The following is a 72,089-nucleotide window of genomic DNA, read 5'->3' as shown; positions in this document are numbered from 1 at the left end:
AGTCTTCTCCAGAGTACCACTCCCAGCCAACTTGCTTGGGTAAATTTAGTTGCCAGGAAGAAACAGCTCCAGTTTTTTCAAATACGGAGCCATTGCAGTGTTATGTATGCAAAGAGCTGCAGCTTTGACTATGTCAGATATGGGTCCACAGCTCTGCTGCTTAGCTGTGTGAACTTGGGCAAGTCCCTTCACTGAGGCTCACTGTCCTCATCTGTGTATGGGGATCATAAGGCCTACCTCCCAGGATTGTTTTGAGAATTGTTTGGATAGAGCTTGTCATGATGCAGGGCCTTATAAATAAACAGTATTAGGTATAACCATTATTATTATGAGCACCCTCTCCCTGAAAATCTAGGTGATGCTCCATCCTAAGCAGCTTTTATAATTTGTGTGCATAGAGGAGTGGGTCTCATTTCTCCAAGATGGGTTGGGATGAATTCTGTGTGCAAGTAAGACACTGTGGCTCATGAACAGACTGTGCCGTTGTAATTTTTTCACAGGAGAAGGTTGTGTACATGCTTATTTCACAAGGTGGTGGTAAGGGTTAAGAAGATCAACTGAACATTGAAACACCTTTGTAAACTTTAAAGTTCTATGCATGTTTTGGTTTATTTTATAATTTTTATTTTTAATCACATTTCTTTCAGTATAATTGACACAGTGCTTACATTTTAAGTGTATACTTCGATGAGTTCTGACAAATGTATACATAAGAGAAACTGCCACTTCAGTACGATACAGAACATTTCCATCACTCCAGAAACTTCTCTCATGGCTTTTGGCAGATTTTCACCAAAGCCAACCCCATACTCATTGCCTCTGGCAAAAACTTATCTGATTTTTATCACTATTAATTAGTTATATAAGAGTTTTACAAGATCAAGGACTTCATATAAATGGAATCAGATAGGATGGGATGCTATCATGTCTGGCTTCTTCCACTCAGCATAATGTTTGAGACTCATTCAGGTTGCTGCATCTATCGGTGGTTCATTTCTTTTTATTGCTGAGTAGTATTCCATTGTTTGAATATACCATACTGGTTATCTACTCGTCAGCTGATGAACATTTGGATTATTTCCAGTTTGGGGCTATTCTGAATAAAGCTGCCTTAAATATTCATATAAAATCATTTTGTGAATGTATGTTTTCATTTCTCTTAGGCAACTACCTATGACTGAAATTTCTGAGTTGTACACTAAGTGTATGATTAACTTCAGAAGAATCCACCAAGTGACATTTTACCGTTTTACCATCCAAGTAGCAATGTATGAGTTGCCCCAAATTCTTGTCAACACTTGGTATTGTCAGTCTTTTAATTCTAACCATTCTTGTAGGTATATAATGGGATCTGATCGTAGTTTTAATTTGTATTTGCATGATGATTAAAGATATTACTATCTTTTTATTTATGTTTGAATATCTTCTTTTATCAAGTTTATGTTTAAATCTTTGGTACATCTGTTTGTTTATTTTTGTTTTTTCTCTTCTTATTATCAATTTGGAAGAGTTCTTTTTATATTCTAGTCCTTTGTCATATATCTGTATCATGAATATTTTTTCTAGTTATTGGTTGACATTTTCCATTTTTAAACAGTATCTTATGAAAGATAGAGCATTTTAATTTTGAAGATAAATTTATCATTTTTATCTTTTATGATGCATGCTTATTGTATCCTGTTTAAGAAATTTGTGTCTTGTTTGCCTACAAAGATTACAGAGATTTTTCTCCTATGTTTTCTTCTAGAATTTTTAGTTTTACCTTTTGTCTGTGATTCATTTTAAATTAAGTTTGTGTACAACATGAAGTAGGAGCTGAGATTCTGGGTTTGGTTTCTTTGGGTTTTGGGTGTTTTTTGGGTGTTTTTTGGGCACATGGATGTATGACTATTTCCAGAACCCTATGTTGAAGAAACTCTACTTTCCCATTGAAATACATTGGTATAGTTTTCAAAAATCAGCTGGCCATATATATATGAGTTTATATCTGACTTATAGTCCTTCTTGTTGATCTGTATCTATATCCTTAGTCAATAGAATGATGTCTTAACAAAGTTCATGATAGATCTTTACATTAAGTTGTGTAACTCATCCAACCATTTTTCTTTTCTTACTGCTACTTTTGCTATTTGTGACCCTTTACATTTCTATGTAAAATTTTGAGTCATTTTGTCTTCTAGAATTTTGGTTAGGATTGCGTTAAATCTGTGAATGAATTTGTATAGAATGGACGTATTAAATAATACTGAATTTTCTGATCCATAAACATAGTATACCTGTACATTTATTCAGATTAAAAAATCTATCTCAGAAAATTTGATAGTTTTTAACATGGAGGTTTTGTACATCTTTCATTAATTTATTTCAATGAATTTTATGCTTTTCATGGTATTGCAAATACTACTTTTAAGTTTAATTTTCTAATTATTTGTTCCTAGTTTTAAAGCTTATAATAGGAAAGCTAGCCTGGTACCGGATATTCTGTCATATGCCAGAATCGAGATTTTTTTATTTTTAATAACCATGGGAAAGTTGAAGTGTCTCCTCAAGAACTGCTATTTTTCTTCTTTCTAAATGTTTCCAGGACTCTGTACAAAACAGACATTTTTTTGGTCCCTGTTACAGATTCCAAAGCATTAAACAGATGGGCAGATTGTGTGTGTGTGTGTGTGTGTGTGTGTGTGAGTGTGTTCACACGCGTGAGTGTGCGCACACGCACGCGTGTGCGCTGCTGTTCAGATTTCATTAATTCTCTTCTGGAGAAATTTACCACTATCACTCCTTTTTTTTTTTTTTTTTTTTTTTTTTTTGCATCAGTGATCTAAGACCGATTTGTGAGCAAATCAGGTATAATACTGTCTATGTTTGGTTCATTCACAAACCTGGGAAGCTTTCCTCTCAAGCTTTCCTATGGCCAGTTTAGCGGCATTACTGAGAATATTAGCTGAATGGCCAAGCTTAGATTAGAAAGCACAAAAAAGGGTAAATATTGACTTATTCAACAAAGTTGTTACATTTGCGTTCAAGGCATTCTTGGAGGCTGGAAGATCCTAGTTTACAAGAAAAGTGAATCTGATGGAAAATAGCCTATTTACATAAATTCTTAGGAGGATTTCAAGTTATTAATAGTGACATATTTTTGCATCCTACTTTCTAAAACATTTTCAGATTCTACACTCAGTATATGTTTCTATGGACATATGTTTATTCTGCTCCCTCTCTCTTGAACACCACTCCTTTCTTTCTCTGGACTTTTAGTCATTCTTCAACAATAATCTCAGTTTGTTCCCAACTTCCCCATCTCCACCTCCACAGCTTTAGTGCAACTCATATCATGAAGCCCTCCTGCTGACTTGGTTCACACTTTCTTGATGTTACTATCATGATACATTTTACATTCAGTTCCATTTAGCAAGTATTACTTATGCCTTAGTTCTTCTGGAGATACGATGTCAATGAAACTTCTTAGGCAGTCTCAAATTACCCTAAGTAGCATTTGTAGGTTTTTTCCTTCCTTTCTCTAAGTGTAATCCTGTCAGTATTTAGGATTTGTTTTAGGTATCTTCTTTTACCACATTCAAGGAAAGGAAATCAACGCTGAATACACATAGACAGAAGTACCCAAGATATGCCCGAGATCATAATTTCTTAAAAAAAAAAACAAAAAAACTAAAAACTAATTCAAGGGCAGCACTGGGGGTAGGAATGGAAGGAGCTCAAGGTCAGAGGTCCTGGGTGCTAGTCCTGACTTTGTCAACAACCAACTCTGTGACCAGTCCAGTGCTTGCCACACAAAAAGTATTTACTGATGAGTAAATGAACTTGAAGAAGTCACTAACCTCTGTTGGTCTCAGTTCCTATATCTTAGAATAAAGGAGGTGGAAGTGATAGTCTCTAATTCCATTTCAGCTTTATAATTCATGAACTTTTTGTGATCCTTTAGCACCTAAATCAATCACCATAGTAAAACTTATTGTTTAGATCGTTGGGAAAGGAGAATAGAAATAACATTTATGGAGTACCTACTATGTGGTAGACATTTTTGCTAGATTTAAAGATGTGTAAGCATAAAAAAAAAATCATACTGATCCTTTCATTTTTATGGGTGCTGTTAGATTTTCATTATCTTCCTCATTTCTCCAAATCAACTTTCAAGTGAGCAGGGATTAAGAACCACACTCTTCTAGGGTGAGAGACAAAGAGAGCGAGCTGCTCTGTGAAGAGAGGTGAGCACTTTAGACTTGGTCATTATTTACATGAAAATACATATTTCTAATACACTTGAAGCTAAGCTAAGTAAATATACCGTTTCCTTGAAGTTGATTGATTTATTGCCTAATTATGCTTTGTATATAGATAAACATTAGTATAACTCCTATCACAAATTTCAAATAAATGAGAGGTTTGAGCTAATGAGTTCTTACTACGTATGCCAGGATTGTAAAGTGTAGACTAAGGATGTTTGATAGAATAGACATTTGCTTGAGCAAGATAGTCTTTGGATATGGGTCACTCCATGAAATATGACCCTGCTGCATGGCTGCCACCTTGCTGCAAGGCCACCATTCTTCCCCTCCATTGTTTGAGAGGTTGATTACCTTGGCTTATGCTTCCTCCAAAGGGAAATTGGTCAGCTTTGATCATGTCTAGTGACATAAAGCACAAAGCTTCTTGCACCCTTTGGATGCTAGGTTCTAGAATCAAGGTCTAGAACCATGTTACTTTCTGGATCCCCCTATGTATGAGTTGGCTAGGGCTGCTGTAACAACAAACCAGAGGCTTAAACAACAGAAATTTATTTTCTCATGGGCTGGAGGCTAGAAGTCCAAGATCAAAGTTAAGCAGGTTTATTTTTCCTCAGGCCTTTCTCCTTAGCTTGCAGATCTTGGCCATCTTCTCACTGTGTTCTCACATGACGTGTTCTTATAAGGGCATATCAGATTAAGTCCCCATCCTTATGGCCTCATTTAACCTTACTTACCTCTTTAAAGACTCAATTCAGTCCATAACACCCTATGAGGACCTGAGCATCTGAGCTGATTTGATAACACATCCATTCTCTCTTAACTCCCTTAGCAGAGGGAAGGGTCGGGTCAATTATGGGTGGTTTATGTTAGAGCCAGAGCCCCTGGGCCACTGAGAAGAAACAGTCACATCTCCTGTGAGAGAAAGAACAGGGAAGAAAAGTCATTCAACTGTCTTTAGACCCTAACATGTCACAGAGGTGAAATATAGTGACCCTCCTAAAAGAGTTGTTTGGGAAAAGAAAGCAGCCTGGTTACTGTGCAGTTATAGAATTTTAGAGGATGTACAACCTGCAGGAAAGAGCTTCTATGAAGGGAGGCACTCGGGGTCTATAGGGAGTGGTGCAGTGTGTTTGCAAGCATGTGCATGACTTTATCACAAGCCAGAGTCTCCCTTGACTGTTCTGTGGCTTGTGTGTATCTAAACCTAAATCCATTATGCTTGCACCAAAGGGCTGATCAGAGCCATCACAGAGTCATCCTGCTGCTGTTAGACATAGCATTGGCAGGAAGACCCACTGGGGCCTGGTAGACTGCATGCAGAAACCTGCAGCTCTACAGCCAGAAGAGTGAATGTCTAATAAGGTTAATAAAACCTCATATTCCTCAAAGGAGAACTTGAGTAACCTTGTTCTTCACTGAAGCCTACTTGTCATCAGAGGCAGGAAATCTGATGGATCTGGGAGTCTCCTTGCCCTGGCTCAACTAGTAAGCTCTGTTTCATGCAGTGTGGTGCCACAGGCTGCCACAGTGCTGGAAGGCCAAAGGCCCATGTGATGGTGATGGTGTGAATGCTGGATAGGGAAGACGGCTGGACTCTTTGACTAACTACAACACTTCAGGCAACTTATCTAGTTCCCTGCAGGTCTCAGTTTACTCCTCTGGAAAATAGAATAAAAGATCTCAATGGCACGTTCTAGTCTGAAATGCATGTTGTTCAGGCAGTAATTCTCTTAAAGCATCTGCAAATTTTGGAACAAGTGGATTAACTCAGGGATTATTCAGGACCCCAGAATCACATTAACAAAGTCACATTACTGTAAAGTACACTAACTTTACAAATCTCTTTAAAAAAAACCCCGTAAATTCTTTGTCTTTAAGATTGTGTTCAAGAGGTATTATAGGGAAATGAATCATTCCTTTTAAAAATGCTAATTTTTAATAGGTCAGATTACTGGCACTGAATTTCTAATTAAGTTTCTTACTCATAATGAAATTTGGAAATTGTTTATATAGTAGACATTCTCTGTGTCTAAAAAGATAAAGAAGTTAGAAGACTATACATGGACACATATGTTAATTATTTCTACACCCTTTATGCTGGTCTGGAGTAAATGAAGAGAACAAAACCCCTATCACCTTTAGAAAAAGGATCAAACTGAATTTCCTTCTTTCTATCATCCCTGAAAGCTGATGATTCCATCCCAGTATTTAAAACATGGGTCATGAAAATATTTTTTCATCTAACTACATAATACTAATAAAAACAAGTTAATAGTACATTCATTATATCATAGTCTTATGACTTTGTCATTAGTAAAATGACAACATTAAAAATTATTATGTATTAATTTAATCAAGATGGTTGTTTCTTGTCAACATAAATGTTCTAAATTTTGCCTACAGTCCCACAAATTAATTTGTTATTGGGGTGAGAATGTCTTTCAAAATGTCTCGCATGAGCTTCAAGCTCATATTTTTAAAATAGATGCTTTTCCTGTCATCACAGCCCAGATCAAGCCTGCTTCCAAAGTTTCCTCCTGGTCACTGGGATGGCTACATCCTTAGTCACTCAGGCTTATTACCACTTCCCAGACACCAGCACCACTTCCCTTTCTTCTCACCAAGTCATATTGGCTCTGCTTAAATCCACTCGCTCCTTGCTATATGTACTGCCGTTACCCCGCGTTAGGCTCTCCTTAACATTACTTAGTTGAATCTCTTGCTGTTTACAGGTTGAATTTTCTAAAGAGTGAGTCTGTCACTCACTGCGCTTATTAAAACCTTCAGTGACTCTCCAGGCATGTGGAGTAAAACCTATACTCCTCAATTTGTCAGCTCAAGGGCCTCTATGATCTGATTCTCCCTAGATTTCCAGTCAGATTCTCCAGTATATTCCCCAGTGACTCCCAAGACATAGCTCCATTGCCCTAGTCACTTTTCTTCACTCTGTAGTGTGGTCATGCTCTCATCTCCACCTAGAATGTTTTTCTTTTTTTACTTTGCCTGTAGAGAATTTTCTGATTTTCAGACTTTTTGGAGTACAGAGGCCACAGCTGGTAGTTAAATACAGGGTATTTAACCTGGGGAACAAGTCAACAAGCTGTTGGAAAAGCTGAGAGGCCCAACGGGGAAGAGGGAGGCAAATGAAAGACTAGCATCAACAGGAAGCTGCTTGCATGGCTAGGGCTAGGGCTGGAGGGGTAACAGAGGAGGTAATATTCCTAGAGACCAGGAGCTGAGGCCATCCAGTGGGAGCTGTGGCACAAGGGAGATTAAGCCACAGCCAGAGATGTCACCTAAAGCAAGGAGAAAGAGAAATACCCTAGCCTTCTGCCTTCCTTCAGTCTCCTACTTGAGCCTTCCACTGGCTGAACCTGGCCTGAGGCTGGATGGCAAAGGAACCCGGGAAATGTAGTTTTCAGCATCAACCCTGCAGTGACATAGTGTAGAGCAGGGGGAAGGGTGAGGAATGGATCCCAGAACAAAGAGGCAAATAACTAGCAGGTACCTCCGCCATGAAATCATTCCTTTTCTGTTGGAATTACACTCAGCTCCAATCTCTGCTTTGTGCTTTTGGAACTCGGTGAGTCTCTAATGAAACTTCTCCTATATGAGATTGATTTCTTTTGTGTGTGCTTGTATGCACCACCAGATTGGAAAATTAATTGAAGGTAGGGACTCTGTTCTATGAATCTTTGTAACCCCAGAACTCTGTACAGTTTTTGGAACTTTGTAGTAACTCAGGAATATTCCATACTGAGTTAGACAGGAAACAGTGTTAATAGCAAGAAAGATCAGGGGATAATTGATTAAGGGGTATCAGAGGAGACAGAGATGAGAAGAAATAAGAGTCAAAGAATGCCTAAGAATAGAGCAGAAATGAGTAGTAAAGAACGGGTAAGCACTTAAATCTCACAGCTTTATAATTTGTCTATAATATCAGAGTATCTCTAATTTTCAGTTTTCCTCAGAGTGGAGTCCTTTGGTATGGCATTTACATTGGGAGATTCCATGCAAGTCTGCAAAACTCCACATCCAATTATGCTTTCCAATACATTTAATGACTTGTCCAAGGGAGAAAGCACTTACTAATGCTTCCTAATTACTGAAGGGCAGCCTGTAGAAGGGGAATTAAAATTGAAGAGGGAAGCGTGTGTCATTTCTCTGGGGTTTCATGGGAATGATTCAATGTTAGGCTTCGTATATGTTTTGTAAATTAAGATTAACCTTCCAAATTCTGATTTAAGAGCTTTGATCTGGCTGTCCCTTTCCTGAACCAGTGCCTTCTTTACATACATGTTTCCATCTTATAGAATGAAAGGATCAGGGAAAAGTATATTTTTATTTGAAAAAAAAAAAAGAATTTCTCTTGCTAATTATAAAATCAACACATTTACTGCATCATATTTGGAGAATATAGAAAAGTTCATAGAAGAACATAGAAAAATTCTATCACCAATGATAATCACTGTAATTTAAAATATATATTTCCAGTCTTCTTTTCTTTTCTCTCTCAAAATGGAGTCATACTCTATATATACTATCTTATAAACTGCTTTTTTACTAAGAATTATAATATACACATTTTCCTATTTCAGTGAAAATGAATCAATACTTTTTTAAAAGGCTGCATTGTATTTCACTATAATTTATTTACTTAATCTCTGGTTGTTGGATATTTCAGTTCTAACTCAATGTTTTTGGTATAATTTGTTACACTGTTGTATTAGTATCTTACTGCTGTTGTGACAAAGGACCACAAACTGAGTGACTTACAACACAAATTTATGCATTTACAGTTCTACAGGCCAGAAGCTCGAATCAGTTTCACTGGGCTAACATCAAGATACCGTCCAGGCTGGTTCCTTTTGGAGGCTCTAGAGGAGAATCTATTCCCTTGCCTTTTCCGGTTGTAAGAGGCTGTCTGTATTCCTTGACTTGGCCCCTTTCTGCATCTTCTAAGTGCATCATTTCAGCCCCTGCTTCCATTGTCACATGGCCTTCTCTCTGACCCTGACTCCTCTTGCTTCTCTATTATAAGGACCCTTGTGATTATATTGGGCCAATTTAGATAATCCAGAATAATCTCCCCATCTCAAGATCCTTCACTTAATTTATGTGCAAAGTCCCTTTTTCATACTAGGTCACAGTCACTGGTTCCTGGGAACCAGTCATCTTTGGCGCCTCAGACTACCTCACTGCTCGAAACAGCAATGTAGGAATTTTTTCACATCTCAGCTCTGTAATTCTATGGTGAGGCTTTTAGCGGAATGACTGAAATTACTGTAGCTTCAGAAAGATTTACAAGAACAAGTGGAATAGCTGACAGAAAAAATGAGAGTCAGGACACTGGATTGGTCTGGATCTGCCACCCACTTGCTGTATATCATGGGCCTTTTATTCTGCTGCAGCATCCTCAGTGTCCTCATTGGTAAGGTGAGGGAGGGGAGCTGGAGATGCCTTACAGACTGAGTTTTCCATGGCCGTTGAACTGCAGCACTGTAAGTTGTGTAAACTAAAAACAACAAAGCTATGTTGAAGAGATTGATGAAGGCAATACCTGTGCAGTATCCTAGGGCCAGACACACGGGAAGCATGTTTTAATAACTACAAGTCTTGGAAGAAAACATCACCTCAACCTTAATTAATTATTTACTAAATATCCACCGTGTACAGGATGTTTTATATGGATCATCAGTAATAATCTCATAAATTAGGGATTCTCTGTGTACTTTTCAAACAGTTTAAGTATGCTGTTCAAGGCCCTGCAGTTAGTGAGTGAGAGAATTGTCATGTTCATTTGGATCCAAGTTTAGACTCTTTCTCTTAGATCCTACTGCCTGTGCGCATGCTGTATAGAATTAATTGCAGCAGTGGAGTTGGAACATATACCTGACTTTTCTAGAATAATTGGTAATACCACATCATTGAGGGTTTGGACATTTTTGATGCAGTTAGATGGTTAGTTCTTTATGAACTTGCCCGGCAGGGTGGAAGAGAACTTTATTTCTCTCGAAAGCAACTTTTCCTGCCCTACACGGTACAGAGGGGGCCGAGGGAAATTTCTTCATTCTCTTTGGCGTCTTTCACTGGTGCTCGTGGTCAGGATGTGCACGTGCTGCACTTACGTGGCCAGCCATTCGCCAAGTTCCCTTGCCTTATGGAAACCAGATGGAAGCTGGAGTCGAAGTTCTCGGCCACAGAAGTGAGGCTGGGATGCTCTCTGAATGGAATCTCTGAATTTAAGAGGCATAATCCTCTTTCCTCCCCCTTCCCTTGCCCCACTTCTGCTTCCAAAAACCAAGAGTCAATTTCAGCGATATAGCCTTTCTCTGTGTGTTGCCCAGATACTTTTTTTTTTTTTGATTTGTAATTGCAACTTTGTTTGTAGCAAAAGCTCTGGTTGTCAAATATTGTAACCAAGAGGAATAATATCCACAAAATAGTACCCAGTGCTAGCATATGCTTTGAATAGCCTAGATTGATCCTGTGAGGTCTTGCACAACTTTACTAACTTCTACTAGCATTTTGGAAGAGTTAAACAAATGTACAGTAAAACAAACAAACAAAAACAAAAAAACAAAAAGCTGGGAGAGTAGGGAGGGAAGTTTTCAAATGCGCTGGTCACCAATGAAACTCAGCAAAATTGGTCCTGAGACTTATCCTGGAGTTCTCAGGAAATGAGCATTTCAAGAGTAGGAGTAGATCTTAAACCTCATGCAGTGATTAATTTTATTTAGCTATTCCCTGCTGAAAGAGCCTGGAAGAGCCCAGAAGTCGTTCTGTTGTAAAATATGATTGTCATATAAAGTCCTGCTTGCTAGTTATTAACTTTCATAGTAGTAGGAGGAGTAATGATGATTATAAAAGTAGAGCAATTGGTGGAATGTAAGATATGAAGGAGTGAGGATTTCATAGTTAAATACTCACACATTAGTTACATGCTTTGGGGAAAGTCCAGCACAGCGGTAAGAACATAGGATATGAGTCAGAAAGGCACTGGCTTATTGGCTGTGTGGCCTTGAGTGAAGTATTTAACCTCTCTGAGTTTCCATTTTGGCATCAGAAATGAAGTTAGGATGAATTTCGAATGTGATGTGGCTCAGTGCTGGGAGCATATGTGCTTTAAGAAGTGGTAGCTTCTGTTTGTCGTACCCGTTCCATAAATTCTCCACCTGTGTACCTACTTTAGGTAAGCTTGCAGCAGAGGACTATAGGGGAATTCATCTTTGGACCCAAATCCTATCCTCCACCCAGAGCCCCTGCCCTTTTTCAGAAGGTCATTGTCCTCTCTGGAGGTGTCCCAGTATAGTGGAAGTTGGAGTCAGATAGCCTTGTACTCAATTCCTGAGCTGTGTATCCTTGAGACAAGTCACTTGAAGGAGGGCCATAATTATTTATTATGCTAAATAATTTTGGTTGAGTACGGGAATGAGTTGCTCTTTTCTACCCCTATCTACTTGGAAACTTTTTAGCTTGTTCTTCAAGGTCCCATTTATATTACTTCCGCTGGAGACTTTCCCCCAAACACTGACAGACCTGTATTATAGCACAGGTGGCAGCCTGTACTCTTCGGTAATGAATAAATGAGATTCTCACTGGCAGGACTGTGACTGTGCGTTCCCTGAATATAACCTGGTTTCTGAAAATTGATTTCTAAAAAAACAAACTAATGAGTAAATGAAAAAAAGAAATCCTAAAGACAGCATCCCAACCTCTCCTCCTCTCTCACTTCTGGGCTACTTTTGTGGTTCCCATGCTCAGGTCTTTTACAGAGAATTAGCTAAATATTACTGACTTCCTGCCCACTGTATAGTCACAGTAATTTACTGCCAGTTCTTATGCTTATCTTGTCAGGAAGGTGACCTAGAATATTTCCTGAGTAGAGACAGAAAGCCATTGCCAAGGTGTGTCTCATTGCTTTACAGCATCCAAGACGGATTGACTGATTAGGCAAACATAATTTTGGCTTAGTATTTTCAAGACATTGGCCCACTATGGAATTTTGTGTCACTCAGGGGATTCAGAGCATGATGTACTCCAACCCAAACAGTGTTTTCCTCTGAATTTCCACATTTCTTTTCAAGGAGGTGTTCTGCTCTCAGTCAACTCAAAAGCCCATCTTCTCTTTCTTCCTCAGCACATTCAGTCGGTTATCAGACCCCATTATTTCTATTTTGTTAACTGATATAAATTGGCAGTCTTGTTCCAGTACTTATTAACTGTTTGTTTTGGGGTTAAATCACTGTAGTCTCTGAGCCCCAGTTTCTTCATAAATAAAGTGGAACAGTAACCCTTTCTGCCTTTCTCACATGGTTATTGCCTGAATGAGATTTGATCATGGAAGGGAAAGATCTTTGGCATTTGTGAAACACTGGCATCATTAGTGCTCACTGTTTCTGTGGTTTGACCCTCTAGAGTGACCAAACGTTTGCTCTGGGCTGTCTGGTCTTAGCACCAGAAGTTCCACATCCTGGGAAACTCCTCAGCTCTGTGAAAACCAAGATGATTGTCATCCTCCCCCGTATGTCTGTTCCCTTTGCCTCTTCCCCAGTTCAGCTCCTTCCTACTGGGCATTCAGAACTTTCCAAGATCTCTGAGGTCTGCCTCCACCAACATTATCCACCTGGTACTGCTGGCATGATTTCTCTGGAGGATTGTGTAGATGGAAAAAGTTACTTCTGCACAGTAAAACAGAGAGGCTCCCCCATGGGGAGCGAGGGAAGGAGGGACACAACTTCGATACGATCAAAGCTGCTGCTTGGGGAAAGGGTGGATGTTCTCCCAGAAGCTGGTGCAGAGCTCCAGAGGTACTGCAGGGGAGCTGCCAGGTTCCTGCCAGGACTTCCAGTGCGAGACTGGCTGAAACCCTCTGACCTCAAGCTCACACTCTGTCGCACATGATCCCCAACTTTGTGGGACATTGCAGGAAACAAAGGCTTTGAAGTCATTCTGGTCTGGATTCCAGGCAGGACCTGCTACATAATTGGCAGAGCCCAAAGAAAGGACATGGGGCTTGGAAAGTGAAATGAGGCTCCAGATGGGGAGGTCCATCTCCTCCTTCTATAGCATCACTCTCTAATAGACTGCAACCTCTGTGCAGGGACATTCTTGGTACCTGTATGGGAATGAGTAAGAGGTCCCCACTGAGGCACCTGCCAGGCATGTGCGGTGCTTCTAACCCATGGCCAGGACAGCCACTGCCTGCCTTACCCAGAGGTGCTGCAGGGCACGTGCCTGACTCTAACTTTCCTCGTGCCCGCAGGCACACACTGGTATGGAGGGCAAGGGCAGAAGACAGGCCTCTTTCTGCCAACAGAACCTCATGGCTGCCCTGGGTGGAGGACCCAGTGGTTGAGTGTGGAGAGGTGAAGGCCAGGCAATGGGGAGCTGGGGTCAGGGAGCAGGAGTCCAAGAACCCATCCAGGCAATCAGGGGGCGGGTGGCAGAGGAGAGCACACGAGCTGCAGGTTCCAAGCTCCCGAAACATGTGCTATTGACCTATGATACTTCATTTACAAAACTCAACTTTATAATTAGAGTTATTAAAAATTTCAAGATGGTGACAACTGGAACCTTTTTGAGCACTGAGCCGCATGTGACTGTATGAATTAAACATCCATGAAGCCAGCTGATTCTAATTCTAATTTGCCTACCTATTAACTATAGGACAAGTCACATCTCCTTTTTGCCCTCAGTCTCTTCACATGTGAAATGGGCTCCCATCCACCTCTCAGAGCTACTGTGAGAAGTAAATGGTATTTTCTATATCATGCAGGGTAGAAGCTCTGTATGTAATGCATTAGTTCCTTTTCCCATTACCATAAAGTTAAATAAGAACTTCTAGCTGCCTTTGGTCAGGCGATTTTCATTGAAAGACCATTTCTCTCACCTTAGCCAAAGAGCAGGGTCTAACTGAGCTTTATAATCCTCAGAACTTAGCAGAGCTGCACGTGGTCTGTATGTAAAAATGTGAGTTAATGAGTGAGCAACTTCTTTTCGTGATAGAAATATAGGACTTTTCCTTTGTTGCAGCTTTTCCTTGTTTTTCTTTTGGCTTATTTAATTCATAGTTTATTACTGAATCTTGTCCTATTATCCTTGAGTTGTGAAAGACAGTTTAGGAAGCCCCAGCTTAATATATTATAATATATGTTAAAATGTAGTATATAAATTTTGGAATGGATGAGGCCCTCTAAAGTAAAAAGCAATAGAGAATTGTGAGAAATAAGTAGTTTATTTGACTCTAAAATATAGGAAATTTATATTATTTATTTGTTACATGTAATAATATATGAGAAGAAAGAAGGCCAGGCAGAGATTTACCAAAATTCCAATGGTGTTTGAAAACAAGAATTGGAGTTTATTTTTCTTCTTTAACACATTATATTTTCTAGATTTTGTACAGTTAACATGTATAATAACTTTACATTATTTACATTATTTTTCAAATATAGAAATCATCACTTAGGGCCTAGGACAAACGCCATTTCTTCCACACAATAACAAGTTATTTTCCAGTCTTTTCTAACTTTATGCATACCACAATCCTTGAGGTGAATATTCTTATTGTCCTCATTTTGCAGATGAAAATACTAAAGTTAAATGATAATAAAAATTTGACAGGGTTGTCAGGAAGCTAGGAATGGCAAGCCTGGAGTTTAAACCTCAGTTTTTCAATTTTCCAAGGTCAGGCACCTTGCCTACTACATTCTCTTCCAAACTTCCTCAGTGCATTGTATGTAGTTTAGTACACTCTGCTTCGCTTTTTAGCTATCTGGGTTCTTATCTATTTCTCCTTCTAGACTGGAATCAGTGTGTGTTTGGTGGCTGTGGTTTGCTTTGGATTCCCCACAGAATCTCACAGGCAGAAGAGGCTCAATAGGAACCACATGTTGGTTGAATGAATGCTTGAAAAATGAATGAAGAGTGACTCCACCTACCATGATGGTAAAGTTTGTTGCCAATACCCTCGCTACTTTTTATTGTAACTGCCTCCTGAGAAGACTTGGGTTTTCTGCCAGTTTAGCTGTGGGTGCCAGCTTCTCCAAGCAAAAGCAGTCGTATATTTTAAGAAGTGTTTTAAATATCAAAACAACAAATATTAAGCTGGAGGCCATGTGCCTAAAAGTCAAGGCTTTTTTGACCCAAAGGTGCTCCAAAATGAATTAACAAGTGCTTTGGTGTCTGAGGCATTGTGACAGATCATAATAACTCATGTGTGGTTGGACCAGGATGGAAGAGACTTTTTAAAAATAATAGTTTAGGTGTTCAGGTTGGTGGCCTTCAAAAGGCCTTATAGCTTTCAGCAGGTGTCTGTGGTGCAGAGCAAGGGCTTGTTTGAAACTAGACATTATGGGAGTAGGATTCTAGTACATTCTATCCATAGCATTCTTTTTATGGGCTTCTGCCAATTGGTGCTAAGGCATACTTACCAGGTAAGCCACAATCTTAGCATCTTTGGCCTAAAAATCGAACATGTTGCAAAGCAGTGTTTTGTCAAATGTATACTTGAAATTTGAGTGCATTTTGTTTCCTAGGATATGAGGATTTCTTTTCCTCTCTCCTCTCCTCCATCCCTTTCTCTTTTAAAAGTCAAGAATTGACTCCCATTGATTCTGTGTTCCTCAAAGAATGGGACTAAATTACCAGCTAGTCATGTTAAAGATATTTATTGACTTTAATTGTCTTATTGGAAAAAAAAAAAACACGGAATAGGAAAATACTGTTTGTTTTTCTTGAGAGGAAATTAGAGACTGCATATGTGGGGTTTCAGAATATTGATTTGCATTTGCATAAATTAATTGCCACTCGGCCACAGCTGATTGGATCAAGGATACCTAATCCAATCGGATTATCTGCTCTGAAATTTCTGAATTGTTACCAAGAGGTGAATTTCAGTCTGGGATATTTCTTTAAATTTAGATAATGAAATAGTAGGGGTTTGGGAGAGGCAGAGAATAAAAGAGACACCGAGAAGGAGTGAGAGCATGAGAGAAGCTGTATCTAAGGTTTTCTAGCCCATCCCAGGGAGTTTGGTTGACCCCAAACTGTGACTTTGAATTTAACGCAATATTTTCCGTCTGCCAACAAACTCTCCGTCTTAATAAGCTGCTTTGAATTGGTTTTTGTCACTTGTAAACCAAAGAAACATGTGTGTCTATCACCACTCTTGCCACTTTGTTTTAAACTAGTCCATGAGTCAATTTCCCCCATTAAATTGAGAAGTTTTCGTAGTCACAGACCTGTTTCTTTCTATCCTTTTTACTGAACATATGTCTGGTGCAGAAAGAAATTCAGTGACTATGAATTGAAACAGATAAGGAAAAGATAAGGAAACAGGGCTAGTACACAGTGAGCTTAGTTCATTCTCTGAGGAGATCTTCCTATTAGAACAGTATACACGGTTGCCTGTCCTTCTTAGATGGTATGAGTACACTGTGATTCATCTCAGCTGTATCTCAAGTCTTAACTGTATGCACATACACATATATCTCCAGGATTCTGGGAAACCATTGTGGCAATAAAAAGGAGAAATCATATTTTAAAAGCAAAGTAGATGTTAAAGAGATAAACTTAGTAAATTGAGATACAGATCTAGAAGGATTGATTCTTGAAATGGAGTGAGAAGAGAGGAATTGGTCTGGGGACAGATACAAGAGAAATGACTCTGGCTTACCCTGAGAAGGTTTTATTTCCCAGAACTAGCTCCAGGAGGACTCCTGAATGCTCAGCATTTGGTGTGTGGTATTGATAAATCCTCCAGTACCCGAGTAGGGAGCTGTATGCACAGGGAAAGGGCTGTCTGTTCACATGGTTCCCTTGGGAGAGATGGAGAGGAGACAAGAGCTGATTACCATGCCCAGGCACACTCTTGTGAGTCTGCCAAGCTCAATAGCTAAAGAGGCCTTGACATGTTTCCATTTCTGATTCTGCCCTTATAAAATGTGTTACTAATTAAAATAACTGCCAGCTCAGACTCCTGCAAGGAAACCCATCCACGTGCTCAGAGGCTGTTGTTTTCCATGTTTCTAGCTCTAGTTAAATAAATAAAAATTACAAACCAGCAGCAGAACCCAACTATCTGGGACAGCTTGAGGGGCGGGAGCCTGGGTTGGGGGGGGTGGCTGTCCCATGTGTGAGTAATTATGTGATATGATAATTCAACCTTCCCTTCACTGAAGAAGGGAAGGGTTAAGTAACAGATTACGCTACTTCGACACAGTGCTATAGGCATGTTTGATTTGGCAAGTGGAGAAAGAAGCACAAAAACACATGTCCTGACAAAGTCAAGAATTATCAAACTGAATTTGATACACTCACTGAATTGAGTTTAGAGTATGTGTTTCTTCTTTATTTGAGCCATAGTTTGTGTAATTGTTTAAAAATTCATAGGTACTCATTTTACTCCTTGCTATACCGCCTTCATTGGCCCCCAGTTACACTTTGCATAAAGTTTAAGCTCCTTTGCATGGCTAGAGGACCTTTTGTGATCCAGACCTCACTTACATCTCTGGCTTCTGGTCTCATTGCTCACTCTTTAGCCACAGCAAACTACCTGCAAGGCCCTGAGTGTGCCATATTGTCTCTTCCCTCTCTGTCTTTGCATGTGCTGTTTCATATACCTGGCAGGCCCATCTCAGCTAGCCATATTCCCCTGGGCAACTGGTAAACAATTCTACAATTCAGATCAGGAGTCTGCTCATTTCGGAAATCACCCTTGACATCGCTACTTCCCCTACACCAAATCTGGTGAGCTATCCCCTTTGACCTTTCCTGGCTCCTGCTCTATCCTTTACTACTGTGCCCGCCACCCCGTAATTGATATGAATGAAGGAATGAATTGCTCTGTAACTATGTTTAGAGCCCAAATCTCGGGGCCCCCAAGGCCCTAATGTTGCAGACATCCTGATTGACGAAAGAGGGATTGCAAAGCTGAAACTGTATGGAAGACTGAGGACCAGAAGTACTAACCAGTCTTAGACATGATGTGTGATTAGAAGTATGAAATGATAAATTCACTCACTCTTCTATTCATAGTTTCAATTATTTTTTATTAAGCGCTTACTTTGTGCTAGACCTCATGAATTATTAGAGATTACAAATGTAACTATGACCTAGGTGATTCCTTATAGCTTAGAACTTATAGTTTAGTTAGAAAGGCATAATACATACAAGCAATTTTTAAATCACTAACTTTAATAATGTATAGTAAAGCACAGTAACTTGCTTTACTACAAAGTGAAAGCAAGGCATTAAATGAAGACTATAACAGGGAGATCTGCCTCAGTCAAGGAAAGCACCCCTGAGAAAGTGCTATTCAAGGTGAAATAGTAAGGATGTCTGTGCTGTTCAGCAGAGTAGAAGGAAAACGATACCAGGTAAAAGGAACAGCAGAAGCAGGAAAGAGACTGACATGTTTAAGGAACAAGGAAAGACCACTCACTGCATGACAGTAAGCATGTTACTAACCTCCCTAACTTCAGGGTTCTTCCCGATACATAGGGTCAATTTAACTGATGTCAATCAGTATCACTAATATCCTTTTTGGGTAATGAGGTATAACATGCTTCCTAATGTGATACGGTATGAAGTAAAGCAACTCACCTGTGATGTATTCTTGTCACAAATGTAGGATATAACCAAACCTTTAGATCCAACTTCCTGCTTAGTAGAAACAAAAGGTATAGACAGCGTGAGGAAACACTACCATAAGGGAACAAGTCCAGAAAGTGGGCATTCTATGTAACAACTGGCCTGGCCTCTTCTATGGGCCCAGGGAGTGGGGACTGTTCTAGATTTAAAGAAGTTAAGGAAAGAGACGTAACAACCAAATGTGATACATGGTCCTTGATTGGTACAAGCTTGAAGGTACACCTGGGAAAATTTGGAATGCAACTGGGAGACTGAATATGAGAATTGTAGTAGATGATGTTGGGGAGTTACCACTGATTTTGTTAGTTATTAATTTTATTAGGTATTATTACTTGAAGGAAACTGTTCTTATCTTTTAGAAATGCATAACAAAGTATTCAAGGGGAAAATATCCTGATATCTGTGTTTCACTTTCGAAATTGTGCGTGTGTGCACTGGGTGTGTGTACACACATGTGCATATACACATGAAGTACAATGTAGTGAAAAGCTGTAACTTGTCATTTAAATCCAGGCGCTATACATATAGGTGTTTTATTACACTATTGTCTCTACTTTTCTGTATTTAATAATAAAAAGTGAATTTGCCAGGCTCTGGTCTAAGTGCCTTATCTTCTTATTCAATTCTCCCCAAAACACCACGAGAGCATCATGAGTCCTATTATTGTCACTACTTTTAAGATGAGCAAACTGAGGCAAAAATAGTACTAATAATAAAAAGTGAAATAGATACATAGAGGGATAGATGGATGAAATCATAACTGCTTTAAATATCATTTAAGTGAATGAGTATTCTCCTTCACATCAGTCTTCTAGTTTGTGCATCAAAACCACACTCAAATCCAGAATCTCATTGCATTCAGCAGCCATGTATCTGCAAAGCTTGGTCAGAAATCTCTGGAATCCCTTAGAGGGTAATATATGTAAGCTGGCAGACTGGCATCATGTTGGTGGAATAAACTTTAAAAATTTTTGGCCTATTCACTACTGTGAACAGAAATACTGCAGTCCTTTTCCTGCTTAAAGTCAAAACTCAAATAACATATTCATGTTTAGATTTGTTAAAAAATGGAGAGATCTTTGCTGAGCTGGAAACATGGTCCTTATATACAGGGTGTGAAACTGGCCTCAACGTGGTTCAGAAACTTACATTCATAAAAGAGTTTTACTGGACTTCTTGTTTCCCCCATTTCCCATTTTCTGGACTTCTTCTGTTTCCCCTAGGTCTTCCCTAGATACAAAAAAGGAGTGGAATATCTCCAACACCTGGGAGAGTGGGAAAAGACTACAGTAGGATGAAGTCGGGAGATATCAAGTTGTGATGTAATGTGGATGCATTGCACACAGACATATCCGGATTTGATCTGCTGCCCCAACAATTGTAGACAGTAGCCCCTTTCACCCTCAAAAGTGACCTGGTTCAATGATAAATTATTTGGCCCTCCTAAATATACAGCAAGTGTCTCTCTGTGAGTTCTTTTGTGAACTGACCCTTGACTCGTCCCCAGTCAGTCCCTGTCCTGCCACCATCTCCTCACTGCCACCTCTACCTTATAGTAATCCCGCTACATCAGTCAACTTGAAGGCGCACCATTGAGTTACACTCTCTCACCTCTACCATCATGCATCTGCTGACACACCTGCCTAGGTTGCTGTCACATTCAGTCCCTGCCTTTCTGTGCCTGGCTGACTCCTTCCCTTCCCAGAGACTTAAGTCATCTACTCCAAGAGACTTTCCTAGATTCCATAGAGAAGAGTTGGGTCTTTCTCCTCTGTGTTTTGCACATAAATTTAAGCAGGCTTTCATTCTGAGGGTAGTACAAGTGCCAACTCTGCAAGTCTCATGACCCTGACAGTGCCTTCTTAAATTTTGCGCCTTAGGCACCTCGCTTGCCTCACCCTATCCTGGCCCTGGTTTCAGCATCTTCTATTTTCCACCATCATGACTGCACTGTAGAATTTGTTCTCTCTTCCTGGTTGGAATGTGAACTCCTTTAGCTGATGGACCATGTCTTATTCATTACTGCAATCTCAGCCCCTGGTAGTGTGCCTGGCACACAGGAAGTGTTTGTAAATGATGGTTGAAGTAGGAGAGTGATGGAATGAGGTAAATGGTGTTGGAGACACACATGGTATAAGACTTATTAAACTATCAGGTACCAAGTGGCATCTTCTGGAGAGCTAGGAGAGGATTCAGAGATGGAAAAATTGCATGAAACATAAAATTTTCATCTGAAATATACCTAGTAACCAGATACTGGTGAGCTGCTTAACAATACTGCTGGCCCTCTACAGAAACCTGAAAAAGGTTGCCTAGGTGCAAGGTCTTCTTCACCCTGCTTATGTTGTATGTCCATGATATCAGTTCAGAAGGAATGGCATGGGCTGGACTTTAGGAAGCCTTTTTCATGTGTCCATCATCATGCTTGGACTTTCACAAGGATTGTAGTATTTACTCGTCACAACAGTGTCATGAAGCAAGAGTTCATGTCCCTGGTCTATGGGTGGGGAAAGCTAGAGATGTTGTGTAACTTGCCTGAAGCCACACAGCTAGGAGATGAATGCGAAAGAGCACTTCCAATATTTAGGGCAATTAAAATGTGATTATGCTATTTATAGCCGTATTTCCCACCCCCCTCCCCCAAAAAGTTGTCACAGACTAGAAATATCAATAGACTCAGGCAAGTATTTGAGCACCTACTCTGTGCTCTACTGTGGGTATAAAGTCCATGCAAGAAAACTTTGTTGGGATGGGGTGGGGAGAGAGGGAAGATAGATACTAAATCATTCATAGGTGGATTTAGAAGAGCAAACGTATTCTCTTCAGGGGAGAGTGCCTAAAAATTGAAGTACCATATTTGCAATAATGCTAAAGCCATAAGACTGAAGAACCCCAACAACAAAACTGTCTCCTTAAACTTTCCCAGAGACAAACACTTCTCCTGTGTTGTGCCTATAACCTACTGTAAGGTGGGTCTTTATGTGTGGGGAAGGCAGAAAATGAGATGATTGTGCAGGTAATTTTCAGAAGTAGCTGGCAATTGTTTTTGGTGAGTTTTCTTTTGAGGAAGGAGCATACTTCTGGGGCTAAGGAGCTCAGATCTCAACTTTATTCTCATATGTGTAAACAGAGTCTCAGCCCTCAAGTAACAGACCTACTGAGGTATGACTTGGGGCCGCACATTTGGCCCATTTGATTTATTTCTTTCCTGGACAGACTCCTATTTTGTAGGAGCCCTGTGAAAACTTCAAAAGGACCATTAAGACTGAAACTTTTCTCAGTTCATTTTCAAATTACTCAGTCATCGTTTCCAAAAGCCAGTGACAGGAGAGCTCAAGTGATTTCAGTCAAGTTTTCCCCACTGAAGCCCTGCTTTCTATGACAGAGTTACAAATGCTTTTAGCTCCATTTTGCATACATTGTAGAGAACTTCTTGGCAGGGTCTGTAAAGTGTGCTTTCATATTCTTTGGATTTCATCTTTGTAGCACGGCCTCATGGAAAAACATCACATTCCAAGTGTGACTGGGAAGTTTCATTCACCACAGCGGTTGCCAGTAACATGTGGGGAGTTTATTGTCCCTCCAGCGAGCTCATCAAATCCAAACAAAATGTGTTCACTGTAATTTTAGCTGATTCATTTCCATAAGATGCAAGCTGATGCTATTTACTAGATACCCAAGACCAATTTAAGTCTAAACTATGGTGGAATTAAATATACAATCGTTTTTAACTCAGTATATATCATTAGAGTCTTAGCAGGAAACAAACGGCACACTCAAAAGGGTTTAACTGAATATAATTTTGTGAAGAGAGTTTTTAAGAGGCATGGGCACGGTTAAGGGAATCTACAGGGAATGATGAGGCACTCAGGACTTGTCAATATCAGGAAACTCTTACTGCCCCAGGCAGAAGGGGCAAGGGGAAAGACTTAGAGGCTGAAGCTGTGGAAGTACCTTGGAAGGCCCAGCAGGACCTGTAACTGTAGAAATGAAGCATGGCTCAGGACAGCAAGGCTGGGTGGAAACAGGAGAATAAATTCCTCAGCCTCTCTCCCTACATCCTCAGATCATTTGCTGGTGGCCCCCAGCCAGCAGCCAAAGAGCAAGGGAGACTAGGAATATTCATCATTGAGGTCCTCTCCTGGGAGTCCATGACAGAGAAGGGAAGAAATTGTCTTGGGGTAGCCTGTACCAACCAACTTCAGATTTTACTCTGAGACATAGAGCGGCATAACAGAATGATCATAGGTTTAGATGTCAGAAAGATCTGGATTCAAATTCTACCTACTAATGGTCAGATCTTGGGATCTTTTCTGGAGAAAACCTGTTGGAGAGCTTCAGAAGAGTTCAGCTTACCTCTCTGAGTTTCAGTTTCTTCATCGAGTAAATGGAAATAATAACTACTTACCTACCTACCTAATTGAGATATTGTGAATATTAAAGAAGTTGCCCAAGTGAAGGAGCCTGATACCATGCTTAACATATGGAATGTGTTTGGTATTTGTTGATTTCCTCCAATTAGCCATCTATCAGTTATCCTTGTATGGTGAGATGTCTACTACATGAAAGTTGGAGAACCAGTCTGACCATTTTTATCTTACTGAGTTCTTGCTGGGAATCCCCTGTTGACTCATCACTGGAGCAATGGGTGGTACTGTGTTGTTCCTGGAAACCTGTTTATTGGGGTCCCCCTGTCGGGAGAGAACCAACCATCTGGCTGGTGTCATTTCTGGCAAGAAAACCTGTTGGGACATCTTCAGGAGAATTCCAATTTTATCTCTCTGTAGGGACACTGGTTCTAAGGAACTGTTCCCTGAACTGCTGTACAAGTCTTCACCATTTCTTTAACAAGTTTAGTTCCCCATCCATAGACTGATACTCAAAACCTTGTCCTTCCTCCTAGTATGCATTAGCTGTTGACAAGGCATAGGCTGCTTTTCCAAGAACTTGACCAATTCAGTTCCTGATAGTGAGGGCCATGTCTTTCTTGGCTGAAGCTACTAGGGTGGTTTTGGTTTATTGTTACTTGCTGTTGTTAATGTTTGCTAGTTTTGGAATAGGTGGGAATGTTTAGTTACTTGTGAATTTTGACTGGACCCTTGGTGATTGAAAAATAACCACAGGAGTCATTCATTTAATTTCATTGGGTCAAACTAGCATTTATCCACTGGGCTTAATCACTGATTCCCATAATCATTTTGTAAATTAGTGTCTTATTTTCAGTTGAGGAAACTGAGGGTCAGCTAGATGGGGTGACATGTCCAGCTGGTAAGAGGTGAAGCTGGGCTAGAGACCATAGTTCTGTCTGAATCAAAGCATAGAACTCTGTTTATCTTTAAGATGGCTACGGAGAGTCAACTGCAAGATTTTCATTCAGCTCAGCTGTGGCCATTTAAAAATAAAAATCATAGGCTGTGAGTTTCCTCATGGCAAGGGATAAGTCTTAATCATCTCTTTTCGCTGCTGACCAGGGTCCCTGCCACAGAGTGGGTGCCTGATTAATGTTTGCTGAATGAAAAAATGATTGACTGAATGAATCATCGATACAAAGATATTATTGTCTCTGTGTTGCATTTTTCTAATTCATATTTATATTTCATTTGACAGTGTTTGCAAATTGCATAATATTCCCCTTCAGCATAACTTGCAGCGTGGAAATGCTTCCATATGCTAGATGTTTCCCCTCATTTGACTGAGGGAGAAAAAAGACTAAGGAAAACATCACATAGTGGCTAAGCATCCATATAAACACAAGTTACAGCATGTACTCTTCATGAATGGTGTATTTTAGAAGGGTGATTTTGCAAAAATTTTGAAGTAAACATTTAATTTGGATTGATATTTGTTAGGAAAATGTTCTCTTGCAGCTAAATATAGTTTTATATTAATTCACTATGTTGTAAGGGTATAGGGTAGGGGAAAAGAGAATGGGTCCCAGAGCAACTGCCTGTATTCAAACCCAGGCTCCATTACTTAATAGCTATGTGAACTGGGCAACTTAGTCAGTCTATCTGTGTCTTAGTTTAACTCCTTTATAAAATGGGGATAAGAATACCATCTCCTTTATGAGAAGGTTGAGCAAGTTAAATGAGTTAGTACAAGAAGTATTCTTAAGACTGCGCTTACTGGCAAGGCTTAATAAATGTTATTATCCCCAATTGCCATGGAGTCTAGCTTAGAAAAGACAAATCTCTTTCACCTCTCTGTCCTCGTTATCTCTACCTTATTTCAGGGGCTAATCAAGTCTTGCCTGACTTTCTTTAACATCCAGCTCACCCTTCACATGGGGCCTGGAGTGGATCCTTGAAGACTCACATTAAACCAGACCCTTCATCTTCTTCAAGCAATGTCATTATTCCCTATCAACTTCAGGACTAAGTACAACCCCTTAGCATGATATTCAAGGTCCTTCATGAACTCATTCCTTTTTCCTCCTCTGGCCTCATCTCTCATCACTCCCACATGCACACTATACTACAGGTAGCAACAAATGCCCAAAGGAAAAAGTTATACTGGCTTGAGGAATAAATAATACTTGAGTAAGATGAGTGAGCAGCTAATTTTGCCCATGGACTCATAGAAGGCCTCAAAGAAGAGGTATTTAAGTTGTATCTTGAAGAATAAGTTGATATTGGCCAAGCAAGGTAGGGTAGAACATGATTGGGTGGATCACCTGGGCTGAGGGAAGGATCTGTGCAGTGGAACAGAAAAACAAGGTGTATTCATAGCATGAGAACTTTTCTAACCCAGTGGAATAAACTAGGGGATACTTAAATGTGGTAGGAAGGGAGAGGGGAGCATCAAAAAGGGCCCTTCAATCTGGCATGAATGCCTGGATGGAATAGTGATGTTGTTATGGAGATGAGGAATATAGAGGAGAAGGAATGTGATATGTTTGTGTGTATATGTTTTGAATTGGAAATAATAGGTATCTGTTTTTACACATGTGTACAAAATCCACCTGGGAATATTCAGTTCTAAGCTCCCGATCTTGTCCTTCATCCCAACCCCCAGACCTATTTCCCAGCAAATTTCCCCTTCTTGGTAAATGGCAACTCTATTCTTTAGAGTCTCCCATGAGACTTAAATCCTCTCTCTTAAATCTTATTTTTGACCCTTCAGCAAAGTCTGTTGGCTTTTTCTTCAAAATATATACAGCATATGACCATTTCTCACCATCTCACCACTACCACTCTCATCAAAGCCACCATCATCTTTTATGGAATTATTGAAACAGTCTCCGAGACTGCCTCCCTGCTTTCCATCTTGCCTTCCTGCAGCCTATTCACAACTCAGCAGCCAGAGTGGTGCTCATAAAACGAAGTCAGATCATGGTGCCTCTGTCCATAGCTTCTCAAGGACATCCCACATTACTCAGAGTAAAATTCCAAAGTATTTACAGTGGTGGTTTGCATGACCCAACCCTCCCAACCCATGACCCCACTGTTACTCAGACATCCTCTTCTCCTGCTCCAGGCCTCTCTGGCACCATGCTGCCTCACTGGACTCCTTCATGTGTCTCAGACATGCTTGGTGTGCTTCTGCTTATGAGGCTTTCCAATGACTGCTTCCTTGCCTAGAATGGCCTTTCCTCAGATGCCCATCAAATCAGCTCCCCCACCTCCTCCAGGTCTTCACTCCGGTGTAACCTGCCCAGTGAGGCCTCCTCCGGTTACCTTTTCTAAACTGGCTGCTCCCTATTACCTATGATCTCCCAGTCCTTCCCCCACTTCTCAGCACTTTTTTTTTCTTTGGTATGTATCACCATCTATCAGACTCTCTATTTTACCTTTAGATTTTATCTGTTGTTTGTCTTCCCCCCCACTGTCTTGCATCTATAATTTATGTTCCCTGATGGCACTGATTTCTGTATTGTTCTCCTCTGTGCCTAGAACAGTGTCTGACCACAGTTGCTCAGTAGATTTTTGCTGAATGAAAGAATAAACCTAGCTGGGAACTAAAGCAGGGTGTTGCTGCAAGAATCTGGTACTCAGCAGGCAGATCAATGTTAAAGGTAGATTTGGGATTTCTTAGCAATGAGGTGACAGATATGTGGGAATAGCTAAGACAGACCAAGGGAAAGATATTTAGTGAGATTCAAAAAAAAACCACATAAAATTTGGGAAAAATAATAATTAAAGACTGTGCAGATGAAGTGGCAGAGTTGTCTTTATTCCACCAGTTATGAGCTTTATGACTGTGGGCAGATGACTGGATGATTCTTGGCCTTCATATTTTCAAGAGTAATTGGAAAAAAAAGATCTCCACTTCAGAGAGCTAAGAGAATTGGCCAATAAAATGTATAGAAATCAGTTAGCAAAAGATAACAAAAGAATAAAGCTTGTTTTTGTTATTGATACTGACACCATTATTATTATCAAAATCAAGCAAAGAATCCTGAAAAACAGAAGTAGGAGAGCGCAATGAAGATAAGTGAGGAGAAATCTTTAAGAGAGAGGGCAGTAAACTCTGTAGATGTTGTTAGTGGTCAAGGCTGTGTGTCTGTATCCTAAGGCGTATATAAGGCCCTGGGGTAGAGCTATTTGAGAGAACAGTTTCACTTGAATCCAAAAGTCATAATCCTGTATTTTAAAATGACCTAATGTTTTGTGGAAAATAACCATAATTGTCCTAGAAAAAAAATCAAATAAAAGCAAAACAAAACAACATTGGGCCCTCAATTGTGTCCAGCTGACGAACGTAGGAACATGGTGACCCAAAAATTTGCTTCTCTCTGGTCTTTGGGAGATTTACTTGCTCACTAGTCAGAACTAGTTTGCTAGTTTTATGAGGTTAAGCTATCGTGCAATGCTGTTTAGTGGCTCTGTGGGTGTTTATTTACAAATGGCTGCCATTTTGATTTATTGTCTGTCAAATTATAATTATTGAGGATGGAGTTAATTGTCATTTTAACCATCTGGTAATTACCCACTGTGCTTTTATGTGGTGACAAATCTGTCCTTTAGATCAAAATTGGAAGGTTCATAAGATATTTCACTTCCACATTCTTCTCCATTCATGTCTTGTTCAAAATAAATGATTAGTGGAAATTATCAATACCTTTTAATGTAATTTGTGGGCCGTCAAGTAAGTGAATTGCTGATTGTTGTGAATGTGTCTGAGTAGTAGGGCTGGTAGAACAAGAATCCAGTGATGTGAGTTATAGTAATTGAAATTAAAATAACGAGGCATACTCTTTCAAAGGTTGGTCTAATAAAAAAAATTAACAATGTTCCCAGTATCTTCCATGGTGCATCACTTAGAATGATGGTTTATAGCCCTCATTATTTGTTTGCGCTATTGTTTACCAAAAACTGCCTTACCCATGTGCCCTTCTGAACTTTCAGGACAGATTGCAGCAGTCAGCGAGTCATCAAGGCCTCAGTTACTTTGATTCAGGCTATGAATGGGATAGTCTGCTTGGCCCCGCTTTAGGATAGAACCAATGGGACCGAAGAGGGGGGGACATCTATAAGTCATAGGAGCTACATCCCTCCTCCCATTTTTGGTGTCTGGTCCCTTGTCTGTGTGCTTTTCCTTTTCTGGCTTTTCCCAGTGGGTACATTTTCACATGTATTTGCTACATTAGTCAGCAGAGGATGAGGTGGTGGAGGCTTCCCTGTGAAAGCACAGTCTTGGGATGCTACTGTGGTCTAATCATCTTTTTCCTCTCAGGAAAACCATCAAGCAGGCATTCTGTATCCAGCTTCCTCTAACTTTCAGACTGGGGGGACGGAAAGTGGGGCACAGAGAGAGGAAGCTATGTCCCTAGCTCGTCAGTATTTTCCATGCCAAGTCACTTTCTAATTGACAGCTGCCATGTTAGAGTCCTTGGCATTTGCTCTGCAGTGAGACTCAGCCTGGACTGATTTCTATAACACCCCTTCTTAGCTAGAGAGCTGTATATCCATTGGGCCAGAGAAGACGTGTGAGGAATGTCTGCTTTCCTTCACTTTGTGGAATGAAGAATCAGTTAGTTGAGGAAGGAAAGCTCAGGGGCTAGAGGAGAGTACCTAGGACCGCTCTGCAGTTTGTCACCAGGCTCAGGCAGTTCCTGATTCCTCCTAAGAGATGCTGACCTACCATAGAGGATTTCTACTTCTTGGGCAGTTCTCTGTGGTCAAGTGCCCGACATGACTTTCTATGCTCTCCCTTTCTCACTTAATCCCTGGGGCCGCAGCAAAGACCTCTTACCTGTAAGATCTCTTTATCTCTGGTACCTGTCCCCCTCAGTCTACCCTCCTTATTGCTACCTGAGAGAGTTCTCAAAATCCTTTTGGTGCTTCTTCTAAGAACCCAAAATGTTCACCATGGCATTCAGTGGCCTTTATCATCCTCAGTCTATACCTCCAGTCTACTGTTTCTGCACTCCCTTTTATTGGTGCATTTCAAGGCTTTTCCATTGAGGGTTCCCCTGGCTGCCGTGTCCTTTCTCCCTTCATGGCACTCATCTGGAGTATCCCCAGTTATTCTTCCCAACTCACAAGTCAGCAGTTGCCTCCTCAGTGGAGACGTCTATGATCACCCCCTACTCCCCTGGAATTGATTCTTTCCTTCATTGTCTTATATCTGTAACTTACATTTCTTTCTACCGGTGCTATATCATATCTTCTTCTTCTTCGTTTTTTGTTTTTTGTTTTTTTTTTTTCCTGTCTGTCTCCCTTCTAGTTCCTCAGGAGCAGAATCTAGGATGGACGTATTTCTGTCATCCTAGCACAGGAGCTAAATAAGAGTTGAATATATTTTTGTTCAATTATTTGCACATCTCCCATTCCTTAGCATAGTGTTGAGTATGCAGGGGGCACTAGATACATAGTCGCTGATGGATCTTTATTAAACATAGCTAAAATCTTGGCTAATGTTCTTGGTACTATTGTTAGAGTAGATAAGTTTCTGTATGGAAAAATAAGAACTGGCTTCATGGAGAAGTTGACCCTTTTCAAGATATACATGACAGCTGCTGATTGGAATAAAAGACAGATAATCGTATCCAAATGGAAAGAAAAGAAGGCTTTGGTTTTGGTTACGAGAAAACATTTTTTTACTGAATGTTAAGGAAATGGGATATGCATTTCTTTTTTATGGTCAGTGTATATTTTTCTTTTATATGAGATTTCTGTAGGACTCAAAGGAAAATTTTTTCCCCTCTCTCCCCGCCTCTTTTCCTTCTTTTCTTCCTATAAAGATAGGCAACCTTGTGCAAACACAGGGGGCTATTAACTTCTGTAGAGAGAAAGTAGAGTCTGTTCTCATGTCAATACAGTCACTCTGATGGCAGATTAAGCCATCTCATACCTAAAACTTATAACTGAGGTATACATTTCTGATTACTTACTTCCCTTACTCATTGTGTCTGAGGAGCATTGGCTTTATTGGTCCAGCATAGAGGCTAGTTCCCTGAATGTCTGGGTAATTGTCATTCTTGGCAGGAATTGAACAAGGAGAGTATTTTCCGAAATCAAAACAGCTCCATAGGAAACTGGAACTGTTCTAACTTCTGTTTTGTTCTATTCTGATATCATCAGGAACTTTTTGAGGCAAAGTATACAGCTAAGTTCTAGAGTGGTTTGAAAATTGTACTAAAGAATGGATGATTCCTCAAGAACCATTCTCTAAGAACCATTAATTACTGTCGCGGTGGTTTACATGTATAGATCTAGTATTTTCATATTGGAAAAGTACTGCTCAATTTTTGCTTCAGTCTCATGAGAGGAGCTGCAGTCTTTGTACCTCCTATAGGAAACAGTTGAGAAGAATTTAATGACAGGTGCGTGGACAGAAATGTTCTGGTCAGCTTTCTGATGTTGAACCCTGTACTTGAGCACAAAGCCTCTTCTTGTTTTTTTTTAATTGAAGTATAGTCAATTTACAATGTTGTGATAGTTTCTGATGTACAGCATAGTGATTCAGTTATACATATAGATATATTCCTTTTCATATTTTTCATTATAGGTTATTACAAGATATTGAATGTTATTCTATGTACATATAGTAGGACCTTATTGTTTATCTATCTTATATACAGTAGTTAGTATCTGAAAATCCCAATTTATCCCTCCACACCCCCATCCCCTCTAGGTAACTGTAAGTTTGTTTTCTGTATCTGTGAGTCTGTTTCTGTTTTGTAAGTAAGTTCATTTGTGTCATTTTTTCAGATTCCACAAAGAAGTGATATCATATATTTGTCTTTCTCTTTCTGGCTTACTTCACTTAGTATGATAATCTCTAGGTCCATCCATGTTGCCACGATTGGTATTATTTCATTCTTTTTTGTGGCTGAGTAGTATTTCAGTGTGTGTGTGTGTATCACAACTTCTTTATTTAATCTTCTGTCATTGGACATTTATATTGCTTCTGTATCTTGGCTGTTGTAAATAACGCTGCTATAAAAAATTCACAAATGGTAAATGCTGGAGAGGGTGTGGAGTAGGGGGAACTCTCCTACGCTGTTGGTGGGAATGTAATTTGGTGCAACCACTATGGAAAACAGTATGGAGATTCCTTAAAGAACTGAAAATGGACTTACCATATGATTCAGCAATCCCACCCCTGGGCATATATCTGGAGGAAATTCTAATTTGAAAAGATACAGAGCCTCTTCTTTATCCTGTTTGTCGCAGTGTCAACACAGAAGTTAAAAAGAGAAGGAATGAATAGAACAGAACAGCATGCTTAAATTTCTCAGTAGAAAACAGACTATCATGTCTCTTTTCCTTAAAGTGATAGATCCTAAAAGCTTGAGGAAGCAGCATTACTACACCTGATAGGAACACGTTGCTTTTCATTCTGGCCAAGTTGTGGTGGAAAGATCACTGATCTGAGAGTCAGCGGACTGGGGTCTAGTTCTTATTTGGAACTGACTGGTCATATCATCTTGGATAATTCACTTCTTTTCTCTAGCTTCAGTTTTCCTCCTAGGTATAATGAGGTGATTGCTAAGGCTTCTGCCAGGTCTGAATTCTCTGAGAGGTTGAAAGCCACGGGAGAATGGGTGAGTCACTTGGTGAACCTCTTTAAGTCCTGTGCACACACACCCAGCTGAGTATCTGCCAGGAAGTCTCTCATCTTATCACCACTTTTGAAATCTACTCGCAGGGCCAAATAATTGTTTGTACTCATCGAATTAGTAATTTCTTTCCCGAGAGTTCATCGTAAAGAAATGAACTCCTTAGGAGGGAAGGAGAAGTTACATTAACAAAAAATAAGTTGCTTTGTTGTATAATTCAAAATTTGATTCAAGCATAATGTGCAACAGTAGGAGAATGGATCAGGATAGTTGGTGGGCCGTTTCAAAGTCCTGAGGACTACACGGAGAAACACTTTTAATAACACAAGAAAGCAAAGTGTATTTGACCTGTAGATTGCAAAAATGTATATGGACCAGAGAAAGCTAAGAGGAGTGAATGTCTGTGATCTACCCTGTACGGATCAGATGCTATACTAGGCATTTGGTTACATTAATTGTCTCACATATTCTTTTGAACAGCTGTGAGGATAGGTTACTAACCAATATACAGATTAGGAACCTAAGGCTCAGAAATGACAGTCACTCTCCAAATCACCACTGCTACTAATGGGTTAGTGCTCAAGATTCAAATCCAGGTACAAATGATTTTTATTATTCATGGTAGTTGTGGTCTGTAATGTCTCTGTGAACTGAATTAGTAAATCTGAACTACTGCTCCTAGGGGAAATTCAGCCTGTGAGGTTCCTGTGAGCCTCTGGTCACAACATTTTCATCAACTAATCAGTACATACATAACCTTGTTTTATGTGTATTTCTATTTAAGGACACGTTAGTTAATACATATTGTTGATTCCTTAACATTGAACTCAGAGCCAGTAGCACTATAACTCATGACTGGATGAAGCTTATCAAACACATGTAGTTTCTCAGGAAGGCACATCATAGCTTTCTGCATTTAGGAACACTAGACAGCACTTAAGCACTGTGCTTGGGGGCCACTGTAAACAACAAAATCATCTGCAAAATGTACCAAGATGTGAGAAATATGGCACCAAATAGACTGCAAATAGGACAGTTGTTTACAGTGTGAGAGCTGAAACAAGAAGGCAGACTCTCACTTTGCTCAACTTCAGCTGGGAATGGATGCATCAGCCAACTCGAATTTTTCACTGCTCTGCACATGTCTGTGAATGACCATGAAATGCCTTGAGTATTGTTTGGGGGTTACAAAGAAATTTTAGGAAGTAGGTGAATTCACAAACATGGAATCCACGAATAATGAGGATTGGCTGTACATTCATTCATTTGGTAAATATTTATAGTGTATCTGTCATGTGCCAGACCCTGTTCCAGGCACTGGGGATTTAGAAGTGAGCAAAACAAAGCCCTCATGCTCGTGGATCTAATATTCTGGGGAAGGGTTAAATGCAGGTAAATACATCATGGTCAGATGTTGACAGTCTGTAACAGACAGGTTAAACTCAGAGGGGATTAGGGAGGGTTGGGTGGAGGGGTTGCTATTCATTCTGGGTAGTCAAGGGAAGCCTGAGAGACAACATCTGAACAGATGCTCAAAGGGATCAAGTCACGGGGACCTGAGTGGGAAGAGCAGTCCAGGAAGTGGGAGCAAGAACTGTAAAGATGCTGAGCAGGGGGCCAGTATTGCTGGGGCCGTGATGGGGGAGGAGATCAAGGTGGGCGGGCAAGTGATGCTGAGCTCTCTTACTTCAAAACCTGGGCTCTTGGAAGGAACAGGTTATGAAGATGCAGGGCAGCAGCACTGGGACACTTCCTAAGTTGTCATAACGTCGGCAAAAGAAAACACCCTTGTGCATTTTCTCTTGAGAAGGGCTCAGGTAAGGGCCAAAAAGAGGTTCTTTGCAGAGGGATGCAGACGTTGCCAAGCTCCTTCAGACTTCTGCTTCATTTGAGGCTTGGTTGCCCAGCTTCGGGAAGTAACTTAAAATTAGCCTGGACTTGGGTGGGATTCTCTGGGAGATAACATGGCCCAGGGCTGCAATATCGAGGACAGTTTCATCAGCATTTGTGGTACATCCGAGGAGAGTCACAACAAACAAATCATCCCCCGGACAACAGGAGGAGTGGAGGCGGGACCCAAGTCCACACAGTGAGAATTAACTTGTGGAAAAATGCTGCTCATCCTTTGCCGAGTTCTGCTCACAATGCTTGTGAGAATAGCAGTACTGTGGCCCAAGCTGAAGCCAGCTGCAAACACCATCTGGAGTTAAAGTCCTGAGACTCAGTCCTCATGCTGACAGGGAAACTGAGGCCCAGAGAGGGACGCGGGTGGGCTTCCAATCAAACACCAAGGGAGTGGCTGGTCCAGGGCTGGAAAATAGTTTTGTCACCAAACTGTCATTCTAGACAGTTAAGACTAGAATTTAGGAGGAGAAGAAATCTGACAGAATTCCCAAGTTTGCAGAGAAGCCATTGATTGTACAGCTGCTGTGTGTGTGCCCAGGTCAGCTCAGTGAACACCTTTTTTCCCCTCAACCTGGCCATTCAGCATCTGGCTCTGGGAATGCCCTGTAGACATTTATGTGGCCATGATGTGATTAGTCCCAAGAGAAATGTTCTCCGTCAGCAAAGGGTGTACATAGGAGAGAGTCAAGGGGAACCAAAATCCTGTTCCACGTTCTTTAGATCTAGTGGGGGTGAATCCTTCTGCAGCTTTTGTATGGAGGTCTTTGGTTTGTAGCTCTCTGGCTACAGGTTTCTGCCAATCCTCTATGAATCACTAAACTCCAAAAGAAGTTGAATGTGATTGGTTAGAAATAGTGGTGAGCTGGTAAACCAGCTCTGAGTAGGATGGGGAAAGGAAGCCCTGATCTGTTAGATTTGTCAATATCTGTGGTGTAAATACTGTCACCGTGGTGGATTTCAAGCCATCAGTGGTTTAAAAAACAGGCTTGCAGAATTCCTGAAAGTTTAAGGATCAGCTGTCATGAGACTGCTCCAGCCGTCTCCTGCAAGCCTTCACAGCTCTCCAAAGCAAGGAGACAGGAGGGCAGGGCCAGGGAGAGGAGCTGTGGTTGATCCTGTTTAGTTCTGTGAGGTCAGACCTCATCTGATAGAGTGTGTCTATTTTCAAATCCTAAATTACGAGGGATATTGACAAATTGAAAATTGTTCAGAGGGTTGAGCAAGAAACAATCTCATCTAGGAAAAGCTATTGGGAGAGAAAGCTGTTGCTGGGATGAGAATCCAGAATTAAAAAGAAAAACACAGGATATTCTGGTCATTGTTTTCAAATCTCTGTAAGGCTGTGACTTACTTGTTCTGGGCATGAGGGAAGGTGTCCAGAACTGGGAAGCTGATTCCAGTTCATCATAAGAACTTTTTCATAAAGCTGCCCAAAGAAAGGCAAGGCTGCGAAGCGCTATGGTGAGTGCTTCATGGCCAGAGGCATGAGAGCAGATGTGGGGCAACCGCTAGGTGGGGCTGTGGCAGTGGGCGCTCCAGGGCCCCTTGCAGGCCCTGGGGGCCGATCCTGCCACGGAGTCCTCTTCCTTCTCCTTGCATTTCACTAGTTTCATCCTGTTACTTTCTGTTCCTTTTCTCTCTTTTTCCTCTTCCCTGACTTACTTTCTTATATTTACCTGGCATTGCTCCCTCCTTGAACAGTGACCTCTGCATTTTTCCAAAGAGAGAAGCCCAGAGCTTTCTCCTGACCTCTTACATTCTAGGAAGAAAGTACAAGCCCTCCTTTTCCCCCCCATTTTTCTCTGCTTGCTTTTCTGTCTTTCAACGTTCTCAGCTCCACATTTGTGACTGAAGAAGGGCAAATAAACAAATTGAAACTGAAACTGTGCGCTGGCCATAAAGTGAGGACATCTGGGAGGCTTGCAAGGAAATTTACATGCTTGTCGGGTTTCAGGTTACATATTTTGTGTTGCTTGGTAACTAGCCCCACAGTTTCCTTTCATGCTTTATTCTCCCTATCCCTTGTTTATAGTGTAATTACCACTCTGACATCATAATCCCCCATTGAACAGCTGTCAGGGGGGCCCAGCTGCTGAGTAAACAGGGCTTTACAATCTCTCCTGCCACAGGCTGGTTTACTAAATAGATCAATATTTGGTTTGTAGGCACAGGGATTAGGAGGTGGAAGTGTCTTTTGAAAAAGCCCTCTCTCTTCCCAGGGCCTCCAGTGCACCTGAGAATGCTGGAAAGAAAAGCCAGGTTCATGGACAAAAAAAGAATCACCCAGGCTGCTTTCACCTGCCCGCAATTTCCCAAGGAGCAGCTTGTCTGTAAGAAGTGAGACCTTTTTGAGAATTAGTAATGTCTTAGGTTCTTTATTCTAATGCTTAGAGAGTTCTACTTTCTTCCCTCTCTCTCTCTGCCTCCCCCTTAGCTCTTCTTTCTCTGTCCTCAATCCCATTTGATTTAATCTTTCTAAATGGATATTATAGCCTCAGGGACTAAAAGAATGACACATGGATAAACAGGAACTAAGCTCCTGAAGTTTTCCCCCTACCCCCACCACTCTCTCCACCCAACTCCGGGATTAGAAGCTCCACAAAGAAAGCAGCCTCCGAGGTTTCTTTGTCAAACTAGAGATTCCTGGTTGAGAGTTTGGGAAAAGATGATTTAAATCTTTCCTCCCCTGGGTTAGGAAAGTCTGACTCAAATACATGTAGAAGCAGAGAACTTGGAGCACTGGCCTGAGCATCAGGATCTGTGAGTTCTAACCCTGGTGCTGCTCTCACTTGCTCTGTGTCCTTGGACAAGTCCCTTGTGGATGCAACATTGAATTGGGCTGTAAGGATCTCCAAGGTCTTTCCCAGGGAGGCAGGGTGGAGTGTCAGATTTAGCCAGCCTCAAAAGCTGGTCCTGGCAATAATTAGCTGCAGAGCCCTTCAAACCACAGGAAACTCCTTGGAGCTGCGTATGCCTAACTGTGAGGAAGGGGAGAGTTAACTCATGGCTGTGAGGATTAAATGAGATAATATCTGTAACACACCTAGCTGGAGGCAGGGATACTTGGGTGTTTTTTTAAAGATGACATTGTGTAATTCCTATAAAAAACAAATGATGATAAAGAGAGGCTTGGAGGTAAAAAGAAGAAGGAAAGGGAAGAAAAAGGATTTTATAACCATCATTTGTATAACCCATTCACAGCATACAAACTCCCTTCCACACATGGTCTCAAGTAATCTTCACAGCGATTTGAAGAGAAAAGCACCACATTTATTGATCTCTTAGAGTGGGCCGGTTGCTGTCCTGGCTTTTCATAAACATCACCTCCCTTGATCTTCATGAAAATGGTAGGTTCTTATTTTCCCTATCTTGCAGATAACTGAGGTTTAGAGAAGTGAAATGATCTGCCCAAGGTCACCCAGCTGGTGAGTGTAGGACCCACTCTGATCCATCCGGTGCTAAACCTCTTGTGTTTCCCCACTGACACAGCAGTGGCCAGATCAACATGGAAAGGGAGGCAGCAAAACAACGAGGTGCTAAAAGTTTATGACTAAGGAGAAGGAAAAAAATATTTTCACAACATCCAGTGCTTCCTTCACAGTTTTCATGCAGCGCCATAGTGCTTTCCTTGTTCACTTATTCACAAATAATTACAATTGGCGACTGAAAAATAAACACGGCGACTGACTGCTGTCCCTTGGACTTTGGGCAACTTCTTTTTGACAGGCAACTGTAAAAGGCCACTACATCTGTAAGTGTCCCCTGAAGGCTGCATATACTCAGAATGGAGGACAGACCAGGCTATGATGATGGTAGGGGAGAACTCGAGTTCAGACAACCTACAGAAATCTGGTTCCTGACTTTTCTGTGCAAGGAATAGCACAGGCATCCTGTCATTCCTCTAATCTCTCTGGCTGATGGTTTTCCCTTTGAAAGACTGTATGGTTTCAGTTCAGTTTCATATAGATCTGTGTGTAGATTTGTACAGTGATAACATTCCTCTGTGCTAAGTCTGTCCAAGATAACTAACCTGTTTCCAAGATCTAATTTTGTACGTGGGAATCTTGCCTTGCCCTGATTTCCAGACCCATGGGCAGGCTTGGCAGCCTGTAGCTGGGGGAGGCATCGTGCTTGCGTGTTGCCCTGAGCAAGGCCTTGTCCTCTCTGCTGTCAGGCAGAGCACCTGTCCTGCTACAGAGGGTGCTGTTTTCTTGCTGGCAGAACTCAGCTTCCCTGAAGGGAAAGCTCCTTAAGACTTAAGGCCCCTTGAATATATCAAGACTCATGTTAATTTGCTGGTAAATCAAATGCATTATCCAAGAGCCCTTTCTGATATCAACCTCTGTGAATTATATCCTGGGGAAAAAAAAAAAAAAAAGCTACAGCCCTCTAGGGACTTCCCATAAACCAGTGGTTCTCCAACTGTAGCACGCAGCAGAATCGCCCGGAGGACCTGTGAAAACACAAGACAGCTGGGCTGCACCCCAGAGTTTCTGACTTCGTAGTTCTAGAGTGAGATCTGAAGCTTTGCATTTCTAACCAGTTCCCAGGCGATGCTGCTGCTCCTGGTTGGGGGACCGCATTTGGACCACCGATCGTCTAAAATATCTACTGCAGCCGCTTAAGTCCATGGAGCCGCTGGGAGCTGATTTCTTCAAAATTGTCTTTCACGTCATTTCTTTCCATTGACCATTGTTTTGATCCTGTCTTCCACCAAAGAGTTTTGGGAGTGCCTTTCTCCTCTTAAGAATGCAAGTCAGGTTGCCTTCTCTGGCATCATTTTCCACATCATCTTCCTGCTGATATCATGTCCACTCTTAGATGTGGAAGAGTCCCTGATGAGCTTTCCCTCTCAGGACTGCATCTTTGGACTTGCTGTTTGCTGTCTGGACTGGAAGCCCTCCCTGGCTCTACCTAGTGAATTCTGAATTGTCTGTTAAAATGGAACTCATGCATGGCCTCTGTAGGGCCGTTCCTGAACAATCTATCCAAGCAGAGAAGGTTTTCCTTCTCTTTATTTAATCTTAACACTGGCAATACAAACTTGCATTGTAGCCCTTGGCACATTCTAATGTAAGGATCTATCTTCAGTCTTCCCCTGCGCATTAGACCAGGACACTGAAGGCAGAGGCCAGGAATGACTCCACGTGAGGTTCCCTGAAATACCAAGCATATGGGTCTCAACCCTGGCTACGCCTTAGAGTCACTTGAGGAACTTGCAGCAAATTCCAATGCTCTGGCCTTTCTCCAGACCAATTAAATCAGAAACTCTGGGGAAAAGAGCCGTGATTAAGACCTCCAGCTTCCAGATGTCTAAGGAGAATGGTTTCAGCAGCTATAGCTCTATGCTGGTTTTGAGCTTTTGTAATCCAGTATCTTATCTATGAGGCAGATGGAAAAGACTTTATGGTTCCCATTTTATAAGTGAGGAAAATGCTCTAAGAGAAGATCACTGATTGATTGTTTCAGTAAATCATCAGTTCATTGGTTCACTCACTGATTCACTCTCCTTTCATTCACTTATTCATTCAACATATATTTTTGTAGGATCTACCATGTTCCTAGCCACTGGTAAACAATAACAGACATTGCCCCTGCTCTCACGAAGCTTTCAGCCTAGTGAGAGAGACAAACTGATCAATCACCCAAACAAATGCAAGATCACACACCTGATAAATGCCATGAAGGGGGGGGTTTTACTCAAGGGAGTGGAACACAACTGATTTTGGAGTTTGTAACAGGGGAGGGCTGGACCAAGTCTAAGAGGCCAAGGATGGTTTCACTGGAAAAGGTCGGTTGACTGGAGAGGGGAGGAATGAGTTGTTCTCGGGGCGAAGAGGAAAAGGCAGAGTGTCTCAGGCAGAAGGAGTCACAGGAGGCAGCCAGAACCTGGGCCTCCTTGAGCCGGGTTTACACCATGGCTCTGGTCTTCTGTCCTCACCTCAGGCTCTCTCTTCACTACTTTCTTGGGATAGCAAGCAGGACTCCAGGGAAGTGTAAGCTGTGTGTGTGTCTGTACATACACACACACACATGTGTGTGTGCACATACACACATGTGTGTGCATGTACATACAGATACTCACAAGCACACACTTGCATTAGTACACATCTCTCTCTCTCTCTCTCACACACACACACACAGTCCTTTTGACCAGATCAGAGCAGGGCTTCTTACTTTGGGCTGTCCCTATATGTTGATACTTAAGGGCCCCTTTCTGCAGGAAGCTCAGAACAAATTTTAAACAAAATTATCTTACTGACTTTCTAGAATCTTCTGACATGATGGGGGTGTTACCCCATCACAGCAGTACAGGAGAGGTGCGGGGAACCCTAGCAGCTGACAGAAGGGATCTGAAAGTCACAGTGCCCGGAACCATGGGGTGCACTCACCCTCACCCCGTCTTAGCTAAGCTCTTCCTTTTTGTTGTTTCAGAAAGGCCAGAGGAAGGGTTGGGGCACCCCGTCACTCTGTTCCAAACCTTTGGGTTTGCAGCTGCCATGGTTTATAGCACATCAGTTTTTCTTTTTTTAAGAACCATATTTTTAAATGATGGAGGAAGCCTGGCCTTTAAATGTTGCCACCAATAAGAGCCCATGGACTCTTAAACACTTGTTTCTTAAAAACAGGTGTTAGATAATATGGCAGGTGTTTTATTTGCATTATCTCAGGAAATTCCCACAAAAAATTTTATAGAAGAAAACTGAATTTGGGAGAAGTAAAGTAACTACCCCCAGGTCAAACACCTAGTAAATGAGATTCAAGTCCACCCGATTCTGAAGGTTATGATATTTTCCAACATTACAATCATTTGGGCCTCTATACCCCTATGTTCTCATCTGTAAAATGGGTAACACAATATTCATCCCTTTATATGCCTTGCAGGTAATGGAATAATAACTATTATTAGCAATAATAATTCCTTCAGTTTGTGGAGTACTTCAGTTTCCAAAGCGCTTTTGTATCCTGAGTCCCATTTGAGCAACAAAACAACCTTGTGACCTAGTCATTATCATACCCATCTTTCAGATGAGGAAGCTGAGGCTCAGGGAGGTAGGGTGATTTGCTGAAGGTCACAGCCCTAAAGAATAGTAACACTAGAAAATTGATAGCAGAGTCAGTGCTTAGTCTACCTACCATCAGCTTCCTCTTTAATGACGAGATAACTGTAGTGGATGCAAGGTTCCCCATGCGAAGGAAGGACTCATGGTGTAATATTATGTAGGAGGTTATTATCATTTCTGCCATGCTTGTTATTGGTTTGGTCTCTTTTACCCTCAGCATATTACATCTCTCTTCTGCTAGTCAAGCTGTCCACCCCTTTATGTCCTGGTCCTTGCAACCACAGGGATCATTTTCCAAGCTGTTCACGTGCTTACATGGCTCTCGGAAATTAGAGTCTGAACTTGGTTAGGTGCTTGGTGGTTGTTCAGCGGCTCTCTTCTCCCTTGAGTGAATTGGAGGATGTTGGGGTATTTAGGAATTTAATTAACATCTTAGGTACATGAATGGTAGTTATACTCATTAAATTCATCTGTGAGTGCAAGCCCTTGGAAAAGCTGAATTACAATTAGGAATATTCTTGACCACTGGGGCTGGTCAGATGGGTTGGTGAGGGAAAGTACAAAGTAGTCACTCAGGAGAGAGGAATAAACTATTTACTGAATATGGAAGAAGAGCTCAGAGTCACAGTGGGTCACAAGTTATGCATCAGGCACAGTGTGGAGAAGGTTTTTACATTGCTGGAGAGTCTTTTAAATTTTCATAAAGTTGATCTTAGCCATGGGCGTTAAGCAGATCCTTTGACTTAGAAAATATGAAATTTAGACAAAGTTTAGGAATGGGATGACAAAAAATAATGAATGGTTCTAGAAGGGCTATGTGAGGAAGAATTAAAAGAACTGGTATAGTTTAAATTAGATTTGACATAGGAGGAGGCCTTATACTTGGTTACATTCTGGAAGAAGAATGCATGAGATGTCAGGGGTCTTCTAAGGGCAGGATAAAAGCTCTAGGACAACCAGAGCAGTATCCTTTCCTCCCCTCATCTTCCTGCCAGCCTGTAGCATAGGACCTTCTACCCACTTAAAAGTACTGCTCTGCTTCCTGGCTCCAGACATTGGTGGGATAGCGAAAGTCTACTTTAATGGACATTTCTCTTTTGGGTCAGATAAACAATGCTACTCATGAGTTACTCTTGTCTCTTGCATTCTCTACACTCAGTGAGGCAAGTAGTGATGCCCATTGTAGCTGGAAGCTGTCAAGCTCAACTCACTTTAGTTGTGGGTCTCACGATCTAAAACTTAGGGAAAAGTAGAAGCTTATGTAGAGTTCTCATCTCACATTTTCCAATACTGCTTTTCCATTATTAGTACTGGTATTGAGACTCCTGCTTGGCTCTAGTGTTTGTTTCTTAATAGATTCAGGACTCAAACAGAGGACGTGTGATTAATTGGTTCCCTAAGCAACTCCAACAAAATTCTGCAAGCAGAGTTGTAGTTTAGTTTTGAAGAAACTACAACTTTCATGATTGTGAGATACAGGTAGAAATAGATTATGCAGGAGAAAAATCTTCTTTTGAGTTGAGAACAAAGAACTAAAACAGAAATGAATGTTGAAAGGATTTTTAGCTGCTGGATTGAGGACAGACCTTCCTTAAGTCTGCTTAAAATTCTGTTATTTGACAGATAATTAAACTCAAAGAAAGATCCAATGGGAAAATGTATGTATGTGTCTTGCTTCCAGGAAGGCTATAAGGAGCAAGTTTTTCTCATGTGATCATAGAAGTGTCTTGGATGGCCACACAGTTCCAGGTAGAGGGAACCATCAGTGCTAAAGCAATATGGAGGAACTCTCACCAGTCTGGGAATTGCAACTGTTATGACCAATGTGAAAGTGATGAAAGTCACTTGTAGAGAAACCCATTATAGAGACAGTTAGGTAGTCAGCTTCTCTTTCCCCATTCTCCCACCCCTCCCTAGGCCTGAAATCCCAGTCAGATCGGTTATCACACCTTGAGAATGTGGACCCATTTTGCTTCATACAGAAAGAAAGGAAAAGCATGCCAGGCACTTACCTACATTATATTACTTAACCCTATGAGCAGGTAGATCTATTTCTGGCTTATAGAAGGCAAAACCAAAGCATAGCATATGTAAATTGCTCAAGACTAAAGAATTTGTAAGTGGTAGAGACTGATTTAAATCTAAATCTGAGTTTATAGCCATCATTAAAAAGTCCACAAATGATAAATGCTGGAGAGGGTGTGGAGAAGAGAGAACCTTCCTACAGAGTTTGGTGGAAATGTAGTTTGGTGCAGCCACTATGGAAAACAGTATGGAGGTTACTCAAAAAACTAAAAATAGACTTAACTGTATGATCCAGCAATCCCTTTCCTGGGCATATATCCAGAGGAAACTCTAATTCAAAAAGATACATGCACCTCTGTTCATAATAACACAATTTACAATAGCCAAGACATGGAAATGACCCAAACGTCAATTGACAGATGATTGGATACAGAAGTTGTCATCTATATATACAGTGGAATACTACTCAGCCATAAAAAAGAATGAAATAATGATATTTGCAGTAACATGGATGTAACTGGGATTGTTATACTAAGTGAAGTTAAGCTAGAAAGAGAAAGACAAATATTATGTGATATCACTTACATGTGGAATCTAAAAAAATGACACAAATGAACTTATTTAGTTTACAAAATAGAAACAGACTCATAGACATAGAAAACAAACTTATGGTTACCAGGGTGGAAAGATGGAGGGATAAATTGGGAGTTTGGGATTTGCAGATACTAACTACTATATATAAAATAATAGATAAACAACATGGTCCTACTGTATAACACGGGTAATTAATATTCAATACCTTGTAATAGCCTATAATGAAAAAGAATATGAAGAGAAATATATATAACTGAATCACTATGCTGTACACCAGAAATTAACACAACATTGTACACTGAACATACTTTAATTAAAAAAAGACTGATATCCTTTAAATATATTCCCTTTCCTTTTTGTCTGCTTGGTTAATAAAAATAGCATCTAAATAAAACTTTACCTTATCCCTGAAAGAAAAAAAAAAAAAGAAAACAAACTCATGGTTACCAGGGGGGAAAGGCAGTAGGAGGGATAAACTAGGAGTTTGGGATTTATAGATACTAATTACTATATATAAAATAGGTAAACAACAAGGTCCTACTGTATAACACAGGGAATTATATTCAATATCTTGTAACAGCCTATAATGAAAAAGAATATGAAAATGAATTATATATATATGTATAACTGAATCACTATGCTGTACACCAGAAACTTAACACAATATTGTAAATCAACTGTATGTCAGTTTATAAATAAATAAATAAATAAACAAACAAATAAATATATAAGAAAGATTCTAAATTCCATTTTCAAATGCTCTGCCTCTGAAAGCCAGACTCTTTTCTCTGCCTCTGTTTATTCTTTTCTTTTTACCTGGCATGTCATTCATTCATTTTTTTCATTTACTCAGTAAATACTTCTAGAACATTTACTACCTGCCTGGGAATTGGTTTGGCTCTGGGAAAATAGATGAACAAGAAAGAACACGCTGCTACCTTCCAGAAGCATCCCTGTCTCTCTAGGTATGGGCAAGAAGAAATAAATACATGATAAATTCTGTGGGTGAAAACTAGACAACGCCCTTTGAAATCGTTGGTAGTTAAGCAATAAACTCCATTAGCAGAGGGAAAGACGTGCAGAAGGAGATGGAGTGGTGAAGAGAGGATGCTTAAGACGGCATTTTTGAGATAATATACATGAAAGTGTTTACCATGGTATCTGAAAAATAAAAAATTCACTTGCTAGTTTTAAAAAGTTAATTCAACATATTTATTAAGAGGCCTCTGTATGCTAGGTACCATTTTAGGCATTGAGGATGTAACAAGATTTGAAGTCCCTGGGCTCATGAAGCTTATATTTTAGTGGGAGAGTCGGATACAAAATAACAGAAAGCTCTATAAGACCAGGTAGCAATTAATGTGATAAAAAAAAAAATAAAGCCTGCTAGGGAGATGGAGGAGGAGCAGCTGCTGTTTCAGGTAGTTTCTGATCCTTTGGGAGGGTAGTTTCTGATCCTGTGGCTTTCCAGGAGGAGAGTGGCCTAGGCTGAAGAAAGAGAGCAAGGCTCTGAAGTCAGGTCGTGCTACCTGATGTTGTTGGAAGAGCAAGAAGGCCCAGGTGGCTGGAGAGAGCAAGAGAAGGGAAAACTAGTAATAGATGAGGTCTGGGAGGTCTGAGCGGGGCCAGGCCAAGTAGGCTTTGTGAGCTGTGAGAAGGCTTGGGAAGCAACTGAATGAACTTACTTAATTACCATTTCTTATATAAACCTACTACTGGATGCCTTATTCAGAATAGCAATACCATAGACTGGGTGGCTTATAGATAAGAACTTTATTTCTCACAGTTCTGGAGGCTGGAAGTCTGATGCCAGGGTGCTACCCTGGTCAGGTTCTGGTGAGAGCTCTCTTCTGGGCTGCAGATGGCCATTTTCATGCTGTGTCCTGACATGGCAGAGAGGGTGAGAGAGCTCTCTGGGTCTCTTCTAAGAGCACTAATCCCGTTCCTGAAAGTGCCACCTTCATGACCTAATCATCTCCCAAAGGCCCCCACCTCCTAATACCATTACATTACGGTTATGATTTCAACATATAGATCTGCAGCAGGGGTAGGGGAATACACATTCAGTTCATAACACCGGTTGTAAGACTGTTCAAATAGAATACATTTTAAGTATGTATTTTATTGAGCTGATTCATCGCAGCCTCTAATCAAAGTTGATATTTCTAAAATCTCTGTTTGATATTGGACTTTAGAGCCATTTAAAGGCAAGATGTCTATCATCTGAAGCATAGGAAAGTCATCTTATTTTTGTTTTGTTTTATGGGGAAGTAATTAGGTTTCCTTATATATTTTTTCATTTATTTTTAATTTCAGTTTTTAGTGGAGGTACTGGGGATTGAACCTGGGATCTTTTGCATGCTAAGCATGCACTCTGCCACTGAGCTATCCCCTCCCCCAGGAAAGTCATGTTTTAAAATAAATTTTGAAGATGAGGAAATATGCAACAAGAATTTCACCCAGAAACTGTCTTCACCTGGTCATTTCAGTTTGATTCCTTTTATAGGTCTGCTCAGAAAAACCAATGGCATTTTCACAGATATTCTGACCTTGAAGTTGGTTGTAGCAGTCTAGGCCTGAAGAAATGCCAGGAACTGAAGGCATTAGAGTCATCTTTCAAGTTCTCAAAAGTTCTAGCTGAGCCTACATTTTCTTGCTCTGAAGCATTCATAGCTGGGCTTTCCTGGTGTGGATACAGACCACGGAGGTGGCCGTGGGCCCTGTGCAGATCTGGAGAGGCCTGATTTACAGCTGCCACAAAGGGGGTGGACATCTAAGCCTGCCACCCACCAGGAGAACTGTGCACTGTTCCCCCATCCTGGCTCTCCTCCCTTGCAGTTCTGATTCCTTGCTGTTCCTGAGAAGACTGAGCCAACAGTGAGGAGTGGGAGAGACTGAATCAGTCCTTCAAGATCTATTAAAGCAACCTTAGCAAAATAGGAATGCAAAGGAGGAGACAGAAGGGAAACCCCTATTTTCTTCCCACTGTACTTACTTTCCTGAGGGGCTCCCATGTAACGTTTATTTCCTCAAATTCAAACTTAGCAATACCAGTCACCAAACTCCCACCTAGGTTCACGAGAGTATTTGTTCCTAAATTTGGAAGATGGAGAATTTGGGATATAAATTCTTCTGTAAGTCAGGCTCCTCTCCTTTTACTGTTACTGAGACTCTGGAGGGAGGAAGATGGGGCTCAGCAAATGAAAGTAGGTAGGTTTCTTGGGCCAAAGTGTGAGTTCAGACCTTCACTGGAGCGTCTAGCATTAGTGTTCCCTCTTCTGAGGTACCCGTCCATAGGACAGCGGAGTCACTCCCACCAACTGCACCAAATGTCTTCTCCACTCACCATGAACGCACCCTGTTTCCTGATGACTCCAGGTGTGTCAGCTCTGTCCTCCTGTCAGGGGCACCTCTGTTCTTTGCCAAGGAATATGAATCCTACTGCCCTCAGAAGGTCTATTTTCATCTTCACGGTCACCTTCAGTTTTCCCAGTGCTGGGAGTTGCTCCCATATTTCATTAATACTCAGATTAAGCCATACCATGTCCCTCACAACATCCCCTCACCCCACCAACACAGTTGAGGAAATTGAGAAACAGGAAATGGCTTGTTTTAATTCCCAGACCTACTCCTCCCCCAACTTCTTATTTGAAAGAGCTGATATACAGAGGAAGGTTACAAACCCACATTCTTCCACAGTTGTTTTCCCTTAAAACTCTTTGAGGGACTTGCTGTGCAGTGGCTTCCCCTAATTCACCTCTGGATAAAAGACCCAGAGCACAGATTCCCTTACTCCAGTCACCCTCCACAAAGAACCCTACACTCCCTCACGCTCCCTTCCCCGAAGAAACCCTTCACCAAGCACTGTGAAGATGAGCATCTGGAGCTCTAAAAATGGGTGTTGAGATATTTCAACTGCAAAGGCAGCTTTTGGAAATTGATCTTGCTAGGTTATCTTAACTCTGTGTTTTCATCCAAGTTTTTAGTTTGATTTTGGTCATGCAATGTCGGTAAGGATTTTAAGTGGCTTCTGATTCATTTTCTTAAGATCAGACAAATAACACCGCACACACAAAACATACCCCTGAGGCACTCACACATCCCTTACTCATACCGTATCCTAGGTTCAATTTTATTTTTCAGTGCGTGACCTTGTAATTAAGAAGTATATTTTCTTTGAAAAGACAATTATAGTTGTAGATGGCAGTGAATGAAAAGCTCAGAGAATGTTCCCCAATAGTAATCAGAGGCCATTTGCATTACCACTTAGAGTCTTGCTGAAGTTTCAAAATAATAAAATGAGAATGCTTATAAAAGTGTCAAGAACTGTCTGCTTGAGTAATTATTCAAAGAGTTGGCATGTCCCTGCAAGGGTTCAGGACAGATCCCCTCTCCTCTGCCTCTGCTCCCACATCCAATTCACAGAATCTTAGGTGTCTGAGCTACAAATCAGAAAGTGTACAAACTCATTTCATTGAACTCCTACAAATATGGTAGTCAAGTAATTAAGAAAGAAAATGACTTAACCAAGGCTACACAGGAAACTGGATACAGAGTTGGGCCAGGGCCCCATGGACTCTTGAATCTCAGTCCAGATTGTCCCACTACCCTATAGAATAAGCTATTCCTAGCCAACCTGCGATTAGAGGTAGTTTTTCAAAAAGATGATTCTTAAACCCAATTAATCTAAATAGGGAAGGCCAGGCAATGGGACAGGTAGGTATGGACAAAGCTGGGCAAATCTAGAGGCAAGAATACTTCAGCCTATTATAAAGGAGCAATGGCTGAAGGAACAGGTGATGTTCAGAAGAGTGGGTCTGACCTTGAAGGCAGAACCCATGCTTTATTTACTTTGGTAAATATGGTATGCAGATTAGTGCCAGGATAAAAGAACTAACATTTGATGAGCCCCCATCATGCAACTGTTATCTCCATTTTGTAGATGAGAAAACTGAGGCTCAGGAAAAAGTGTGCCTTGCAGAAAGTCACTTAGCCAGGGAACAGTGGAGCTGTAGCTCATACCTAGGCCTTGGCTGCTTCCAAGCTTATGTTTCTTCCATCTTACTCCAATGTGATTGTTGAAGTAGGGCAGTGGGTAGAAACGGTGGAGGTAGATTTCAGTTAGACTGACTCAGGAAAGTAACGACCCAGATGTCTGAAAATCGAGCTGGCTGCATTGGATAGCAGCAAGCTCCCTGTTTCTGAAAATGTGTGAGAGGAGGCTGGTAACACCCATGCAGGGATGTTATGAAGGATGTAATCATGGGAAGAGATGCACAGCCAGTTGGTTGAGGAGCAGCTATTGTTTCTGCAAACCACAGGACTTCTTTTTGGGCTTGACATAAGCCAGCTTCCTCTGTGGATAGGTTAATGTGTGTGGGATGTGTGTGTGTGTGTGCGAGCACATGCTATGTACAGTGGAACTTTCTCTGGTTTCCCTACAGATCTCTATGACCGTACCCTCAATCCTCTACAGATCATCCTTGACACAGTAGCCAGGGTAAAATGGAATTTCCCAGCACTCGCAATCCTGCTTGCCTTGCTCTATTATTTTCCATAGCATTTATCACTGTCTAGCCAAATTATCTAATTTACTCTTTATGCTTATTATTTTTGTCTATCTCCTCTTTTCTCCTCCCCCAAAAGAATCTGAGCTCTACTTAAGCAACCAAGTACTTAGAATGATTGCTTGGCACATAATAGATGTTCACTAAAAATATTTGTTGGATAAATGAATGGATGGATGCTCCTATAATTTTTTTAAGGTTTAGGACATCTGCAGAAAGGGACCTCCTATTTCTTTCTTCCTCCTATTTTCTTGCTCCTGACTGATGCCACCCTGCATTGATATCTAATAAGTCCCACTGCACATAATAAGACACAAAAACATATAACAGGTGTAAATGCTGGGCCCTGGACTATGGCAGTGGCAACAAACTTCAAAAAGAAAGTAAAACAGAGATTATCGAGGTTCAATTCTGGGGACTTGAGCTATTTTACATAAGGATGATACAGTATTTGGGGGCATAAAAGGTGCTAGGCTGGAAATCAGAAGACTTACATCTAAGTTCTACAAGTCCATTTTCCCATCTGCACATGTCATTCATTCATTCACTGATTCACTCATCATCCATCCATCTATCCATTTATTTAACAAATATTTCTTAAGAAATTGCTATGCCTTAGGCATTATTTAGGAAGTGGGAACATAGCAGTGAACATGATAGCAAGGATCCAGCTTTCTTAGAATGTATAATCTAAAAGCTGTGATAGAAAAAGAGCCTGAAAGCATTAAAATTATATAATTTGATTTCATGATAAGTACTCTGAAGGAAATAAAGCAAGGAAAGTAATTGACATTGTTAAGTTGCATAATTTCAAAATCCCCTTCTCATTCTGGTGTTTGTAGACTCTATGAAGTTAATTCCTTTAAAAAATCACCTAGCAATCAAGCCACCCAAATAACACCAAATAGAATTAAGGAAAGATTAGACCTCAAAACCATCCAAGTACCTTTTAAAGAGTACTATTTCTTTACTAGACCTTAATAATTATACTTTGACATTTAAAATCTTAGTTTCATTGAATTTAAGCAGTAATGTTATGTAATTGTTGGCATGTAATATAATTTTAAAAGCTTATTGTTTTGACTCAGTAAACATGTGTTGGGCACCTACTATGTGGCAGGCAGTATGCTAGGTGCTGGAGTTACAAAGAGGAATAATACAGTGCCCTTCCTCTTAAGAGACTGAACATCTCCTAGACATGTAAACAAATAGTGACAAGATACCAAGCCAAGGGTAAGAGCTTTTAAGATAATGTTTGCATGAAGTCCTGAGTGAGCAAAGAGGAGAAAGTGACTAACTCTGTCTGGAAGTGGGAGGGGAAAGTCAGGGAAAGTTGCAAAGAGGAGATGACTTTTAAGCTGAGTCTTAGGAATGAAAAGCTTTTATGCACACTTACCATTTATCTATATTTGAACTAAATCAGGATGATGCAACATGGACATTAATCACTCCGTGAAGTCTCTTGATATGGGAATAGGTTGGCCTAGTTCGAAAAGAACAGTGTGGTCATTTCGGCACCAACAAGCTACAACATGACCGTGAAACTTTAGCAGTTCTGAAAACATACAAGGAATGTGTGCAATGTCAGTTGTTTAATAATTTTTTAAAAAGAAAAGAAAATAGAAACTCAAAACAATTTTTAGGAAGAACTCACAAAGGTTAACATTTAACAAATGCCTTGTGACGCCCTCACTTTCTTTTACCTTTGGGAAAATTAAAAGAAACTCTGCCGGGGTGGTCTTTGGAGTCCTGGCTTTATCAGCTATGGTAACCCCTCTCCTGGTTGTTCTCATGAATGAGCCAGAGGCCATCACGCAGCCTAGCAGGTCTGTAAGAGCTGGAGAAAGGAAGCTGTCAGTAGGCCTTGGATAGACACAGAGTTCGTTCTAATCTGCCATCATAGCCCAGATTCAGAATAAATAAGATTGTGCCCCTAGTTTGCATTAGCATAGACATTAGGTCATTTAGTCCTTCAGTGCCCTGTGAAGTAAGCTCATCTTCTCTTCCATTTATGGCCAGGGAGCTGAGAAAAGGACAAGTGAAGTAATGTCCCATTTGTAAAGCTAGAATGTGGCAGGGCTGAGGTTCTAAATCAGGTCTTTTGAACATCAAAACAGATTAGTTGGAAGTTTCAGAAATGAGGCAAAATGAGGAATTTTAAACATCTGTTTGTTTAAGGCAATAAGGCAGAGTAGATATGCAGAGAAACACTCTTGGGAGAGGGAACCTAGAAAGTTAGATCCAGTTGTTTTGTAAAAACATGACTGAGCTTGTGGCAAGTAAGAAAAACACTCAGAGGAGAGAAACACAAGAAAGTGTGGTCTAAAGGTATAAGTAAGTGTGGGTTGCCCTGATGGACGCTGCAGATCTTCAATTCTTAGTTTGAATGTGCCAGGAAGGCAGAACGTAGGAGACAAAGTCCAGGACCTGAGCACAGTGGGGTGTGACTACAGAAATATTTGCCAAAAAATTGGGATTCGCCAAGATGTCCTAAAAGTGTCACTTAAAATAAAAGCTGCCCACAGAGGGACAGAGCAGTATACTTGACCATTTTGGCCTTGGCTTTTGGTAGAGTGGCTGGGCAGGGAGTTGGACAGAAGGGAGTATATGTCCCCCTTGAGAATTGAATTTCTAACCACACACCTGCCTAGACTCATGTTCAGGTCTAGATTTCACTCTGTCTCTGTGGTTCAAGAGCCCCACAGCATATATTTAGTTTAATGTGGCCCCTGGTCAGTGGTGTCCAATATGTATTTAATTGGGGTACTTGAATGAGAGAATAGAATCAAAGCAAATTTTGGAGAGATAATAGCTGAGAATGTTCCAAAACTGACTAGTGAAAAACACAAGTGCTCAGTCTTAGGAGATTCAATAAATCTCAAGCAAGATCAATAAAAATATATCCACATGTTAAATTTCAGAGTAACAAAGGTGAAGAAGACATCTTAAAAGCAATTAGGAAAGATTACCAAACCAAGAATTGATGGACTTCCTGCTGATTATCAATATTAATTACTCTTGCAAATATAGTGACTTCTTTCGTCATCTGTGGTTCTCTTGGTTTGGGGATCTTGAAATGACAACCAGGTGGTAGCTAGAGCTTAAAGTTCAGTGGGACTCTTTTTGTGTTCCCAGGTGGAAGTATTCACCTTCTGGGAACCTGAATCTCTAGACCTATAAAGACCTAAGACTTCAGAGACAGGAGGTGTAAATCCTCCAAGTAGGTCATAGGTGATAATGGTAATTGGCTTCACTTTCAATTCTACCCTGTGGCTTCTACCTCCATGCATTCTATCTACTGAGGATCTGCCACCATATGAAGATCATTAGTTTAAGCTGTAGACCACCTCCTGGAAGATGGTGCCCCATCTTAGCAGGGCATCCTCTCTAAGATGGCACCTCAACTACATCTATAAGGGGCCAGTCTACCATTCCCTCAGGCCAGTGGGTTCTGGGTGGCATAGATTATGAAAGGAACATGGCTTCACATGATTATATGCCCACTGCTGCACTTCTTTTTCTGGAAAATGAGACCTTTGATCTAAGACAGTATTGTATGGGATCCCATGTTGGTGGATCAAATATTCCATGAGTTCTTGGATAACTGTGGGGGCCAAGGTGCTGTAGGCAGGAAAGGCAAACACATTTCCAGAAATATGAATCACTGCTCTTTCCATGGTGGAAAGGATTGAATTGTAGTCTGCTACAAAACAGTATAGTAGGTTTGCCTGTGGATGACTGGTTTCCTTAAGGGGCAGTGCCACATTAGGGGCTCAGCATTGGATTCTATTAACTAGACAATGGCAGAAGCAATAGCTAGATCAGTCTTGATGAGTTGTTGGCCTGAGTCAAAGCCTCCATCCCTGCCTTTGTGCCACTCCTTCCCTCTTCAACCCTTATTTTGTATAGGAGATCTGCTGGAGCTAAGAATTTAACATTCTCTGCAGCTGGCCATTGAGCAAATCCATTTCCAGATCTCATTTTGGAGTCTGCCTTTTAGGCACGCTCATGTCAATTGTCTTAGACTGGCTTCCTGAAGATAGACTTTGAGGTGAGAGGTGATTGGTGTGTGCTCTCAGTAGTTTCACCTGTGATCACCGAGCGAGGCTGGCGGGATTGAGAAAAAGGAGGAGTTGCCCCTCAGTGTGGTTGCCAGTAGGGCCATAACCAGTCCTACGGAGGTTCTGGAGCTGGGATGGCTCTTTCAGAGTTATTCCAAACTGAGGCAGGGGGCTGGGCATTTATAGCCCTGCATCAACGGCAGACCAATGGGAGAGGGTGGAGCTGTGCCAGAGACAGTTCTGAAGCTGAGGGCAGTCCCCAGTGAAGGGTGCAGCTGTGAGTCGGGGAGCTGATATTCCCAGCTTCTGCAGCGGTGCTTTGGCTCTGAAATGTTAGTCTGGGCCGAGCACCACAACACCCACAGCATTTCTCTCCACAAATTGTATTTTTTAAAAAAACAATAGACCCATTGCCTTTTCGTTTCAATCACGCTTTCCAGGATGTGTGGCAGTTCCACCAGCTCAGCCATCTCTTGGTATGTGTATCTAGTCCTTTAAGGAGCAAACGTTTTCTATTGTTCCTCACAGCTCTGTTTGGAATTTAGGATGAATCCCCATACCAGTCAGATTTTTGTTAGTACAGGACTGAAACGAATTTGTAGCAGGAATGTTTAATGCTTAGCAAGCCACAGAGTCCATGTGACATTTATTTGTAACATTTGCTAGTAGTATATTTAGCACCTCAATTTTGCAAATAGGGAAGTTATTTTATATGCATCGGGGTTGGGAATAACCATGATGTTTAAGAATATAAGAACTGTGGATTTTTCTTTTTTACACAGGAACAGACAAAGCAGAAAAAGATTTACTCTGAAGCTGCTAAAGCTTAAGCTTCAAGGCTTACTTGCTCAAGCCGCTTTCACATGGTCATATGATTTTATAATATTTGCAAAGAAAGATATTTATATTTTTTGTGATTTCCTTTTTCATTCCAAATCCTCCCTTTTATAATGTATGTTGTGTTCATAATTTAGTGTTATTTTTCTTAAAGAGCTCCCCTGCCACACACTTGTCTAAAAATAAAAATGGAACCTCCCCTGGACAAGAATGAGCAGGAAGTTGCTTGCTGCCTAGTTATAAGTATTTGAGCTCCACTGAGAGACAGACAAATTGATGCTTATTGGCCTGAGATGGCCTAGGCTGAGTTTTTGAATATTAAAATGTTTCCAGGCTCTGGCTGATCATGCTTATATAACAGCTCGTCCTTTGAATCAAAGTGTGTTACTAACAACTTACATACGAATAGTACAAATACCTACGTCACTGCAGTTTGAGTCTCTGAATAACTTACAAGTTAGATATCACAGAGGAGGAAACCAAGATTTAGAGAACTTAAATAACTTGCCAGATGTGACTGGGTTAGTAAATGGCAAGCTGTAATTCAGTATCAGCCTCCAATTCCTCACCCATGGGGCTTACTACTCTACCACAGTACCTTTGCAATAGAACACTTCCCTAGATCTCCATGACAGTGTTTTTCCTTTCTATTAAAATGTCAAGAAAAAATTTCCCAAACGTATTCAAAGACTTGTATATTTCTATCTCAAAGCTTAGTACTAGGATCAAATTATATAGAGTCTACCTGAGCAGGAGAGATTCAAATGGCACTAGAGGAGGTGGATGTGGAGAGGAATAATGGAGGGAGATTAGGAGGTGGACCTTGTAGAATGTGGTGGTTGCCCAGATGTGTGGGGGTGAAGGAGAAGTCAAAGATCACCACAGGTTACTAGCTTGGATCACTAGATAATGAATAGTGTCATTACTGAGAGAGCAAGCACAGAATAATGTCCCCGCAAAAGATAATCATACCCAAATCCCCAAAACCCATGTATTTTACCTTACATGGCAAAAGGGACTTTGAAGATGTGATAAGTTAAAAACCTTGAGATGGGGAGACTAGCCTGGCTTATCTGGATGGGCCCCAGTGTAATCACAAAGGTCTTTATAAGAGGGAGACAGAAGGGTCAGAGTTAGAAAATGACCCATAATGACAGAAGTAGAGCTCAGAGAGAGAAAGAGAGAGATTTCAAGATGATTCACTGCTGGCCCTGAAAGATAGGGGAAGGGGCCGTGAGCCAAGGAATGCAAGCAATCTCTAGAAGCTGATGAGGCAGGGAAACCTCTCCTAGAGCCTCCAGAAGGAGTGCAGCCCTGCAGAAATCTTGATTTAAGGACTTCTGACCTTCAGAACTTTAAGATAGTAAACGTGTTGTTTTAAGCTGCTAAGTTTGTGATAACGTGTTACAGCAGCAATGGGAAGCTAATCCAGGTGATAAAGCAGGTTTAGGGGCAGGGGAAGAATGCAGAGTTAACTTTGGTCTTGTTGAGTTTGAGAAGCCTCAAGGATGTCCTGGTTGAAATGTCTGGTAGGAGATTGGGCATATCACTAGGGGCTTGTATACAGATAAAGCTTTCATGGTTATAGGTATGTGGTTAGATGACAGCTGAAGCCATGAAAGGAAACAAGATGCCAACAGAGAAGAAAGAGAAGAGAGTCTTCTCCTTTGGACTCTGGTTACACTACCCCTGAGGAGTGGATAGAAGAAGACAAGCTTGGAAAAAGCTGAGAAGGAATAACTTAAGGGGAAAGGAAAACTGTGGGAGAATGGCATCATCAAAACCCATAATTGGTTTCTGGAAGAAGTAGGTGGTCAGCAGTGTCAAGCAAAAGCAATTCTGAAGTGTGTGTATGCTTGGCAGTTATTGCAGATGAAGGCTGTTGGTGTCCCTGGTGAGTCAGTGTTAGATGCATGATGGCAATAAAAATTTAGTCATATTGAGGAGTGAATGGTAGGTCAGTACAGAGAGATGATGGGTGTCTCTGTTCTTCATAAATGTCTTCTCAGCAATCCATCCTAGTAGTTCTCAGCACCCTCAGTTTGTTTATATTTTCCCTGTATTCCCACAGCTGCTGTTCTGAGTCTTTTTGTCTCCATTTTTGCAGCCTGGAAACAGTAACTCGGATTCCAGAGGACAGTTTGTCCCTCATCACAGTTTTCCCTTGTTTCCTTCTTAGTCCAAAGAACTTAATAGCATGGAACTTGTTTAATTCTCAGAACATTTGGACAAGTGTTCAAGGCTATGATAATTCTCTCTAGATTTAAACAGAGAGAGACTGAGTATTCATCTTTGATGACCCAAATGAGCAGCAGACCTTGTTCGCTTTTGGCTCTGAAGGGCGGCTAAGACATCAACATTTAGTGATCCAAGCACAGAACAACAGTGGTTCTTGGTCTGAGGTTTCTGAGCAAGTCCTTTTCAAACTTCAAAATGTTCAAAATTGTGTGCTTTCCCGTGATTAGAAGGAAAATTTATCAATTCAGGAGTTCTGAGTTTTCTGTATGCCATTAATTAGTAGGGGTAAAATAAATTTTCACATATTAGATTCTGTTTCTTTGGTAGATGAAATTATTCAAAGCATTGCATTGCTTTGGGGACCAGTGGGACCAAATCTTGGGTATTAGGAACTATTGATTCAGCAGGAAGAATCCCACACCCTGGGTAGCAGCGGAGTCTTGCACATGGTAGATAATCAATAAATGTTCATTAAATGAATGAATGGACTATTTCTTCTGGATCCTTGTCTACCTTTAAGTACCTTGACCATAGACAAGTCACTTGCACCAACAATTCCATATTCTCCTCAGTAAACTGCATTGGATAATAGCAGAGGGGCATACCCAAGTATGCACAGCAGTCAGATGGTTAACCTACGAGACACAATGTGGGATAGTAGTCAGTAAGGTGGCTTTGATAAACTGTTACATCTAAGGTGATATATTCACAGGGTCTGGGAATTAGGGCATACACATCTTGGTGGGGAGTAGGTGTCTGGGTATTATCCTACCAAGAACCCCTGGGTAGCTAATTTTTGGATAATTCCAGACAAGTGCTGGGCTGTGAGCTCACTGAAGGCAAGAACTCTCTTCACGTTCACTTTTCTTACCCATATATGGTTAATAGTCAGTTAATACTGATTGTTGAATTACTGTAAGCACACGATGCCACAGTAACAATGATCTTGGCTACCTAGTACAGTGCGCTTATTTTATAGATGAGAAAATAGAGATCCAGAGAGGAGGAAGACTGTGAGTAAGCTGGACTCTCAGTCTCTTGTCCACTTTGCTATACCCAGGTTTTCTTAGACCACTGGGAACTGTAGCAAGTTCCTGTGTAATGAGACAATTATGGAAAACGTGTGATCATGTTTAGAAAAGGATTGTTTGAGATTGGCATGTCCTTGAGAGATCAAAGCAGGACATAGGGCAATAATGAAGTTCCCTGAATGAATTTGGAAAGAAGAGAAGCTCCCAGAAGGTTGAACATTAAAATAAATGCACAACGCATTAGAATACAGCAGGAGTTAGCAAATGTTTTCTGTAAAGGGCCAGATAGTAAATATTTTAGACTTTGCAAGCCATATGTTCTCTGTTGCAGCCACTGAATTCTGCCATTGTAGTGCAAAAAAGTCGTAGACAATGCATAAATTAGTGGGCATGGCTGTGTTCCAATCATACTTTATTTATGAACATTGAATTTCATATAATTTTCATGTTATTAAATATTACTCTTCTTTTGATTTTTTTAAACCATTTTTAAAAAGTAAATACTATTCTTACTTCATGGACTGTACAAAACAAATAAACAAACAAAGCTATAGTTTGCTGATCCCTGCAATAGAGGCATAGTCATCAGAAAGAGATAAAATGTCTCTCAGGCCATGAGACTTTACAGTGATCTGATTGAGGATATCACCACCTCTGAAAAAATGAATGTGCCAATCTGAAAAGAATCTGGTTGACCAAAGAACCCACAGAAGAAAAGACAAGGAGAATCATGGCACAGTCAGGGACAGTACCCATTTGTAAGTGCAGGGAAGGGTGACCTTGGCCAGTGGAGATCACATATTGAGATTTAATTTTTTTAAGTTCATTTTGTGAACTTATGTTAGTCTCCTTCTAAATTTATGTATATATGTGCATATGTACATATATATATACATATGCATGGATGTGTATATACATCCATGTATATATATATGTGTGTGTGTGTGTGTGTGTGTATATATATATGTCATTTTCTGGTTTATTCTTAGCTTAACCACTTGCTAGTTCTATGACCTTGGTTAAATTTCTTTACTTTTCTGTACTTCTTCCCATTTGTAAAGTGGGGCGATAATAAAGTGTCCATGTTAATGGGTTATTTTGAGAACTAAGTGAGATAATGCATATGAAATATCTAGCATATAGGAAGTGCTTACTATAAAAAGTGCTACATAATAACTCATTTTTGATGTCTATATTATATAAAATATAATACATGTATGCATATACATATATGATATATATTATGTATCTGTACATACACACACCCCCTCCAAGGGGATGTATTATATCACACTAGGGATCCTTCCTTACATGCTGTTTTGAAATTTGTATTTTTCTCTTAATATGTCATGGCTAACCTGGAGACAATATAGAGCAGGGGTTAAGGGCTTGGCTTCTGCCATCTGACTGCTTGGGCTTGAGTCCTGTTTCCATTATTGTAAGAACTTCGTTAAATTACTTCAGTTCTCTAGCCCACAGTGTTTCTGTACTGTAATGGTAAGAACAGTACCTACCACACACAAAGATGTTATGAGGATTAAATGAAAAAATATATGTAAAATTCCTAGCACACCTGATGTCCAAGTAAGTAAAGTTATTAGCACAAAGCCAATTTATAGTAAATAACCATGTATTATTCTTAAAAAAATGACAGTTTAGCATTTAAGAAACTGCTAACCTACAGTGAAAAAGAATATGAAAATGAATATATGTATGACTGAAACATTATGCTGTACACCAGAAATTGACACAACATTGTAAACTGACTATACTTCAATTAAAAAATTTTTTAAAAACCCAAAAGCTTCCTAAAAACAAAAGAAAAGGTCTTAATGACCTGGAATATGTATTTGGCTCCCTCAAAAATTCTTAGCATGGCAGCAATAGAGGACACATGGGAAAAATCTATTTGAGGAAAAAACAAACTATTAGAATTGCTTCCTGCAGCAAGGACAGCACAACATTCACAAAAAGAGGCCGTCATTTATCAGTCAGGGTAATGCTTTGCATTTATGGAACATCATAAATAAAGTAGTTTTCAGAAGTAGCACCTTTTCGAAGATGAGCTTGAATCATCTCCAGATTACTATAATAATTAGGCAGCGGATACATTTTAAAAAGGCAACTCAAGGTCTATTTTAACCATAAATTATTCACTTTTAAAAAGATCTCTCTGATACTTGGAACTTTCTTCAAGACAACTCTCTAAATTTCTCTGTGATTTATGGAATCACCCTTGAAGTACAAAATTTGGTACGTTGATTTATTGCAGCTTTCATTTTTACTGGAATTTAATTTGTGCATAGAGCAATATGAGTTAATTTCAGAAATGGGAGTGTCTAGAGGTGCAACAAAAAGAAAGTCTGTCAATGTCACCTAAAGGGTTTATCAAAAAATAAAAATTCCAAGCACTTTTTTACGTGTGTCTGCAATAGTAGGGATTAATTGTGCCCAGATTTGTTGAAATAAATTGATCAGCTGCAGAGGCACTAAATGGGATGACAGGCAGCTCCCTCAAAGATGCTCAATTAATGTGAGTAACAATCTATTGTACCAGTTACTGAGAGTTTGCCACGACCCAGCAGCCTCCAGTTGCTGTCTTGTTTAACTTAATTCTACACAACCCTATGAGTGTGGCATAATCATTATTTTACAAATAAGGACATTGAAACTCACAAGAGTTTCACTTCAGAGATGACACACACTGAAGTGGACTGAAGGAGTTCTCTTTCCTTCATGAGTCATCTTTCTTTCTTACTTTTTAAAAACAGCTGTTCCCTCCTTCCTTTCCCTTTCTTCCTTCCTAATTCCTCCTTCCTCTCTTCCTTTCTCCCTCCTTGCCTTTCCTCCCTCCTTCATTCCTTCATTCCTTCCTTCCCTCCTTGCCTTCCTTCCTTCTTTCCCTCAGCAAGTGAACCATGCTGCTACAGATAAATACAAACTTGGTCTTTTACTGTTTCAGTATGTGCCTGTGTGTATGTTTTTGTATGGAGGTTTGTGTTCTTCAGTGAAAATACCCACCCTATAATAAGACTAATGAGTAAATTCATCTTTATTAGAAGTATTTTGAAACACTCATTTTCTTCAAAGAGAGATGATGAGAGAGAATTATAAGTAAATGTCACTGAATGCCGTATTTATTATGGCAAAGATGTTTTCCAAATTGTAACGCCCAACAGAGTCTGCCATGTATTATAATTACTTATTCATGCGTCTGCCTCCTTGAATGAGGTGTGAGCTCCTTAATGTCAAAAACCATCCCTAAATCTCTTTTACCAATTTCAGGATTAAGCTGAAATGAAAGGAACTTTGAAAATATGATGAGCTTATTGATAATTCACTAAGTTCCAACTTCAACTAATACATTATTTTTGCATTCTCTGTGGGTGTATGCCTTCCATGCCTCTGTAGAGAACATTGAAATGGTGAAAAAAGTGCTTCTTCCATTTGGGCTGGGAATTGTTGAAGAGGAAAGGGCTCATTTACATGAAACAGGGCAAATTTTCTCACAAGTTGAGGCAGTAGAAAGCACTGACCTGAAGCTAAGAGCAGTAGATCTTAGTATCACTTCTATTGCTAATTAGTCATGGAACTTCAGACTAGTCAGTTCACCTTACTGGGTTTTGCTATTATTATTCATGAAACAAAGTGTTGAGTTCCCACACCAGGACTGACTCAATCTGATTACTCAGCCATCAAGATCCAGGATATGTAGTCTCTTCCCTACCTTCCTGATCACCAAGGAAGAAATAACCAAAGAAAACATAATCTATATATATATATATATATAAACAGATTTTTAGCAAATCAAATAAACATTAAAGTCACAAACTCTTTTTAAAATGGCCAAATGAGAACTAAGATATTTTATAAGAATAAACATAGAAGAGACAAAATCCCTTCTTCAGAAACAAAGGTTTTTCAGACTGATCCCACCCCGCCCCCCAATTAAAGCATAAGGTGTTTTAAAAAGACACAACAAAACTAAATAATGAAGAATAATGAAAATAAAAGGATGGGCAAAGATAATAGCAGGAAAACACAATTAAAAGGAAAGCAAGAATTATTAATAGCAACACAAGATAAAGTAGAAGTGGAGGGAAAAAATAATAATTAGAAAAAATGAACTCAAGGAGAAGGGGAAAAATAGGTCAATAATCAGGAAAGAAAATTTTTAAATGTCAAATTATTAGACATAAAGTTTCTGTGTTCTAAACATTTTTATAAGTGATTTCAAACTTTTAATAACTTCTATAAAACATGTTCCAAAATGTAAAAAAGGATAAAACTTTAAAAAAAAAATTAAAATTTAAAACAAAATAACAATAAAATAATGTTTTTAATACACTTTAAAAATGTTAAGCAAACAGGATAGTTTCCACCTTTATCCAAAAAGGTTACATATACTCCATTTATAGTTATTATAAAATATTGGCTATATTCCCCGTGTTGTACAATACAATCTCAATACAATCTTGTAGCTTATTTTATACCTAATAGTTTGTACCCCTTAAGTCCCTACCCCCTTCCCTTGCCCCACAGGTAACCACTAGTTTGTTTTTTATGTCTGTTAGTCTGCTTCTTTTTTGTTATATTCACTAGTTTGGTTTTTTTTTTAGATTCCACATATACAGTATTTGTCTTTCTCTTCCTGACTTAATTCACTTAGCATAATGCCCTCCAAGTACATCCATGTTGCAGCAAATGGAAAAGTTTCATTCTTTTTATGGCTAAGTAGTATTCCATTGTATATTGATACCACATCTTCTTTATTCAATATTTGCCTATTGATGGACACTTAGGTTGCTTCCATATCTTGGCAATTGTAAATAATGCTGCTGTGAATGTTAGGGTGCATGTATCTTTTTGCATTAATGTTTTTGAAGATAAAACTTAATTTCACAAACTATCATAATTATAATATTGAAACCCTGATAGAAACAATAGAAACAAAATATTCAAACCTAACTCATATATAAATTAACTTTAAAAAGTACTCTATACAACACTAGTAAAATAAATTTAGCAGCATATTAAAGGAACCCTACTTTATGTCCAGGTTGGGTTTTTGAAAGGAATATAATAACAGTTTCATATTAGGAAAACTATTGCTAGAAAATGTCATATCCTGCAACCAAAGGGAACAAATGACATGCCATAATCTGAATGTTTGTGTCTCCCACAAATTCGCATGTCGGAATCGTAATGCCCAATTTGATGGTGTTAGAAGCATGCCCTACCAATACCTTGATTTTAGACATTTAGCCTCCAGAACTATGAGAGAATAAGTATCTGTTGTTTTAAGCCACTCAGCTTGTGACACTTTGTTGTAGCAGCCCTAGGAAATTCATATAGCCTCTAATGAGTATGTTCATGCTTAGAAGCATTTGTTATACTTGACCATGATTTGTAATCCTCAAACCTACTTTTGTAACAGTTATCCAAAGAAATATTTTAATAGAAACCTAACTTTAGATAATTTTTAAAAATGCCATGAATCATTTTCTAGACTCGGGAGATACATGGTTGCAAAGTCAAGCAGTGGGAGGATATCACATGTTAAAAATCTTGGGAACCATGATTAACTGTTTTAAAAATTGACTCTCAGTCCTAGTAAAAGTACATAATCTAAAATATATACGTCTAATAATAGTATATTTTAAAATTCTATTCTCTTATTTATTCACAGATCAAATAAGTAACTTACTGAGCTTTTATTAAGTTTTTGGCACCTAATGAATCAAGCAAAGATCCTGCTTTGGAGGAACTTGCAGTCTTTTAGGAAGTTAAGACATTCAGCTAAAATCTATTTTATTTGATGAAAAAAAAAAAAAGGAAGGGGAACACGGAGTAAATTATACAGAAATTCAAATGAAAGAGATCACTTTCAACAGGGCTGAGCATGGAAGGCATGATGGAAAAGTAAGTTAGTCCTTGAAGAACTTGGACACAGGAGGAAGACTATCCCAGTGGAAAGTACACATAAGCCAAAAGACAGCATGAGTGATCATAGGATTACTTGGAGAACATCAAGTAGAACGACTCATAAGTGTTTGCAGCCACTCTGTTCCATTAACACCCATTAAAACCAAGCAAAAACAGTGAGTAGGCTGGATAATGCCATTATCAGGATCAAGGCCTCCAAAGTTAAAAAAAATAGTTGGTAGTATAGATTTAAGTAGAAAATATGCTTTCATGACTCATGAGATGGTTGGAGGGGAGAGTTGGGATGGTGTGTATGTGAAGGAGCTGTCTGGCAAGCCTGAACTGGGGAGAACCAAAGAACAGACACTTCTGGGTCCTTGCTGGTAGCCAGGAATACACAGTTTCACTGGGCGCAGTGCTGCAACACCATTTGGCACTATATCTCTGGTATGGTTGTTACAGAAGATTGTCAGCCTCTGAAGACATAGCACAACTGGGATAGTTGTTTATTCCTTGAGATGATTTGTAATAAAATTTTATATTCCTTTACAAGATTATTCAAGTTAGCAGAATCAGCCGTCATGTGGGGGAGAAGCTCTGGAATTGGAGTTAGAAGGTCTAGGCAATGATCCTTTATTTATTATTTTTTCATATCCTGATTATTTTCAAAACAGACTTGAGGCACCTGACAGCTGAAAGCTCAGATGGAGTAAAACAAAATCATCCGGAATTAGATAATGTGAACAAATGAAACACTGTTATTGACTAAGATTGGGGTGTTGTTGTTGGGTTTTGTTGTTGTTTGTTCTTTGCTTTTTCCTATTTATTGAAAAGGAAAGAAAATCGAGCAATAATCTAAATAAAGTAGAATATTAGGAGAGAATCTTTTTTTTTAAAACAACTTGGGCAACAAGCAAACAAACAAAACCTTAGAAACCAAAGATGAAGAAGCACAAATGTGTATTTTGCAAGTTAGAATTCTGATTGGTTATTTTCGTTAGTGAACTTCCCTAGTACTTTATTTCCTAAAACAACGAATATGCTTTCTAAAACTGGTCAGATAGTCACAGAGTCATCCTATAGGTATAAGTATGAAATAATTCACTCTATTTTACTATTTACTGTATCACTTAAACTTTTTGCCACTAGGCAAACACTGACTTACAAAAAGAGATTTAAAAGAAAGTTTCCTTGTTGCTATTCATGACTGAGAAACAGGGATAACACAGATTGTAGCCAATACTATTTTTGAATGAAAAAGTGTGAATCATTAAGCATCTACCTCTGTTTTCAAATTTAAGATAAAATCTGGAGAAAAATTTGGACATGCAAACAGTTAGGTTCAAATAACCATCTTTCACTAAGTTTAACTGCTATTAGGCAGCATTTGGAGGTTTCTTCCCCCGCTCTAGGGAAACTTCTAAGTCCCAGTGCTTCCGAGCATGTGAAAACCATAGTACCAATGTTCGTCTTCGTAAACTATTTGTGGTTTGGCAGCAAGAGTCTTCACTGTTGTGCCTGTGTTACTTTAGAGTTTTCCACAGCCTGGCTTCCTCGTGCTAGTATTTGTCTTTGGTTAGTTAGCTTGTCCCACGGCTGCCTATGTATGTGCACTTGCAAACATATGTATGCGTTTTAGACGGGGTCAGGGGGAAAGGCACAAAGTTGCCCTCTTATATTACTTGATAGAAGAATTGTAAGCAGCTCTTTGCAGAAAACCACCCTCAGCAGGAAGCCCCTTTTCTTGTCACTTTAGCAAAGCTATGCTGTAACTCACCTTAAACCAGGTGCTCCATGCTCTTCTCATCTCTGGCCCCAGCACACGTTTCAGATCTTTTGATCACACAATACCTTGCCTAACCTGTTGGTTCTTCCCTGAGATCAAAGTAGAAATGATGAATAAGTCATTAACAGATGACCAGATCTCTTCCCTAGCTTCCGCTTTAGTAATCGCACAAACAAACTGTGTGAATAAGGTAGCATCTGAAGAAAGACCATGGGGAGTCCACCAGCCTGCACACAGTGGGAGATGGCTGAGTCTGATCCCCTATCTCAATGATTAACTGAGATTACTTCCCCTTTTCCCTTTAAAACTTTAATGGCTAAGTAGAATCTTTGAAGTTGGTATTTTGGAGACACTGAGTCCACCATTTCCCCAGTTTGCCTGCATTCAGATTAAAAGCAACTTCCCTTCTACCAACACTTGCTTCTGTCTCGGGTATTGATTTTCGAGTAGCGGGCAGCCAGACTTGAGTTTGGTAACAGAATCAAACTGACTGAGTTTTTAATTTATGTTTTTTTTTTCTGGTCTATATATAGACATAGAGGGTATTAGTTTTCAATAAAGGAAAAATTATTTTTAGCAGTTAAGTTCCTCAATAAATATATTTTGTCAGAGAAATTAATGGCCTCTTTACTAAGTCTTACAGTTGAATAAATAACTCTGGCAGATCAAGCTATTTCTTAAAGGCATAACCTTTCACTTTCTTTTTTCTTTTTCCTTTTAAACCTAGGGTGTTTAATATATGCATTGCAAAAGCACCAACACTATGATCAGAGACTATGACCATCAGACATTGAGTGGATCATAATACCTTTTACTTCCTAAACCTGCATCTGGTCGCAGACCTTTCTTAGCAAGAACCTCTAGAAAGACACTAACAACTTATAGATACTGAATGCAACTTGAAAAGTTTTCTAGCCTTATTTTAAATTTTCCCAATATTTGAAGCTAGTTGTCTAGTTTTTCAATTTTCTTATTCTAGCGATATTTTCTTTCTCTGGGCATGGTACAGAAGGCCTTTCATGAACTGGCGCCCAAGAGTTTTGTTTGTTTGTTTGTTTTCCTTTGTTTTTGCTTACACCTTTCATTTTGAAGTTTTCCTTGCAAGGCTATTAGAATTGTTTAAAGAAAACCAGATTTGGTAGTACCTACTGGTATAACCAGTGCAGATGGGCTTAAACTCCATAGGACTAAATTTTCCTCATTTCTTTCAACAAATGACTATTGTGCATGTATTAACAAGCAGCGTATTCTCTATACAGAAAGTAGAAGGCAGAGTTCCTGCCTTCAGAAACTTTATATTTTAAAAGAAGAAAAGATATTTTAGGGAACCATCTATTCTGTTTTCAGGAGGATCATTTAGGCTGTCAAAATGCTTTCATAAACTTTTTCGGATAAGCAACAATCCCAGATACAAACTCTGTATGTAGCATCCTTCTGAAACAATCCAGCTAGTTGGCAGTGTCTGTGATCAACACCAACTGCTCCAGATTTCTGGAGAAAAGCATGAACATGTGTATGCTGTGTGTGATACAGGAATGCCACTGAAATCCAGCTTAATCCATTAACTCATAAAACAGATTCAATGTTTGTTTAGTGCTTGGCAATACATTCTCTCCAATTTCAAAACTCATTGGAAATCCCACCCACATTTGAACACACTTTTTTTTTTTCTTCTAAAATTCTTCAGAGTAATCTTTGCAGAATAGGAACACCAAAGACTTCATATAAGTAAGATTGAAATTCCTATTGACACCTGACAACTTGGCACGTTGGAAAGAGCATGGTCTTTGATGTCAAGAAAGGTCTTCCAGTCTCTTTTATGTGAGCCTTGGCAAATCAAGTGACATCTCTGAGCCTCATTTCTTCATCTCTTGAGTAGGAATAATATCTACCTGCTAGGTCCATTATAAAGATTAAAGGGATAATGCATATTAAAATCTTGGCACATACCAGGCACTTCATAAAAAATTAACCTTTGCTATTATTCTTAATAGTATCAGTTGTAATACTGTTAAGGGACTTAAGTTAAGTTTATGTTTATCACTCGTTTATTCATTCAACGAGTGCTTACTGAACAATGCTGTGCACAGGGAACTGTTTCGGGTGCTATCAGGTGTGTGTGGGCATGATACAAACACATGAATTTTGCCTTCAATTATGTTATTTTCCAGTTGGAAAAAAAACACGTATGTAAATAATTAGAAGAGAAAGTGCCAAACAGAGGCAGGTTAAACGGTATAGAGATTAGAAGGAGGGAAGAGTCTCATTTTGTTAAGAACTGAGCTGGAGAAGGAAGTAGGGAAAGGCTTCCTGGAGAAAATAAAACTCTGTTCTCCCTCCCTACTGGATGCGTCAGTCCTTCCAAGCCAGTTATTTCAAAACAAAACTATCTCCGCTTCCTCTAAAATCTCTGATATTCTTTGCTGTGCTTTCAGTGGCTGTTAGCAGCCTCTTCTAGAGGTCCCTGATTTTTGGCCTAGCAGATCTGAAAGGGACATTAAAGATCAACTCCTTCATTCCCCTGAAGGATCCCATAAGTCAAAAAAAAAGATGATTCTAAAAAGCAACCATTTGCTTTCTTTGTAGCATACAAAGCAACTGTATACCTATCTCTTACCTGCCCCTGGGCATCTTTATTTTGGTTTCACATTATAAACCCTTTCTTTAGACAACAAGGTTCCAGGTTTTCTGCGTAATTGCCTGATCTTTGTTCAGTTTCATGGCAATGACTTTGCTCTCCTTAAGCAGCTTGTAGTCATCATTTATTTTTGAAAAGTGCACTGAAGTTGTTTTTATAGTAGATGGCTAAACTTGAGATTTTGAAGATGCATCTTCACAGAATTAAAGATTTGTCCTTCCCTGTTACAGGCAATAAATACAATATAACTTACATGATTCCCTCATTTTTGCTTAGAAACTCCCTGCAAAATGCAAAAACCTAGGTGCAAGAATTACTTTCTGTAAGTACCATGATAGCTGCTAAAAGGCATTTAATAACTTTTATTGATTGTTCCTTATTAAAAGTCTAGGAGGAACAGATTAAGATGCTGTTTTCTTCATATAATAAACATATTTTTATATACACATTTACATACACACATTCACATACTGTGAAGGAAAAGCTGGACTGGTCTAACAAGATAACTCACAGGTCTAGGAATGTGAAGGAGAGGCTGGGCTGGGCTAACAAGATAACTCACAAGTCTAAGTATTGGAATACTGATCTGAGTTCTGCTGGACTAACTTGTAAATCTAAGTTAATTAGTGTTGGTTTGCTGTTTATGTTTTTTTGCTAGCCAGCTGGATTTTCAAAGATACATATCTGGCTTTGGAATGTTGGTTTGCTGCCTCCCCACCTCCACTTTTGTGATGATAATGCTGCTAAAGCTGTTCCATGCCTATTGGCCGAATACCCCAAGCTTGTACTTTACCCTGTAAAACCTCATGCGCACGTCTTGGAGGTGCTCAGAGCTTCGGAACAGAAGCCCCTCTGAGCCCGCCGGCGTAATACATCTGAGTACTCCAACCCTCTGAGTGGTGCTTGTTTCTTGACTGGCCTGTCGTTTCCTTAACAATACAATGCCATTTCCTTTAAAGTCAGACAGGAATCAAGCATGTCTGTTATCATCACTGTTTGGAAAAATCAGCCATGCTAACAGTTAATAAAGTGATAGAAATACAGAAAAAAATTCAAATTTTTAACTTCATAAAAACCCAAGAAACCAACTAAAAACTCATAGATATAAAAAGAGAAACCAATAAAGTAGCAGGTGAAAAAATGAATATACAAAACTCAAAAAGTTCTTATCTCACAAAAAAAGATCAGGTAAAATACAATGGTGAACATTCTGATACAAAATACAGCTTAACACATAAAATACTTAGGAATAAACTTAAAAAATAAAAGTTACGTGAAGAAAACTATAAAATTCCATCAAAAATCATGAAAAGGGAGAAATAAATAGTTACACTTGATTCTTGTGGACTACTCACTCTACTGATACCATTATTCACTAAGCAAACCTATCTGTTTAACCTAATCTTGATTTTTTAATTAAATTGTTTTAAAGTTCACCGAAAAATAAAAATTAGCATAGTAAAAAAAATTATGAAAAGAAACAGCAATTGAGCTGCCAGATATTCAGTAAATGCAGGTTGGCCAATAAGCATTTGAATAGATGCTGACTACATATCAAAGAAATGCAAATTAAAATAAAAATGGGAGTTTCATTTTTGCTTTTTTTTTTGCAAATATTAAAAAATAATAAAGATATCTAGTATTTGTAACTATAGGGATAGAGGATTCATATACTGCTAATATAAGTGGGTACAATTTTCTTGAGCAAAACTTGGCAGTATATTTCAAACTTTCAAATGTGCATACTTTTAGGGTTACACACCCAAGTACGTAGGTATGAATGATGTGATGAATCCATTGTTTTGTCTGGGAATTTTTCCTATGTAAATAACTGGATGACTGACTCAAGATATAGGAACAAGGATATTCATTGCAGCTTTATTTATAATCAAAAAGAATATAGATAAATAAAGAAGAAACAGACTTAAGATTTTATTTTTATGAAGAATTGACTTGATCATTTATATGATCATCTATTTAATACAAGAGCAAGAATCTTTAATGGTTAGGTGAAAAAAGCAGACTATAAAACAGAAGTATGATATGTCATCTAAAAATATGTATATACGTATATAGTTGGCTCTCTGTATCTGTAGGTTCCCCACCCATGGATTCAACCAACCACAGATCAAGAATACTTTTTAAAAATTCAGAAATTTCCCAAAAGCAAAACTTGAATTTGCCGTGTGCCTGAAACTATTTATAAGGATTTACATTGTATTTACAACTATTTACACAGCATTTACATTGTATTAGGTATAAGAAATCCAGATGATTTAAAAGTAAATGGAAGGATATGCATAGGTTTTATGCAAGTACTATCCATTTTATAGTGAAGAACTTAAGCAATCGCAGATTTTGGTATCTGTGTGTGTCCTGGAACCAGTTCCCCAGGGATACTGTGGGACACTGCAACTGTACAGAGAGAGAAAGAGAGAGAGAGAGAGCGAGCAAGCTAGAGCCTACATTTGATTTGGCAGAGGATTCACCAAAATGTTAATAATTTTAATCTCCAGGTGGAATGATTATTAATAATCTTTGTTACCCTTTTATTTCTTCCTTTGCTATCTGAATATTTAAAAATAAGCACTTGAACTTTTAGGTATCTGTGACTCTCACTGTAACTATTATTACTCAACCTCCTTTCCTTGAGCAGACATCTCTGCTCTCTCTGGGCAACAGCCATCTTCTTTGTTCTTATCAGTAGATTTCCATTACCTCTGGCCTTTCTTGCTGACTGTGAAGCCACAATAAGGGGTTGCTTTCCCATCACAAGGACTGGAATCCTCTTTGAGAATGTTGATATCTGAGTTGTTAACTGACATTCCCAAAGCTTCCCATGTCGGTGGGGATGAGTTTCCTGGAGTCTGTTAACTGGTCAGCAGCCTGATTCCTTTCCTTTATGAATACCCAGCAGGACTGCATTTCCCATGGTGGTCCTCTATGTCCTTTACATCAACTGGCTAAATGTTAATACCTGAGATGACCTTGAAAACTGTGTTGAAGGTCACAGAACCTGAATCTTTGAATGACTTGTGACCAGAATCATTCTGCCAACAGAATTGTACTGCACTGTTTGAGTTCACACACACATACACACACGTGCACACATACATGCACACGTACACAAACCAAATATACAAACAAAGCCAAAAGCAAACAAATAACAAGAAACAGTTCTATGCTTGAGCCATTATACATTTTTTAATCTATTTGTTATTACAGATAATTGATCCTAACTGATCCCAAAGCTGTATCATTTTTTCATGCAGTGCTAGGTCAGTGTCCTTTCTCCCACTCTGGCTTACATTTTGTGCCCTGATCAGCCCAGCTTGTACCGATGTGTTAGAGTCCTTCATGAGCAGAGCTCCCTCAGCTGGTGCCCTGGCCTCTGTATTCACATGGCTCATTTATCATTCATGTGGCCCAGAAGGGAACATTCTCAGATAAATTCACTGCAGTTTTCTCCCTTCCTCTTCTGCCTTCTCCTTAGATATACATATTCTGAACTATCTTTTAATCCAAAACCATCATGGCATTTGATTCATAGAGAAAACTCTTAGAGCATGTTCTTCCCAATTGACTATCTGTGCTGGGATAGCTGGAGACTAAGCTAGGATTCCTGTTATCCCTGCAAGAAACTGTCTTATTTCACAGGATGTTTATAAACTGCTAAGTCTGAAATAAATGTATTAGGTACCTCAGACATCAGTGCCATCAGTGAGGAAGTAAGGTTTAGTGGAGACCACATCAGAAGGACCTGGGTTCGAGTCCTGAATCCTGCTTTTGAGCTGTGCTGGTCTCCCTGACTCTCAATTTCCTCAGCAGCAAAATGGAAAAAAAAAAAAAAAATTCCCACATGATAAGTACATTCTGAAATACAAATGGATGATCTTTGTAAACTACTTGGCACTTGATATCACGATAACTGAAGATAAGATGGAGAATAATGACAATGATAGAAAAGATGATGAAAAATATCCATTGGGTTGAAAATATACAGAAGAGAGGGACTGAAAGAGAGATACTTGGATACACAAAGGGTAGACACTGACCCTGACCAAATTAAATTACAACAGTGTTATTTTAATACTACGTGTGACTCACGATTATTAAATACAGCTTCAAAGCTAGCATTTGTATGGCATTTGTATCAACTTGATCTGCCATGTCTATGGTGCTCCTTCCCTCTCATCCCCCAAATTTCCATTATTCTCCTGTGACGTATTTTATGTGAATGTAGATGTTTTCAGTGGGTTATTATGCCCCATTGAGATATTAGCACCTTCTAGAGTACTTCATGATTTCATCTCCTTAGTGTGTATTCCCATGGAAACAGAACATAGTATAACACAGCTGAGAAGGGGCCCCATACGCCTTTCCTGTGTGTATCTTCGAGAAGGACATTAACTAGGGGAATAAGCCTGGGAATATGGGGTTTATTGTGGATTTTCATAGTGATTCCCTTTTCTTCTCTCAAAGAGTTCTGTTTTTAATAAACTTTACTAGA

The sequence above is a fragment of the Camelus dromedarius genome, chromosome 10 (genome assembly GCF_036321535.1).
Source record: "Camelus dromedarius isolate mCamDro1 chromosome 10, mCamDro1.pat, whole genome shotgun sequence".
Classification (NCBI taxonomy): Eukaryota; Metazoa; Chordata; class Mammalia; order Artiodactyla; family Camelidae; genus Camelus; species Camelus dromedarius.
This window is presented reverse-complemented; position numbering follows the sequence as displayed.